Consider the following 72,089-nt stretch of genomic DNA (forward strand, 5'->3'; position numbering starts at 1 on the left):
CTTGGTTCTCTTCCATTTTTATTGGAATCTCCTGGAAAAAATTTAATAAACACACTAAAATGATGGAGAATGCAAAGCAACGTTTCAGTTAAGAAACAGCTGTGTAACAGTTCTATGCAGTATATTAGCCAAAAAAAAAAAAAAAATCCCCTCGCCCCTTCCTTAAATTATCTTCTGTACTTCTTTTAGGAAAAATACTCATCTTGAAGCCACACTATAATCCAACAGTACTCCTAATTTGCATAATAATGCTACCAATGTAATTACTAAGAAGAATAAATGAAGTACAGTACAGGTGTTTTTCCTTACAAATTTATACATTTCAATTTCGTCTGTAGAATAAAAATACTTTTACTAAAGAAACTGAAAATGCTAATCAATGCCAAAATAATATATATTAAGTAAAAGTTATCAAAATATATATTTCAAAGTTTAGTTATGGAACAATAGTTCCCCATGATCAAACAGATCATTCGTTCTTCACAAAATTACAAAACTGACAGAAAATCCTAAAAGGCATAAACCATTTAGTTACACGCTAGCATTTTCATAAAAGGGAGTTTTCTGTTGGTGACCAAGTCTCCATGCTAACAACCGGGACAGCCCAAGACAAACTCAGGAGAGAACAGGCCCGGAAGGTTGTCCAGCTCCCATGTCTCCACCTGCTAGACACTGAGGACGCAGAGATGAACAGAAAGCAGGTGTGGCAGGCAGTGGCCAGAAACAGATTGTAGGGCGGCAGGGGCGGGCCGGGGCCGCGTCCACAAGCCAAGGGCAGCTGAGGGGCCGGCGGACCGAGCGCGGAGCACCGCGTGGCCCCGGCCGCGCCCTCAGCTCCTGTCTGTCACCGGGTAGCGCGTCCTGAGCCCCGAGGCCGGATCCTGCGCCGGCGTGGCGCCCTTCAGGTACAGGATCCCGTAGTCCTCGGGTACCAGGACTCCAGGCTGCTGACGACGCAGCTGCGCGGGGCAGCGGATGGGGGGGGGGGGTCATGGCGGCCGCGCCCGGCCCGGGCCTCCCCCGCGGGCCTCGGGGATCCGGGGATCCCTGCTCAGGCGAGGCGCGGGGCTCGGAGGAGGGGGCCGCGGGCTCAGGGGAGGGGACGGGGGGCTCCGGGGAGGGACGGGCTCTGGGGAGGGGGTTGTGGGGCTCTGGGGAGGGGCGGGGGGCTCGGAGGAGGGGCCGCGGGCGCTGGAGAGGGGCGGGGGCTCTGGGGAGGGGGCGCGGGGCTCTGGGGAGGGACGGGGGCTCTGGAGAGGGTCGGGGGGCTCTGAGGAGGACCGAGGGAGCTGTGGGGAGGGGGCCGCGGGGACTCTGGGGAGGGGCCGGGGCTCTGGGGAGGGCCTGGGGGCTCTGGGGAGTGGGCCCGCGGGCTCTGGGGAGGGGCGGGGGGCTCTGGAGAGGGTCGGGGGACCGGGGGGCTGTGGGGAGGGGCGGCGGGAACTCTGGGGAGGAGCGGGGGGCTCTGGGGAGGGCCTGGGGGCTGTGGGGAGGGGGCCGCGGGCTCTGGGGAGGGGCGGGGGGCTCTGGGGAGGGCCTGGGGGCTGTGGGGAGGGGGCCGCGGGCTCTGGGGAGGGACTGGGGGCTCTGGGGAGGGGGCCAGGGGAATCTGGAGAGGGGGCCGGGGGCTCTGAGGAGGGGCTGCTGGCTCTGGGGAGGTTTGGGGGACTCGGGGGAGGGGGCCATGGGCTCTGTGGAGGGGCGGGGGGCTCTCGAGAGGGGTCCTGGAACTCTGAGGAGGGGCCCCAGGACTCTGGGGAGGGGGCCGCGGGCTCTGGACCAGATTTAGGTTCTATTGAAGTATTTGAATTTTAAAATACTGTAAAATTTTTGTAGTAGGGTCACTTATAGCTAACATTAGAGTTTTGATGAAAATGTAATTTGGAAAGGGAAATAATAAGAAAATGGTTAATCTTTCATTGTGATTTGGAGACACTTATTTTAAAAAATCAGTAAGAAAAATACTACTCCTGGAGCCAGCACTGTGGTGCAGCTGGTTAAACTGCTGCCTATAGCGCCGGCATCCCATATGGGCACCAGTTCTAATCCCGGCTGCTCCAACTCTGATCCAGCTTCCAACTAATGCTTCTGGGAAAGATGGTGCAGGAGGAGATGGCTCAAGTGCTAAGGCCCTTTGTACCCATGTTGGAGACCCAGATGAAGTTCCTGGCTCCTGGCTTTAGCTCCTGACCAGCCCCAGCCGATGCAGTTATTTGGAGAGTGAACCAGCATACCCTACCAACCAGAATATAATCAGAAACTTAGAAAAGAAATAATTGAATGGCTGAAAGGTCTGTTGATTAAAGTATATTTCATCACAGGAAGGCTTTACCAATCAACCCTATTTTCTTCCATTTAGTCTTATTTCTCATTTCTCCCTTTATTTACAATTTAAGAAGATGATAGTTTATGATGTCAAAATAGACTGAAATATGCAATAAATGTAAAGTCTGAGCAAATGACAAAGGTGTATAGATTTGAGATTTCTAAAAGCTAATGTCCAGTAGTCTCCTCTTATTCCCTAGTACATTCTAAGACCTCAGGAGTGTTGTGTACATCAGTAGATGCATGAAACCACAGAAAATTCACGTCTTTGCCCTCCCAACTAAGTCCTTACTATCACATATTATGGCTGAAACTTCTGTAATTTTAGGCACAAGGCTAAACTAGCCTGACATTCTTTTTCTCCCCTCTCAAGATCATTGATAAAAATTTCATCTCTAATGTAGGTCAACCTCAGGGTATATATTTTTTCTTTATTAAGTCAGTTTTACCTTTTTAGTTTGCTTTTCTGTGAGATACCTGAATTGCCACATCACTATTCTTGTGCTTTGGAATCATTTTTAAACAGAATAAAGCTTCCTTGAGCATAAGCATTGTGACTCCCTAACAGCCACTCTGATGACTTGAAATGGCTCCCACGTGGCTAATGGGTGGAAGTGTGCACAGCATGGATACTCTGGGCAAGACAGAGCAAAATGGCATGAGATTTCATAATGCTACTCATTATCATGTACAGTTTACAACTCTGAAATTATTTATTTCTGGAATTTTACATTTAATATTTTTGGACCCTCATTGACCAGGCATAACAAGCCATAGAAAGCGAAACTGCACATAAGTGAGGACTACCGTATGAGCATTAAATGGACTGGTAACAGATAGCCCTGATGGGCATATGAGAAATGCCTCTAAAATAGAAAGGAGAGGTCTACAGACAAAACCATTATTTAATGTAGGGACACATAGCCATGTATTTTTGAACTGTACACCACATATGGGCGAAAACAACTTTTAAGTTTTGGAATGTATTGGTACTCTGCCTGGCGCTGCAGGTGGATGAAGGGTGTTCAGCCAGTAAAGTGTATGCAGATCTTCCAAAATCTTAAAAATCTGAAGCACTTCTGAATCCTAACCATTTTGGATAAGGATGTTCACCTTGTAATGATTTTTAGTGAGTTTTTTAGGAGGCTTAGGTGGTGATGTACATCTCCAGAAGCCTCTGTGAATTGTTTACTCAAGTACATTAATCCCAACAAATTTGAAGTACATATTTGACCTTAAACTAAAGTTGATCACATGACCCATTTACTTTCTTTTTAACCTGTCCTTTCTTGGTTCTTTTAGACAATCTGTTGTTGAGTCTGCACATATCCACATCTGGGTGAGGGTCTTTCCAGCAATGTCACCATTGGTACCTAATAGAACTAACACTGCTGCCACTGAGAATGGACTTTACTCACTTTCACATGTGTATATGACAAGAGTTTGGTGAGAGGAGACAGTGGTCTGAGGGTGGTGGTGTGACAGAAATACCATGGGAAAAGGCAATGAGAGAGATGGGAAAGAAAAAGAAAAAGAAACTGTTACATACTTATCTGATAGTTCTGACTAGTGCCACTATGCATTTAGAATTATGACATACTGTATAGAAGCCTCTTTTAAGGAATTACTTTATTTGACATGTATTAGCCAACTTAAAAAAAGTTTTTTTTAAATTGAATTGTATTTAGTTACACAGAAATGCACAAATACACATACTCTCAGTGAGAGAGGAGAGAGGAGAGGAGAGAAGAGGAGAGGAGAGGAGAGGAGAGGAGAGGAGAGGAGAGGAGAGGAGAAGAGAGAGAGAAAGCTTAGATCCCCTAGTTGGAGGGAGAGGGGAGAGGGCAGAGGGCAGAGGAGAGAGGAGAGAGGGGAGAGGAGAGAGGAGAGAGGAGAGAGGAGAGAGAAAAAGCTTAGATCCCATAGTTGGCTCCCCAAATGCCCACAGTGGCAGTTAGGCCATCCAAACACTGGAGCTGAGAACCAATTCAGGGCCCCTCCTAGGTGGCAGGGACCCAAGTACTTGAGCTATCACCTGCTGCCTCCCAGAATGTACATTAGCGGGAAGCTAGAAATGGGAGTAGAATTGAGATTCAAATCAGACACAGATATGGGATGTGGGCATGTTAACTGGCTTTTTAACAACCAGGTCAAATGTCTGAACCTTTTTACTTTTAATGTTTGTTTTCTTTCTCCAGTTGTACTACATATGATTATGTATCACGTGTATATTTATCTTTATATTCCTTGAAACTTTACAGATCTGCTTTAAAACCTGTGTGTGTGTGTGTGTGTGTATTATCATTGTTAAAACATTTTGAGCTTCACTGTTCATTATGGAAACCATTAGCCATATAAAATTTGACTTAATTAAAATAAAATATGTAATTATTAAATTGCATTAGCCTTATTTCAACTTCTTAGTTACTATGTGTGATGAGTGGTTACCATTTTGAACAGTTAGTTATAGAATATTTCTGTGTTCTCAGAAAAAATGTTGTTGGATAGTGGTGGTGTAGAACTTGTACAGTGAATGATGGAGTCACTTAAAATGTAACTTATTTTCATCTTTAAAAGAAAATATTTAACAAACATCTATTTCTATTTTTATAATATTCCATAAGTCCATCTAGTGTTGGAAAACATGCTTTAAGAGATAAGATGGAGACCAGCATCATCGCACAATGGGTTAAGCCACCACCTTTGACAGCAGCACCCTGTACAAGGGCAGGTTTCAGTCCCAGATGCTCTGCTTCCAATCCAGCTCCCTGCTAATGCCCGCAGGGAAAGCAGTGGAGGATGGCCCAAGTACTTGGGCCCCTGCCACTCATGTGGGAGAACAGATGGATTTCCAAGCTCCTGGTTTTGGCCTTGCTCATCCCATTTAGGAGGTGAGCTGGTGGAAAGAGGATCTCTATCTCCCTCTCACTCTGTGACTCTACCTTTAAAATAATTTTTTTTAAAAAAAGAGATAAAATTCCTTTCTCTGAAGGGAGGAGAGAACTTCCACTTTGACTATGACCCTGTTGGAATAAGATCAAAGTCGGCAAACCCTAAAGGCTTCCATAGCCTTGGCAACTCATGACTAGAGCCTAGGGAGATTACTGACGCCATAAACAAGAGTGTTAAATTGTTAAATCAACATCAGGAGTCACTGTGTACTTACCTCTCATGTGGGATCTGCCCTTAATGTGTTGTCTAATGTGAAGTAATGCTAAAACTAGTACTTAAACAGTATTTTTACACTTTGTGTTTCTGTGTGGGTGCAAACGGATGAAATCTTTACTTAGTATATACTGAATCGATCTCCTGACTATAACGATAATTGAAAATGAAAAAAAAAACTTGGCGTTAAATTGGAAATTGCATAGAAAATTAATCAATTTTTAAAAAAATATCATGTAGGATTTCTTCCATTAATGTGCTGTACACTGTGATTTAATGCTATAGCTAGTACTCCAACAGTATTATTCACTTTGTGTTGCTATATGGGGGCAAACTGTTGAAATCTTTACTTAATATATACTAAACTGATCTTCTGTATATAAAGAGAATTGAAAATGAATCTTGATGTGAATGGAAGGGGAGAGGGAGCGGGAAAGGGGAGGGTTGGGGGGTGGGAGGGAAGTTATGGGGGGAAGCCATTGTAATCCATAAGCTGTACTTTGGAAATTTATATTCATTAAATAAAAGCTTTAAAAAAAGAGATAAAATGACCTTTTAATTAGGACTTGGGATTTTACTAAATAAATGACTATTTTTAAGTTGTTGGAAAATAATTTGTTCTTGACTGTATAAGTATTTCCTTTTCTGTACTGCTTACCTTACAAACTGTGTGGCCACTTCTTTACCTTGTTATAGAAAGTTAGACATCAAGCTTATGTCAGTTATGCTACATACCAACATAAATGAGGTAGGATGGCAGTAAGAAGAGAGTGGGGGAGATATGCAGAGAAACGTCTCAAAGAAGGGAATTCTTCCTTATGTATTAATGATATCAGAAAGGCCTTTAGGGGCAAGTATTTGGCCTATCGGTTAAGATGCCTACATCTCACATTGGAGTACCTAGATTTGATCCCTAGCTCCAGTTCCCGATTTCAGCTTCTAGCCAAGGTGGATCCTGGAAGACAGTGGTGATGCCCAAAGTACTTGAGTCCCTACCACCCATATTGGAGCTGTGGATTGAATTCCTGGCTACCAGCTTTAGGCTGGTCCAGGCCTGGCTGTGCAGGCATGTGGGGAATGGGCCAGTGGATGGGACATCTCTTTTTCTATCTCTGTTTCATTCTATATCTCTCTGTCTCTCAAGTAAATCAAGAAAAAAATCAAAAGAAATCACAGTAGACCACAGAATAGAAAATTTATTCACTTCAGATAATTTCACAGAGATTTCCTAGTACAGTGCCCTTTCCTCACCTCATTCCTAAATGTTGATCCTGTTTTAAAAAAACTACATAATGATCCACTATATTTTATAGTTTTATGAAATTAAAAACGAGGTAAAACATTCCATGAAGTTAAACTTATGCACATTTTCTTGATTGTTTTTATAAAAGAATAATTGAATTTCCCAACTTTAATGTGACCTTAGAAACTGCTAAATTTTAGTTTTGAAGGAAAAATATGTTTTTGTACAAAATCAGGCATTATATTGACAGTCCACAAGGTTTTTTTTAATTCAGTTCTTTATGTCTTTGTGGATATTGAGGTGGAATCTCAGGATTTCTCAGTTCAAACCTTAACCTAAAATCATCGTAACTTTAGCAGTCAGTCCCTCATGCAGGAAAGTGTTCTTTGCTTTTGTTCCAGTGGGGCCTCCTCATATGGGAACATGTTTCATCTAGACATATGAAGATATTTGTATTAGGCTGATAATTGTGCATTCTGTTTTTATATGTATTTAAAATGTGTAAGTGACGTGCCCTGATGTTTCATTATGGAGGGAAAAAAGCTTTAAATAAAAGTAAGTTTTAAAAATTCCTGGTACAGGAAACAAAGTTTCTAATTGCCTTTTAGAGACTCTGAGTTTCCTCATTACCTGTGTTTTAAGCTACACGAGGTAATTATAGATAACATCAGTGTTTAACCTGTTGATCTTGGCACCTGCACTCCTAACGTTGTAGCTTACCCATATCTGGTGCCACACTTTACAGTCTGATGCGGATTTACTTAATTTACACTTCTCATATTTCCATTAATTATAATTAGATATTCCTTCTCCTATTTGGATAGTATTTTTAAAATCGTACTTTTAAAATGGTATAAAAGTATATACATTAATTCAAATATTTTCTAGTCCTGTATTAGCACATAATGTAGTCATTTGTACATCATTTTTTAAAACAATTAAATTTAACAATGAGTGGCCGCCGCCGCTCCTGCTGAGGCGGAGGCCATGGGGGCCATGGAGGCGGAGGCCGAGGCCCCGGCACAGGGGACACCCGGAACACAGGCCGGGCTCAGCCACGCTGCGGAGCTGGTCGGAGCCCCCCCCTCCCAACCTGCTCAGAGCCTGGCCATGGCGCAGCCACCGCCATGGCGCAGAGCCTCCAGGTGGAGATCCCCAACTTCGGCCACGGCATCTTGGAGCACCTCAGCGAACAGCGGCTGCAGGGCCTGTCCTGTGAGGTGTTGGTGGTGATCAGGGGTCAGTCCTTCGAGGCCCACCGGGCTGGGCTGGTCGGCAGCAGCTCCTACTCCCGGGGCCTGTGCAGCAGCAGCCGCAGCACCATGGTGGAGCTGCTGGTGGCCATGCAGCCGCAGTCTTTCCAGCAACCCCTGAGCTCCTGCTACACGGGTCGACTGAGCACGAACATGGGGGACCAATTCCTGCTCACGGACATGGCGGGCTTCCTGCAGATCCAGGAGATCATGGAGAAAGGCGCCAAGTTCTTCCTGAAGGCGAGCTCCCGGAGCTGCGACTCCCAGGGCCTGCATGCAGAGGGGCGCCCTCATCCTAGCCACAGAGCCCCGTGGCGCAGACTTCTGGCTGGCCGGCCTGCAGCTTGCCGCTGCCCCTCGTGTCGCAGGTCAGGACGGAGCAGCAGGAGTCGGACTAGGTGCAGTGCACGCCCGTGGCCAAGCTGCTGTGGGACGGTGGCTCCAAGGAGGCTGGGGGCTGCTGCGGCGGCAGTGGTGGTAACCGCAAGATGGCCAAGTTCTCGGTGCTGTACCTGGCGGCCAATTGGCAGCCCCCGCAGCGGGCCCGTGGTGGCTGCCGCGCAGCCCATGGGGGTGGCCCTGGCCGCGGGGGTGGGCGGGGCAGCTGGCCGGGGGGGTGGTGGTGGTGGTGGTGGTGGTGGTGGTGGCTGCAGTGGGCATGGGGAGTGGGCCCAGCACGTCGGAGCGCAGGAGCCAGGGCACCTGGAGCGCCTACACCAAGTCAGATCCAGGTGCGGCAAGATTGGTGTTGCTTCCGGCCCAGCTCATTGACTAGATTGGCACCCGTTGACACCCTCAGCTCCAGGACGAGGGTGACCGCTCCAAGAAGCAGGAGCTGGTGACAGGCGCCAAGGTGTGTATCAGAGGGTGCAGCTAAGGAACCCGGCACCAGGTCTTGCTGTGGCCGCTCCTTGCCACCTCCTTTGACCTGAACGCACTGGCCCCCAGCTGTGGCTCCAGCAAACCACTGGACAGCTGTGCCCTGCACGCCAGAACTTCAAGGAGAGCGAGAGGAATGCCATCGCGGCTGGCATGTGCCCCAATGCATTCCGGGTCGTGCGCCAGAGCTGGATGCCCAAGCTGAAGCTGCTCACCCGAGGGCGCCCCTGTACTGCCTGCATCAGCGACTCGGGTAAGATGGAGCCGGCGGGGAGTATGGCTTCCAGCAGGCCAGCTATGGGGCGAGGCAGCCCCTAGGCGAGGGAGGCCCTGCAGTAACTGCGCCCCACACCCCACCCAGGGGTGCCTTCACACTCCTCCACCCCATCTGGGGGCCATCACACTCCCCCACCCCACCCCGGGAGGGCTGTCACACTCCCCCACACCACCTGGGGGGGCCGCCACACTCCCCCACCCCACCCCTCTGTCCTGTCACACACACCTTGGTCAGGAGCTACTGTCTGTCACTCCCCAGGCCCCATGGGGGGCACTGCATGCTCCTGGGTCCCCCTCCCCTGTCCCAGCCCCTTCCCCAAGGTGAGCTGCTGGGTGGGACCGGGCAGGGGGCAGGTAGGCCCTGGTTTCCTTCTTCCACACAGGGCACCCCTTCCCTCACCCCAAGTGTTATGCCCCCCCCCACAAATCCAGGCACGGGCAGGGGCCTGTCTGGCAGAAGTCCTTCCTCAGCCTCTGCTGGGATGGAAGGGGGCTCTCAGGACCCCTCCCCACCCCCACCCATCCCCCAGTGCTTCCAGGCCTCCAAAGCGCCATCCTGCCTCCTCCTCAGTCCCTGAGCCTGGGTGCTGGGGCAGGAAGACTGCAGGCACTTCCAGTCGTACAGTGGAGCCAACAGGCTCAGAGCAATGCCACAAGCAGCCTAAGGTGGCTGGGGGTGGCGGCTCAGCACCTGCTCTCACCCCTCCACCCAGCCCGTGTCCCCTGGAGCTGCAGGGAGGGAGATCCTCAGCCAAGGATCCTCACCTTGGGCTAGCGGAGTATGTGTGTGAGTGTGTGTGTGTGCATGCGTGCATGCAACTTGAATGAAGGTAAAAAGGGGCAGAGTGGGACTGGGGTTGGAATGGCGGGTAGGGAGCAGGCTGGGAGCGGTGGGGCTGCTGTCCTCCCCTCTGTTCCCCACCTCCCGCCCCTGCCCTGCCACTCCCCATCCCACCCTGGGACAGGGCCCCCCAGCCCCTTACCCATGTACATAACTTTTAAAAACATTTTCTAGATTTCCTTTTATTTTTCAAACCAACCAGATTGAGTCTGACTCCACCAGCCCACCTGCAGGTCCCCAGTGGGGGTGGGACACACTGTAGAAGGCAGGATATGGGGGTGGGGGGGCATGTGTTGAATAGGCAGGCAGAGTGCATGTGCTTGTGTGTGGAGTGTGGCTGCGTGTTCCTGACACGGGCCCCATTGGTCTGACCTGTTTCCCTCCCTCCCTCAACTTCCCCCCTCCAAGCTGTATTTCAAGGGAAGTCCCTGGCCTTGGCTGGTTGGGTGAGCCTGGTTCCCCCAGGGGCAGAGCAGGGCCTGCTTGGGCTGCTGGCAGTTTTTCTCTCTCACCATTCCTGTCATTCTCCTTGCCCAGGGCAAGTGTGTGTGTATGGGAGTGTGTGTATGTGTGCATGTGCACACGGAGGCTTCTTCTCCACCCCCACACCTCTCACCCCCCCATTACCAGCCTTTTTGCCCCCTGGCTCTGACTCTGTGTACCCCTTGTGCCCGCCGATCTCGCTTTCCAGGCGAAGCATTTTAGGAGAGGTTCCGGTGCGGGGGGGACCGGTGGGGGTCGCCCCACACTATACCCTTCCAACAGTGTCACCACCAGCCTGCTTTGGGGGGGAGTCATGGCGCTCTGTTCTCTCAGCTTGGCCCGCGCCTTAGCCCCCAGCCACCCCGAGTGTGTATGTGGGGGGAAAGTCGGCACCCCCTGCTAAAGCACAAGCCCCTCAGTCCCCACCCCACCCCCGCCCCAGTGCTGAGCCCAAAGCACAATATCCTGGTCACTTGGCAAGTGTCTGGGGCCCGGAGGGGTGAGCGGGGGAATCCAGCCAATCAGAGGACAGTGGGCATGCCCAGGTGTGCCCCTCCTTCCAGGCCTAAGCAGGGGGACAGGCTCTCTGGAACCGGGGTCTCCTCCCTCCCCACCTTTTCCCACGGTGGGGGCCCTCTGCAGCGCCAGTGCCAGGTGGCAGAGCCCAGTGGTCTTCAGGGACACCGGGAGGTGGCACTGTCCCACCGGCGTGCTGAACGGATTCCCCAGAAGGAACTCCATCTTGCACGGAAAGCTCGGCGGCGGACGGGGCGCCCAGTCTGCCCGCCCGGGTCTCCACTGTCCCCAGCCGCGGTCCCCACCTGACTGAGGCTCGCCCCCGGCCTACCCTCAGGAATGCGGAGCCGCGGGCCCTTGGCCACTCCCCCTTGTCGCGTCTCTATTGGGCAACGCCTACACAGCCCTCATCCGATTGGCCTTCGCCTCTACCTCAGTGAAGCTCCACACACCTCGGCATCCGACTGGCCGGAGAGCGAGCTAGGTCCCTGGAGTCCCAGTCAGGCACAGCGGCTCCTCCTCTGGCCCGCCTCCGAAAGAGAGGCTTTTCGTGTTGATTCGTCCATATACCGGTCAAGCTAGAGAATCCTTAGAATTATTGGATAAAGGACGAGTCAATCACTCAAACCAGGGCAAGGAAAGGAGGTGCATCCACGAATATCCCCGCCCACAGAAAGAGCTGATTGGGTAAATGTTTGTTTTCTCTAAACCTGGTTGGTGTGTTAGGATTTCCCCGCCCCGAGAACTGATCACGTGATGCGTCAACTTTCACCCAGAATGTCTACCTCTTAACTTCCCCTTAGGGACTGCGAGGCTGCGCTTGGTTCCCTAGCAACCGGGGGACACTGTTGCTGTGACGACGGAAGTTGGTGCCTGAGAGGAGAGGAGACCCGGGGCGGACAGCGCGGAGAGAGGTCGGTCCACTAGTGTGCTCCCCAGATAACCTCAAAAGCCCAGGTTTCCGGCGTGGGCGGTGGGGCCACGAGCACTTGAGCCGGCACCCGCCCCATCCCAGGTGTGCATTGTTAGCAGGAAGCGGGAGCCTGGAGCTCCCGGAACTCGAACCCTGGCACCACCAGCACGAGATGTGGGTGCCCCAGCGGTGTCCTAAGGGCTGCCGAATCCCACGCCCACGCCTGGGCCCCTGCCACCCACGTGGGAGACCCGGATGGAGTCCAGACTCCTGGCTTTGGCCTGGCCCAGCGCTGGCTGTTGTGGCCATTTGGGAAGGGAACCAGTAGAAGAAGGATCGATTGATCGATTGCTCTCTCTCTCTCCCTCTCTCTCGGTCTGTAACTGTGCCTCTCAAATAAATCAATCTTGAATAAAAACAGGGGAGACCTCAGCAGTGCCTGTCATGCAGGGAACATGAGCCGGCTGCACAACTCCATAGAGCCACGCGTGATGGACGACGAGATGCTGCAGCTGGCCGTGAGCGAGCAGGGGCCCCGCGAGGAGGCCGGGCAGCTGGCCAAGCAGGAGGGCATCCTCTTCAAAGAAGGGCACCCCGTCCCCACAGCGCCCCGCCACCCTCCAGCCCCCCGCCCCACCACGACAGCTCGCTCCCAGATTTACCTCCGGATTCAGCGCCAACGCGGCCTTCAGACAGCGCCCATGACTGTGGCCAGGGTGAGCGGCCAGGCCGGCCTCCCGCAGAAGGCAGCTGAGGGGAGGATCCTGACGTGGACAGGAGGGCGGCCCGGGAGTGCTGCCGGGGTCACGGGGAGGGAAGCATGTTGATTGGTCAGAGCAAGGTCAGAGGTTATGACCCCGGTGCTGTCACCACCAGGGCACCACACCCTTTTAGATGGCTTCTCTACACCTACTCCAGAGCATTGCTAGCTATGACCGGAAGTTGAATTGCTGGGGTTAATGTAAAGCCTACGTTCATTCACTGACCTCAGCTGATTCTCTGAGTTACTGATGCAACAATGTTCTCTACATTTAGTGGACTTTTTTTTTTTTTCTCAACTGTATCTGTGTTGTGGGCATAAAGTAAAAGAGGATAATTTCTCAAATAACAAAATTTTGGATAAACTCTTTTCTTTGAGCATAACAGCATCAAAATGCACAATTTTTGATGATATACTGTCTATTCCGCTGATAAAGCCCAACCAACTCTCAGCAGCTAAGCCACCATCAACATTTCCTCAACTCCTTGATGGTAAGGATCACCTGGGTTGTGCCTGACTTCCTGTGTTGTTTTAATTATATTGATAGAGCACTCAGGCTTATAAAATAATTCAGAAATGCACTGGGAAAGTTACAGCAATTTTATTCCAGACAAAAGTAAACAAATCATTTTTCAAACTGCTTTCAGCCTTAATTCCTGCACAAAAATACAAAACAGCAGTTTTTCCTTCTGGTATATTGGATGTTCTTTTTAAAATTATTTGTTCATTTGGGGCTGGCACCATGGGTCACTTGGTTAATCCTCAGCCTGCGGCGCCGGCATCCCATTTAGGTGCCGGTTCTGGTCCCAGTTGTTCTTCCTCCAGTCCAGCTCTCTGCTGTGGCCCGGGAAGGCAGTGGAGGATGGTCCAGGTGCTTGGGCCCCTGCACACGCATGGGAGACCAGGAGGAAGCACCTGGCCCCTGGCTTCCGATTGGTGCAGCGCCGGCCATAGCGGCCATTTGGGGAGTGAACCAATGGAAGGAACACCTTTCTCTCTCTCTCTCTCTCTCTCAGTCTATAACTCTACTTGGAAAGTAAATAAAATTTCTAAAAAATTATTTGTTCATTTTTTTATTTCTACCGCTACTTTAAAGTCAATGATAACATCACAACTGTATAATGAATGCACTTAAAAACACGAAAGATACATTTCCATGACAAAAAGTATTCAATGATCATGAAAAATCTGTACACTCTAACAAGGATGAGAGAATGAAAGACATTATGAAAAAGTCATTCTTCAAATATGCCTAGCAAAACGCTCTCCTAAATAGTAAAGCCATTATTTAAAAACATGTACTTTTACATATCTGGACACCAGCTCCAATAAAATTAGGGGGAGAAGGGGGACAAAAGATGGCTAAGTCTCCCCAGGATTTCTTTTTTTTTTATGGAAAAGTTTATTTACAGAGACCCTCCATCTGTCATTCCAGAAGTTCCCTTTCAAACTGGATGTCTTCTTTTTTTTAATAAAGCTTTTATTTAATAAATATAGATTTCATAGGTACAGCTTTTGGAATATAGCAGTTCTTTCCCTCAAATTGGCCCTTCCACCTCCACTCTCATCCCACCTTCTACTCCCTCTCCCATCCCATTCTTAAGACACATTTTTAATTGTTTTATGCAGAAGATCAACTCTATACTAAGTAAATATTTCAACAGTTTGCACCCACCCAGCCACCCACACACAACATATAAAGTACCATCTGAAGACAAGTTTTACTGTTAATTCTCATAGCACAACTCATTAAAGACAGAGGTCCTACATGGGGAGCAAATGCACAGTGACTCCTGTTTTGATTTAACAACTGACACTCTCATTTATCATGTCAGTGATCACCCGAGGCTCTTGTCACGGGCTTCCATGGCTATGGAAAGCCTTTTGAGTCCATAAACTCTGACATTATTTTGACAGGGCCATAATCAAAGTGGAAGTTCTCTCCTCCCTTCCGAGAGAGGTACCTCCTTCTTTGAGGGTCCCTTCTTTCCAATCTCCCCAGGATTTCCAGATAAAAACATGTTCACAGCTACACTTTTAAAACAAGCACTTGATTCCAAATCAAATGACCATTTCCAACAGATGACAACGATATGAAGCTGTTTCCTAGACAGAAATACTATGAAGCATTTCTTAGTACCAGCTTAACAATCACATAGGTAAAATGCAGTGGTACCCCCAGCCTACTCCCAGCCACTGGGAGCAGTACTTTCCCTGATACTGTCCTTCACATTGCTAAAACATCCTCAATTATATGGAGTGATGTCATGCTTGCATTATTTGAACTGCTTGTTTTCAGATGTGTAGTGTTGTTAGAGCTGAGATTTTTGAATCAATATTTGTAACTTAGTAGAGAAATAAAAATCTATTTACTATGCAATGCTTGGATTTCCTTAAGCAAATCTGAATAATGATTATAATAATGCTGATGGTGGGGATACCGTCACATTTTTCCCTTTGGAAATATGTAATCCATATTAACATTAAGTGGCAGGTTACAGTGTATACTTTTTTATCAAGGCATGACTGTTTACATGCCTTCCTAGGGAAACAAAGTCATAATGACATTTCCTGCCAGTTTTATCACTGATAAGCTATAACAAAATTCACATAATGAGTACATTAAGTACATGATATTAAGCAAAAAAATAAAACCATTATAATTTTGCTAAAAAACACGTTAAAAAGTGAGTGGTTAGATGAGCATGTTGTAGATCCCAAAGTTTATACTGTGATTCTGAACTGGCTTTTCAAAATGGAAGTTGTCTACATACAAGTTCTGTGATTATTTCTTATACTAGAAAGATCCAAAGCAAATGCTGTAAGCTCTGCACCCCCCTTTTGTAAAAGATAAATATTCAGATAAACTGGAAGTCCCATTTACTGAAGTGCATCTGCTACCCACACCTGCTGTAGCCCTGAAATTCAGAGCTTTCCAGGAAAGTGGCAGTCACACATGCTTATTTCATTCACTCACTCACTGTCTATGCTAAGAGTCACACACAACACTGGAGCTCTTAAACCAAATACTTTATACAGTGAACCACAGAAAAAACAATCCTTAATAGACCTTGAAATCTTGAGAGAGTCAAGATGATCTCATTAACTTTAAATACTGAAAATGTAAAGGGTCCATACAAACTAAGAGTTGTGGTAAATGTATACTTTCTAATATTCACTTGCTGTGCTATTAAAAGTCTCTCTGAGAGAAGCAGATATCCCCTCCCACCCCTTCACAGGTCTTTGGTCAACTTATTCAAAAGTAAAAGTTGCAGGACTGTAAAATTTCATGAAATTTGTGTTTTATTTAAAAGCTAAATTACTTGTTATGTTGCATTATTATTGCACTCATATATTGCCTGGAATATGTCTCCAGCAACTCAGAAATAGTGATTGCAACAAAAGTAAGGTAAGTAGGTCAGGGCCAGTGATGTAGTGCAGTGGGTTAATGCCCTGGGCTGAAGTGCCAGCACCCCACATGGGTGCCAGTTCAAGACCCGGCTGCTCCACTTATGATCCAGCTCTCTGCTACAGCCTGGGAAAGCAGTAGAAGATGGCCCAAGACCTTGGGCCCCTGCACCCATGTGGGAAACCCAGAAGAAGCTTCTGGCTCCTGGTTTTGGATCAGCACAGCTCTGGCCAATGCGACCAATTGGGGAGTGAACCATCGGATGGAAGACCTCTCTCTCTCTCTCTCTCTCTCTCTCTCTCTGCCTCTCCTCTCTCTGTGTAACTCTGAATTTCAAATAAATAAATAAATAAATAAATAAATATTTTAAAAAAAGGTAAATAGGTCTACAAAGCATTTTATTTCTTTATAAGGGACTTTCATAGAGGACATAAAATAACTGCAATTCAAATCAAATTTATATGCTTAACAATGGTTTAAACCTTATATAAAATTATATCTAACATTTACCCCTATAAATCTGTAAGGAGTCAGAAAACAATTTATAGGACACAATGTCTTGACTGGTTGCATTCCACTTTCAAATCACTCTGAGACAAAACAGCATTTTCCCAAGAGTTAAAGAAAAATAGACTTTATAAAAGGGATCCTTTTAAATGACTGAATACATCATTTCTGTTACTGACAGAAACAGGTTATACTTTTCCCCCACCACTCTGATGAAAGGAATAATTCTTTCAACTAAAAAATGCTACATATTCAACACTACAGGAATTATCAGTAGGCATTCTTTCTTCTTAATCTGTTATTTGTCTCTAAAATATGTCAAGTAATCTTTTAAAGACTCAGGGAGGGGCAGCTTCATGATTTTCTCAGTAAATTCTGAGGAGCCCCTTCTGGCTTCATGGTTTTGCTGTGGCCTTTCTCCTCCTCTTATTTGTGATCCTCACTGTCTAGAAGCTGAGGAATAAGCTGATTACCCCCAAAGACCTACGTGTTAATTCTGTTTCATTCTCTTTTCATTTTGGGTGGAGCCTTTTGGGGAATCCCTTTGGCCTGCGTCTCATCATTTATGAAATTTCTAAGTGCAGTGAATGTAAATACAGGACAAGTCCCGCAGGTTCCTCAGAGCACAGGGCGGGGGGGAGTCCCACAGAATCAGGTTTGCTGTAATCATTCTTTCTTGCCTGCACAAGTGGAGCAAATGAAACAGCAAGGATATTTTTACTTTTCCAAGTGTTTTGTTCAGTTTGCATAATCTGTGTTAACTGATCTTCTACAGAAATGACTAGTAGGCCTCCCATGTTCAGTAAAATTTTCATGTAGCTTTCATGGTCTTTCTGGACCCCAGCAACACAAGAATTTGATCATACTGATAACTGTCAGATGCTCTCTGGAGGCAATTACCAACCACAAACGCAGGATCACACAACTCAAATTTATCAAAGCTATCACTAAGTTTGATGAAGCTCTCCTGTTTTCCCCTGGCATACTCCACCACATCTGAATGAAACTCAATCCCATGATTTCTTGGAAAGGCAGAATGGTAGAGAAGGGGAGAGGAGAGGAGAGGAGAGGGAAGGAGGAGGATGAGAAGGAGGGGGGGAGGGGGAGAGGAGGAGGAGAAGGCTGAAAAGAAGAGAGAAAGGAGGAGAATGAGAATGAGAGTGAGAATGAGAATGAGAATGAGAATGAGAATGAGAATGAGAATGAGAATGAGAATGGGAATGAGAATGAGGATGAATCTTCCTTTCAGCTTCATTCCCCAAATACCCTCATAGCTTCAGCTGGGCCAAGCCAAAGCCAGGAGGCAGAAACTCCAGCCAGGTCTCCTAGGTATGTGGCAGGAACCCATCTAGTTGACCCAATATCTGCTTCCTCACAAGTGAATTATCAGGAAGGTGGATTGATGTGTGCATTCTAAGTGTCAGCTAACCTAAAGTGCTACAACAGTCACCCTAAGATAACAATTACTCTGTGGATAAATATTAATGTTAAAATGAGCCAGGCATTACTAGCAGGAATTGAACATGGATAATTAACAGGCAAGTGTTAGTATGCTCCCTCATAGGTATTTGTTTAATTATATCTTTTCTTAATTTCTCTAGCTTTCTGACTGCCATCTATTCATTAATCTAAAGGGAACATTTTAAGAAATGTCTTTAAAATTGCTTTCTCTACACTTTCATTTATTGTAGAAAAAGAAAAAAAACAAAAGTAAATTTATACTGAAGTAAAAATGACACTGCTGTTTTGGTTTAGATGAATTATAATCAATAGTATCTTCTAATAGAACAGAGAAGAGGAACAAACATCATTTTAGACTAAAAATTATAGTCTGCAAGATATCTATATGACTTGGTAAATATTTCTCAAAGTTATACTCCTGAAGTAATGTTAGGATTGGGCTGAGGTGAGGGGCGTCAGACACTGGGAAGTCTTTTCCTTAATACCAGAGAAACTTCATGCATCATTTGTTGGAGACTGAAGTACCATAAGTTACAACCTGGGTAAGAGATAAGGAGGGTGATTGATAATAATGATGCTTACTAAATAAAATAAAAAAAATTATTTCTACTAAGAATAAACCTGATTGAGTATAATAGATAATTGAATTCATGGGCTTATCTAAATCATTTTCTTTGTAACAATCTCACCAAACTATATGATCTGGGGCTAATATGGTAGTTGAGAGTGTAAGCAGTGACATGATCCTGACAATGTGTCATATTCTCCATATTCTTACCTCATCGATACATAATAGCTGCTGTATTACCAACACACTATCTGTGTTTCAGGAAGGAATAAGGAAAATGATTTTGCAGCTAAAGCTTCCTCTTTATAATGAGCATTTCAAAAAAGTTATCTCAATGACTTGCACTTTCATCTTATTTTTTCAAGAGAATACATCACAAAAGATATTTTTGTTCATGTATTGTGAACTACAGTAAGAGTTATTAATCAGGACATGCTAACAGATTTTACATGTCATGTTGATACACATGAAAAAATAGAGCAAAATGATCAAAATTGTTAACTGGTCTTTATTTAAAAATAAAATTAAAAAGGCAAAAATGAATTGAAAATGATAATCAGGCCTGTGGCGTGGCTCACTTGGTTAATCCTCCACCTGTGGTGCCGGCATCCCATGTGGGCATTGGGTTCTATTCCCATGTGGGCATTGGGTTCTATTCCCGGCTGCCCTTCGTGCAGTCCAGCTCTCTGCTGGAGCCTGGGAGGGCAGTGGAGGATGGCCCAAGTGCTTGGGTTCCTGCACCCACATGGGAGACCAGGAGGAAGCACCTGGCACCTGGCTTTGGATCAGCACAGCGCTGGCTGTAGCGGCCATTTGGGGAGTGAACCAACGGAAGAAAGACCTTTCTCTCTGTCTCTCTCTCACTGTCTATTACTCTACCAGTCAAAAAAAATAATGAAAATGATAATCAGATATTAATACATTTGAAGGTATAGCATGGAAAATTAAAATTAAAATCGTAGAGCCAAAAAATATGATTATGGATGGAAAATAAATGTATTTGAGAACAGACAAACTGAAATAAATCAGATAAAAATAGACATTGAAAATAAAAATATCATCTTATAGTGTGCATACTTTTAGGTAAAAATAATTTTCCTATATTCAGATATGGTGAATATGGGAGGTTGACAAAGAGTGTGGTGTGATGGGGTTGATAAGATGTTCTAATTTTAATCTGATGATTTACAAACATTTTTATCTATTTTTGTAAGACATCAATGTAGTGGAAAACAAACTTCCTTGATGTTCAGTTATGCATGTATTGACCCTTAAATGCAGTGTGTGATATCACTTCAATCTCCACTCTTTCAGAGACATTCTACCCATCAAACAAATGAGTCTACACCTCATGTCTGTTTCAGAGCAAAAAATAGAATAATAAAATTACTGGTCTCCATTTTGTTATTGTATCCAACTGATATATATTGATTATAATTCTATAAAAGTGCTTTTGTAAACTTTTCAAATGTCACATGGTGCTACATTTAACTACCATACTTATTGTTTGAAACATGCATTTCCTCTATGTTTATTTTATCTTTCTATTATTCCTGTTCTTGGAGGGAGAGGTCACTGCCTGGTCCCTTCCAAGGATGGGGGGGGGAGCAAAATGTCATCATGGCTATAGGGACTGTAGCAGCCATGCTGATGGATGGAAACACGGGCCTAATATTAGTGTGAGGAAAGAGGATGGGGCATCTTCTGATAGATGTTGATGTTTCTGTGCCTACCCCCAAGTGACTCTCAACCTTCCCTGAATACTCATCAGGGCCACTCCTCACCACCGAGCCTCTGAGTCTGAGGTGAGAAGGGGTTGCTGGCTGAGCCCACCTGGCTGGGTTTCTCAGAGGATCTGTCAACTGACACTGGTTCATTTCCAAAAATAAATAATTTACTGAAAAGCAGCTTGCCAAACCCATGGTGATGCAGGACATGACTAACTCACAGCCAGCATCATATTCAGTGAGGGAAAGCTAGAAGCATTTCTACCAAGGTCTGGAACCAGACAAGGATGCCCACTCTCACCATTGCTATTCAACAGCATTCTAGATGTTTTTGTCAGAGCCATTAAGCGAGAAAAAGAAATCAATGTGATACAAATTGGAAGAGAGAAAGTCGAATTATCCCTGTTTACAGATGACATGTTCTCATATATAAAGGGAAACCACAAGATGTCACTAAGAGACTGCTGAAACTCACGGCTGGTGCTGTGGCATAGCAGGTAAAGCTGCCGCCTGCAGTGCTGGCATCCCATCTGGGTGTCGGTTCTAGTGCCATCTGCTCCACTTCTGATCCAGGTCTCTGCTATTGCCTGAGAAAGCAGCAGAAGATGACCCAAGTTCTTGGGCCCCTGCACTCATGTGGGAGATCTGAAAGAATCTCCTGGCTCCTGGCTTCAGATTGGTGCAGCTCCAGCTGTTGCAGCCATCTGGGGAGTGAACTATCAGATGGAAGACCTCTCTCCCTCTCTCTTTCTCTCTGCCTCTCCTTCTCTCTGTGTGTACTCTGACTTTAAAGTAAATAAATAAATCTTAAAAAAAAGAGACTGCTGAAACCCTTAAGAGAGTTTGGTAAAGTTGCAGGATATGAAATCAACACACAAATATCAATACCCTTTGTATACACAGAAAAATGCCATGGCAGAGAAAGAACATGTAAGATCAGTATCATTCACAATAGCTACAAAATATTTCAATACCTTGGAATAAATTTAACCAAGGATGTCAAAGTTCTCTACAATGAAAATTACAATATATTAGAGCGAGAAATCAAAGAAGACACAAAGCATGGAAGAACCTTCCACACTTGTAGATTGGAAGAATTAACAATAAAATCTCCATACTATCTATAGCAATTTACATATTCAAAGTTATCCTAAAAACAAACAAGCAAAAAAAAAAAAACACCCCAAAGTGGTCCAAATCAAAGTACCAATAACATTCTTCTCAAATCTACAGGAAACAATGCTAAAATTCATATGGAAGTACAAGAGACCACAGATAGCTAGAGCAATTGTAAATAAGAAAAAAAAGGCAGAGGTAACACAATACCAGACTTCAAGTTATCTTATGTTCAAAACAAAACTGGTACAGGCACAAAAATAGACATATAACCAAGGGAACAGAATAGAAACCCCAGAAATCAATCCACACCTCTATAGCCAACTAATATTTGACAAAGGAACTAAAATCGATCCTTGAAGAAAGGCCAGTGTCTCTCTCTCTCTCTCTCTCTCTCTCTCTCTCTCTTAAAATTATTTATTAAGTCAGCATTACATACAAGAGAAGGAGAGGCAGAGAGAGAGAGAGAGAGAGAGAGAGAGAGAGAGAGAGAGGTCTTCCATCTGCTGGTTTACTCCCCAATTGGCTGCAATGGCCAGAGCAGCTCCAATCTGAAGGTAGGAGCCAGGAGTTTCCTCCAGGTCTCCCACAAGGGTGCAGGGGCCCAAAGACTTGGGCCATCCTCCACTGCTCTCCCAGGCCATAGCAGAGAGCTGGATCAGAAGTGGAACAGCTGGGATATGAACTGGTGCCCTTATGGGATGCTGGCACTGCAGCTGTTAGCTTTACCTGCTACACAGGCATTGGCTTTACCCGCTACACCACAGTGCCAGCCCCCAGGCCGGTCTCTTCAACGAAGTGTTACAAGATGATTGAATCTCCACATGAAGAAGTATGAAACAAGACCCCTATCTTATACATTATAAAAAATCAACTCAAATGGATCAGGGATCTAAATCTATGATCTGATACTAGCAAATGACTAGGGAACATTGCAGAAATTTTGGCATAGGCAAAGACTTCTTCGAAAAGACCCAGAAGCACAGGCAATAAAAGCAAAAATAGACAAATAGGATTACATCAAGCTAAGAATATTCTGTACTGCAAAGGAAACACAGCAAAGTGAAGAAGCAACTGATAGAACAGGAGAAAATATTTGCAAACTATGCAACTGATTAAGAGATTAATATCCAGAATCTATAAAGAGTTCAAGAAACTCATCAAAAGAAAATGAACAATCCGGTTTAGAAATGGGTAAAGGCCTTGATTAGGCATTTTTCAAAGGATGAAATTCAAATGGCCAACAGATACCTGAAAAATACCAAGGATAACTAGCCATCAATGAAATAAGAACAAAAAACCACAATTAAAATAGCTATTATACTAAAATCAATAAGCAATAAATGTCAGTGAGGATGTCAGGGAAAAGGTGGGGACATAAACTGGTGCAGCCAATGTGGAAGACAATATGAAGATACCTCAGAAATCTGAAAATAAACCTACCGTATGACCTAGCCATCACACTTCTGGGAATTTACCCAAACAAAACAAAATGAAATCAGCATATGAGAGAGTTTACCTGTACCCCTATGTTTATGGGCCCTGCACCCGCATGGGAGACCAGGAGAAGCACTTGGCTCCTGGCTTCGGATGGGCACAATGAGCCGGCTGCAGTGGCCATTGGAGGGTGAACCAACGGCAAAAAGGAAGACCTTTCTCTCTCTCTCTCTCTCTCACTATCCACTCTGCCTGTCAAAAAAATTAAAAAATAAAATGAAATAAAATAAATTAAAAAAATTATTTTAAAAACCCAAAGTACTGAGTTTTTTTAAAAAAATGTTAAAACTATCATTCCTTCATGTGTCACTTTCCTACCAGCAATGTTGGTTATTTTTTCAGCCCTAACTTCCCCCAAATAACTGCAAGTCATATAAGATCAGAAGCCATTTCTCCCTTTCATATCTTACATTATCCCTCACTCCATCCCACACAAATGGTGGTATTTCAATATATATGGTCACTAATACATTCTACAGAGTAAAATAAATGTGTTCCTAAAACTTATTGAGATTTTCATGTATGCTTTATTTTAAGCACTTTAGAAAGATTAACTGTTTTATTTCTCACATTTATCCTAGGAATAGTAGCTTTTAATGCCTCCATTTTACACACAAGAAAACTGAGATTCATTAAGTAACATAAGGAATGAGTAAATGACAGAGGCAGAATGAAAACCCAGGTGGTTGAGTCTAGGGCTCTGAACGGGCCTATTTACTGAACTCTAACTGTGTGGCCAAGTTCCTACAACATGAATTCTGATCTGGAAGAACTCAGAGGAGCAGTGAAGAGGAGGCAGACATTGAAGGGGAAACACCTGCAGCCATGAAGCTGGATCATGTCTTCTGTGACAAGGACAGTAACTCCCACACTTCCAGAAGAAAGACCCTGATCCCAGAACCCTGACAGAAGAGGCAAAGTAGCTTCAGGGAGCAGTGATGAGGAGTTGGAGGAGTTGTCTTTGAGCCAGGTGATTAAACCCCTCTGATTTTGCTGACCCTAGTCATAATCCAACTGGTCCAGATGCTAACCCTGTGCAACCATAAGCTGGGAGCTTCCCGAGGAATGCCTGGGCCTCAGAGTGCATGGCCAGGGGCTTCCCAAAGAGTATGAGTGGAGGCACGATCCTGACAGTGCAGACCTTGGCTCCTGCCCTCAAAACCAGTGCAGTACCCACTGCCCACCAAGACAGTCCCTGGGGCAGCACCAACAAGGAGTCTAGCTGAGTATCAGAGGCAAGAAATAGGAGGCAACAGCCATGCAGGTGACAAACAGGCAAGCAGGAGTCCATTTTCCTTCCTTCAGACCAAGCTACCCTGAATATCCTTGTCCAGAAATGAAGTGAGCCCCAGCCACCTATGGCCAGACTTCAAGTGGGGGTGATGGTGCTATGGGAAAATTCCCTGTGATGAAACTCCAGAGTGCCCCTGTCCAGGCCAGAGTGACCAAAAAGCTTGGTAAAACCAAGGGCCAGCGGACCAGAGTCCTTCCCTCAAGGAACCCCAAAACCAAAGACCTGGAGCTCAGACAATAGTGAGAAGAGCAGAAACAGTTCTTCAGGGAGGGAAGATGACCAACTCAGCTCCCAGCTTGGGTTCAAACCCTACTGGGAGGGAGTGAATTACAGAGAATAACCATAGGCTTACCCTGGCCTGTTCTCTGCTGTAAAAGGCTACTCCCAGGTCAGACATCAACCTTCTAGTTCCCTCTACTCTGAACACCAGATTCCCTAGAAGTCAAGCAGCAGGTACAGTCCCAGCAAGCAACAGGGATCATGTTTCCCAATGCAAGTAGAAAAGAGGCCGCATGAAGCACCACAGCTCAGAAGCCCAAGAAGTGGGTCATGGACCTCCAAACCGCAGTCTTTCTAATCAATACTTCCCACCACCTCCTGGGAAAACCTAGTCCATGAGTAAAACCAGATGCAGGCCTTGGTGGGGAAGGTCCTGATGGAGTTGCTGAAGCAGGAAAGAAAAAGGCCATGGACATCACCAAGATCAGCAAGAATGATTGCAGTAGCTGCAAAGCAGGAGATGTTGGGGTCCTATTGGCAATGAAGGCCCCCAGGAGCAAGCAGAAGCAGAAGCTGATGGCTGGGGGAAGGTGGAGATGGTACTGGTTCCCAAGAAAATGCCTCTAGGATTCCAAGGGGAAATAAAAAAGCAGAGCAAGTGGTAATGACAAAGAAAAAATGAAACTCCAGAGTGCCTGGGAGTGCCTGACTCCCACAGATCCGAGGACAAGACATAAGGGGATTTGGGGATGGTGAAGATTAAGGGTGGAGGTCAAAGCAACCAGAAAACAAGGAGAAGCAATCTAAGAAGGAAAGACAAAGGACAGGACCAAATGGAAAAGAAGAAAGCAAAAAAGAAAACCCTCATCCAAAATCCCCAAGACATCATCCAGGAGAATAAGGAGATGGCAGACAAGTAGGTGTTGTGAGGGGTCTGTGGCACAAGTGCATAACCAAGTGGGGAGCATCCTCATGTCTATGGGCTGGAACTACATTTTTAACTCCAGTCTCTCATAGCAAAGTCTGGCCAGACTCAGGGGCTGGACGCTGGACAAGCTAGTGTTGCTTAAGGGAGGCTGGTCCAATATGGAAGTGTGTCCTGATCCCTTGACCTTACCCTACTTCTCCCAACACAGAATGTTTTGTACAGATGCGCTCAGTGGGTGAGTGTGTGTGTGTGTATGTGTGTGTGTAGTTGTCAAAGCCAACGTGCCCAAAGACCTCAGGACTTCCCATTACCCTGTTCTACTTTGTCTCTGACAGGTCCTCAGGATTTCTCCTTGGTTTCAGTTTTACCATTGTGGTTTTTTTAAAGAATTTGGAAAAATCACTGAAAGAAAAAAATCATTCGATACATTTGTCTAACTGAACATTAGAGCTCAACAGCACAGCACATTGTAAAGAATCACTTGCTTGACCTCACAATTTTTGGCTGATAATGGGGAGCTATGACTTACTACCACCACCCAGAATTGCAAGAGAGTATCATAACAAAGATTATGGGCTATGGAAAAATCAAAATTAAAACTGTGAATATGGCTTCCATTGAATATGTATTAAATCTGTTCTGTGTTTCAGGCACAGGAATGGAAACACAGGTAGCCCATATGCACGTGCAAGAGGAAACACTGGAAGGCCTACAGGGTCTGCACACTCAGGGTTTGGAAAGAGAAGAGGAAATCAATGGGCTGGGATAAATACAGAAATTATAGCCTTAAGTGACTATATTAGAATAAAGCACTAAAAATCAATCATCACAATTCCCTTTTAACAACTAAAAAGAAAAAAAATGAAAGTACATAAAATAAAGACAAGCAAAAATATAACAGGAGATATGAAATGCTTTTTTTCGGTATTCTTTATACTCAGAAGATTAACCCTACAGTAAGTAAAGAGTTCAACAAATAGTATGAGGAGAAAAAATTCCTCAACTACAGACACAAGGGCTGTAAACAATCATCAAAGCTCAAGATGTCAATTTCACTCCTATGGATTACATTTTAGATGCTCTGTTAGTTATGACAGATCAGGGAAAACATGGTATTTGTCTTTTGGAGACTGGCTTATTTCACTAAGGATAATAGTTTCTAGTTGCATCCATGTTGTTGCAAAAGACAGGATTTCATTTTTTTTAACCACTGAGTAGTATTCCATAGTGTATATATGCCATAATGTTAAATGCTTATTAAAAAGTACCACAAACATGGATGTACTTTTTAATGTTAACAAAATTAATAAACCATGAGTAAAAGTAATTAAGGAAACACAGGGAAAAGTAACACTAATGTCCAGTTTCAGGTATTAAAACAAGTCTTTACAGAGACTATAGCCTAGTCAAGATGCTAAAAAATTTTTTTTGTAAAACTCTGGAGTCACACCATGTTCTAGTCCTGGTCGGGGTGCCGGATTCTGTCCTGGTTGCCCCTCTTCCAGGCCAGCTCTCTGCTGTGGCCAGGGAGTGCAATGGAGGATGGCCCAAATGCTTAGGCCCTGCACCCCATGGGAGACCAGGAGAAGCACCTGGCTCCTGCCATTGGATCAGCGCGGTGCGCCGGCCGCAGCGTGCCAGCCACGGTGGCCATTGGAGGGTGAACCAATGGCAAAGGAAGACCTTTCTCTCTGTCTCTCTCTGTCTCTCACTGTCCACTCTGCCTGTCAAAAAAAAAAAAAAAACCAAAACTCAGGAGTAGAAATTTGACCAGAGATAATAATCTACTACACTTTGGAAATCAAATTCCCACAGAACAAATATAAATTTTTCAAATCCAATATAACAAATATAAAATAGGAAAACTCCAAATTAAGCTAAGCAAGTTGAATCACAATTTGAAGATTATAAACCAATAAAAAGTTACAGAAACAAAATTTAAGTTATAGAAATACAAAATATTCCACACATTTAAGAAAAAAAAGACACACTTATATTTCCCAGGCATGCCAAGGTAGAAATAAGCACAGAATATTTTCACATTTTTTAGAAAGCCAGCATTACATTTATTATGGTGCAAATTGATCAGAACTTAAAATATGAATTAAGTATAAGCCTGTCGTTTTTTTTTTTTTTAGTGAATATAAATTTCCAAAGTACAGCTCATGGATTACAAAGGCTTTCCCCCCACACAACTTTCCCCCCCACCCACAACCCTCCCCCCTCCCACTCACTCTCCCCTTCCATTCCCATCAAGATTCATTTTCAATTCTCTTTATATATAGAAAATCAGCTTAGTATATATATAGATTTCAACAGTTTGCCCTCACATAGCAACACAAAGTGAAAAAAATACTGTTGGAGTACTAGTTATAGCATTAAATAACAGTATACATCACATTAATGACCGAGATTCTGCAAGATATTTTTTTTAAAAAGATTGATTATTTTTCTATGTAATTTCCAATTTAAAACCAAGGTTTTTTTTTCATTTTCAATTATCTTTATATACAGAAGATCGCTTCAGTATATACTAAGCAAAGATTTCATCAGTTTGCACCCACACATAACCACAAAGTGTAAAAATACTGTTTCAGTACTGGCTATATCATTACTTCACCTTTGACAACCTATTGAGGACAGGTCCCACATGGGATGCAAGTACACAGTGACTCCTGATGTTGATTTAACAATTTAATACTCTTGTTTATGGCATCAGTAATCTCCCTAGGCTCTAGCCATGAGTTGCCGAGGCTATGGAAGCCTTTAGGGTTTGCCGACTTCGATCCTATTCCGACAGGGCCATAGTCAAAGTGGAAGTTCTCTCCTCCCTTCAGAGAAAGTTACCTCCTACTTTGATGGCCCCATTCTTTCCACTGGGATCACACTCGCTGAGATCCTTCATTTAGGTCTTCTTCTTCTTCTTCATCTTTTTTTTTCCCAGCATGTCTTGTAAGCGTGTCTTTTAAAAACACATGCATATCTCCTTAGTAGTTTTATAATAAATGAAATACATATGAAAATAAAATCAATAACAAGTGAGATAGAAGAAAAATGCAAGAGGTGGTAACATTTTGAATAAGCCATGTCGATTGTCCAGGTAGTTGAAAAATTCAAGAAAATCACATGACCATTTAGATTGAATGTTGAAAAGCATTTAAAAAATCAGCATGTAATTTTTTTAAAAAAAACTTACTTTTCTTTAGTAAAAATAAACTGTGGCTTCCTTACTCTGATCAAGGTAGTTTAAAATGATTCTACAACAAACAACACAATTAATATGGGATCATTGACAGATTTTTCCCTTTAGAAACCTAGACCAGCTGACTCCACTGTCTCCAACTTCATCTTTTTTATTCCATCCGCATTTATTCCAAATAGAATTAATATATTTATACTGGAAAGTCTGGCATATGTAATTCACACATGTACTTGTCTTCCTTAGCATAGAGTTAGGGAACCTAAGAATCCTCAATTCCAGGCTGTGGTATATTTCTTTCTTTTTTTTGTCTCCAGCTTCTTACTGGAGGAGTGGTCGGGGGAGGGAGAAAAAGAACAAAAGGAAAAAAGTAAGGTGTAAAGATCAATTTCTAAGCAATAAAATGTCAGTATATTGGAGATCTTTATTTAGAGAGAATCCATAACATCTAAAAACAAAAACTAATAAATGAATTGAACGAGATTTCAGGAAAGATCAATATTTTTTAAATCCACTAGATTACCAAGCACCGGCAAGAAAGAAATAGAAGACATTAAAGGTCAGTAGGCAGAGTGGAAAACATATATTGACAGTAGGAAAAAAAAGGATTCAATTATGTGATGCCTTTAAGCATTCTTCAAATCAATATTAAAACATGATACAAATGGCCCAACAGAAAAATGAGCAGAAATACAAAGCGAAAGCCCCTAAGCCAAGAAGCAGAATTTTAACTCACCTGAAGCAGGTGACCGCAAGCTGCAGCCAGGATCCGCCTGCGAGAAGCACGGGGTGACCCCGGGGCAACCCTAGCAGGTGGCAGGTGCACCGCGGGGAGAGGAGCCCAGGAGGAGGGCAGGAAGCTGCTTCCCACCTCTCCTGATTCACACTAAGCACAGACCAGTTAGGGAGGCACGCCTTGGAAGATGCTGATTGGCTGAGTCTTTTGTGACACTGTGTGCGCCCCCGTCCAATCAGGCATGCTGATGTCATCACGTGGGATCTTGACGTCACAGTGGTCTTAGAGTTCCTCCACGAAGCGAGGTCCTAGGAGAGGGCTGCACTGCTGCAAAGCTAAAGAGCCAAGTGGGGGGTCTGCGCTCTCCACCTTCACAAGCTGGGGGTCGCCGGGTACCTAGGAGCTGAGGACCGTGACATGGTGAGTGTGTGGGCCCGGAGGCCCGACAGGGGGGAAGCAGAACCGGTGGAAGCCGCCTGGAACCCCTGACCCCCTCCCTGGCACCCGGGACCCACGACGCCCGGCCATACCAGGACACCCGGGACCCACGACGCCCAGCCTCTTCCCTGGCACCCGGGAACATCGATGCCCGGTCCCTCCCTGGCACCGGAGAACCCGGACCCGTTCCCTGGTACCCGTGACCCCCGACATCCGGCCCCCTCCATGGCATCCCGGATCCCCAGAGCCCAGCCCCTTCCTAGATGCCCAGCACCTCCCTGGCACCCGAGACCCCCGACTCCTTCCCTGGAACCTGTGACCCCCGACGCCCCGCCCCTCCCTGGCACTCTGGACCCCAGACACCCAGCCCCCTCCCTGTTACCTGGGACCTCCAACCCCCTCCCTGGCACCCATGACCCCAGACACCCGGCCTCTTCCCAGCGTCCAAGATAACCTGGCTCCCAAGACCCCGAAGCCCGGCCTCTTCCCTGGCACCCAGGACCCTGACTCCCAGCCCCTCCCTTGCACCCGGGACACCCGATGTCCGGCCCCTCCCTTTCACTTGGGACCCATGACGCCTGGCCTCCATCCTTGCACCCAGGACCTTGACGCCCAGCCCTTTCCCTGGCACACAGGACCCTCGACGCCCGGCCCCTCCCTCTCTCAAGACCCTAGATGCCCAGCCCCTCCCTGGCACCCAGGACCCCTGATGCCAGGCCCCTCCCTGGCACCCATGACCCCCAACACCCGGACTCTTCTGGCACCCTGGACCCCAGATGCCCAGCCCCTTCCCTGGTACCCGGGACCCAAATCGCCTGGCTCCCTATTGGGCCCCGGGATCCCTGACACGTGGACCGCTCTTTGAAGCCCCTGACCCCTGAAGCATGGCCGTCCCTGGCACCCAGACCCCTGACGCCCGACCCCTCCCTGGCACCCGGGACACCCAACAACCTCCCTGGCACCTGTGGCCCCGAAGCCAGGCCCCTCCCTGTCTCTCAGGACCCCAGATGCCCAGCCCCCTCCCTGGCAACTGAGATGCCTGACCACTTCCCTGTCACTGGGATCCCTGACGCCTGGCCCCTCTCTGGCACCCAAACCTCAATGCCCAACACCTCCCTGGCACCTGGGACACCTAACAACCTTCTGGCACCTGGGACCCTCGACGCCTGGCCGAACCAGGACACCCGGAACCCACGACACTCAGCCTTTTCCCTGGCACCCAGGACCATCGATGCCCGGTCCCTCCCTGGGACCTGACAACCCCGACCCATTCCCTGGTACCTGTGACCCCCGACGTCTGGCCCCCTCCCTGGCACCTGGGATCCCTGATGCCCGGCCCCTCCCTGGCACCTGAGACACCCCACCCCCTCCCTGGCACCCTGGACCCCTGATGCCCAGCCCCTCCCTGGCACCCAGGACCCAAATCACCTGGCTCACTCCTGAGCCCAGGGATCCCTGGCACCTGGACCTCTCCTTGACCCATGAACGCTTACGTCCAGCCGCCTCCATGGAACCCATGACACCTGACGCCCGGCCCTCCCTGGCACGCGGACCCCTGAAGTCCGAGCCCTCCCTGACATCTGGGACCCCCAACTCTCTCGCTGGCACCCATGATTCCCGACTCCAGGCCCCTCCCTGTCTCAGGACCCTAGACGCCTGTCCCTCCCTGGCACACAGGACACCTAATGACCGACCCCTCCTTGGCACCCGTGAACCCTGATGCCCGGCCCCTACCTGTCAGTGGGACCGAAGACGCCCAGCCCCTTTCTGATACCCCAGACCCCTGATGCCTGGCCCCTTCCCTGGTACCTGGGACCCCTGATGCCAGTCCCCTTTCCAGGTATCCGGGACCCCCATTGCCCAGCTCCTTCTGGGCCATGGGACACCTGAAAACTTCGCTGACACCCATTACCCGCAATGTCCGGCCCCCTCCCTGGCACCCGTGACCCCTGACACCTGCCCCCCTCCTTGACACCCCGGAACCCTGATGCCTGGCCTCCCCCCAGGCACACTGGAACCCCAACACCCAGCCCCTTCCCTGGTACCTGGGACCCCCATTGCCTGGCTCCCTATTGGGCCCCAGGATCCCTGATGCGTGGACCCCTCCTTGAAACCCGAGACCCCCGAAGCCTAGCCATCCCTGGCACCCGGACCCCTGATGCCCAACACCTCCCTGGCACCCGGGATACCCAACCCCATCCCTGACACCAGTGACCCAGGATGTCCGACCCCCCACCCCCGTCTCTCAGGACCCCAGACGCCCAGCCCCCTCCCTGGAACCCAGAACATTGACTCCCAGCCTCCTCCCTGGTACCCCGGATCATGACCCCTTCCCTGACACAAGATACCCCCGACGCTCAGCCCCCACCCTGGCACACAAGACCCTCGATGCCCGGCCCCTCCCTGGCACCTGGGAACCCCCGAAGCCCGGCCCCTCCCTGGTACCAGGGACCCCTATCATCTGGCTCCCTGCTGGGCTCTAGGATCCCCAACACCTGGCCTCTCATTGACACCAAGGACTCCTGATGCACGGCCTGACCCCCAAAGCCCAGCCCCTCCCTGTTACTTAGGACCACAGACATGCGGCCCCCTCCCTGACACCCATGACCCCCTATGTACAGCCACCTTCCTAGCACCCAGGACTCCTGCTGCCTGGCCCCTTCCCTGGCACCCAGGACCCCCAACACTCGGCCCCCTCCCTGTACCCAGGACTCCGACACCCAGCACCTCCCTGGCACCTGGGACCGTCGACCCCTTCCCTGTCACTCAGGACCCCTGAGGTCTGGCCCCCTCCCTGGCACCCGGACCCCGACATCCAGTCCTTTCTTGGTGCCTGGGACCCTCGAACCCCTCCTTGGCACCCGTGGCCCCAGACATCCAGCATCCTCCCTGATACCCTAGACGTTGACACCCTGCCTCTTCCCTGCCACTCGGAACCCTCGAAGCCCAGCTCCTTCCCTGTTACCCAAGACCCCCATTGCCCAGCACCATCCCTGTCTCTCCAGACCCCTGATGCCTGGCCTCTTCCCTTGCACCCTGGACCCCTGATGCCCGGTGCCTTCCCTGGCACCAAGGAACCGTGATGCCCATCCCCTCCCTGGCACCTGGGACCACTGACACCTGCCCCCTCCCTGACGCCTGGGACCCCCAACCCCTTCCTGGCACCTGGGACCCACGTCACCCGGCCACCTCGCTGGCACTCAGGAACACTGGGCCCAGATCCTTCCCTGGCACCCGGGACCCCGACGCCTGGCCCCTCCCTGGCACCAGGGCCCCCAACCCCTTCCCTGACACCCAGGACACCCAATGTCCGGCCCCCTCCCTGGCACCCAGGACCCTCAACACCCAGTCCCCTCCCTGACACTCAGGAACACAGCCACCGGGCCCCTTCCGTGGCACCCAGGACCCACGAGACTCAGCCACCTCCCTGGCACCCAGGACTCCCACTAGCCGGCCCCTTCCATGCAACCAGGACCCTGACACTGGGTGCCTCCCTGGCACCGGGGACCGCTGACCCTCTCTCCGGCACCTATGACCTCGAAGTCTGGTCTCCACCCTGGCTGTTGTGACCCCCGAAGTCTGGCACCCTCCCTGGCACCCCAGACCCCCAACGCCCAGCCCATTCCCCAATGCACAACCCATTCCCTGGTACCAGGACCCACACCATCCAGCCCCTTACCGGGCACCCGGGACTCCTGATGCTGACCCTTCACTGTCACTGGGGACCCCAGACGCCAGGCCCCCTTACTGGCACCAGGGACCCATGATGCCCGGCCCCTTCCTTGGTACCCAGGACCCTTGATGCCCAGCCCTCCCTGGCACCTGTGACTCCTGATGCCTGGCCCTCTATGTCACTTGGGACCCCCAACTTCCGGCCCCCTCCCAGGCACCCAGGATCCCTGACACCCGGCCCCTTCCATGACGCCCAGCCCTTCCCTGGTACCCTGGACCCCCATCGCCTGGCCCTCTCCCTGTCTCAGGGGACCCCAGAAGCCTGGGCCCCTCCTGGGCATCCAGGACACCCTACATCCAGCCCCTCCCTGTCACTTGGGACCCCAGATGCCCGGCCCCCTCCCTTTTTCCCAGGACGCCAGACCCCCTCCCTGCGCCCATGACCCCGGACGCCCGATCCCTTCCCGACACCCAGCATCTCCCTGGAACCCAAGAATCTGATGCCAGGCCTCTTCCCTGGCAACCGGTACCCTAGACGCCAGGCCCCTCCCTGCCACCCGGGACCCTGACACCCGGCCTTTTCCCTGGCACCCGGGACGCTTGACACCTAGCCCCTAACTTGCACCTTGGACCCCTGATGCCCAAACCCTCACTATCACCTGAGACCCCTGACCCCCTCCCTGGCACCCGTGACCCCCAATGCCCAGCCCCTTCCCTGGTACCCAGGACCGAATTTGCCCAGTTCCCTTCTGGGCCCCGGGATCCCTGATGCCTGGACGCCTCCTTGAAACACGTGACCCCCTACGCCCAGCCGTCCCTGGCATCCAGACCTGATTCCCGACCCCTCCCTGGCACCCGGGACCCCCAACCCCCTCCCTGGCACCCGTGGCCCCAATGCCAGGCCCCTCACTGTCTCTCAGGACCCCAGATGCTCAGCCCCCTTCCTGGCAACTGAGATGCCTGACCACTTCCCTGTCACCGGGACCCCTGACGCCCGGCCCCTCTCTGGCACCCGGACCTCAATGCCCGACACCTCCCTGGCACCTGGGACCCCCAACAACCTCCCTGGCACCCTTGACCCCCAACTCCCGGCCCCTCCCTGTCACTTGGGACCCCAGACGTTCAGCCCCCTCCCTGACACCTGGAAACTCTGACCCCTTCCCTGGTACCCGGGACCACCAATGCCCGGCCCCCTCCCTGGCACCCAGGATCCTCAATGCCCAGCCCCTCCATGGCACCTGGAACCTCTGACCCCTTCCCTGGTACCCGGGACCCCTGACACCCGGTCCCTTCCTTGGCACCAGAGACCCCCATCACCTGGCTCCCTACTGGGCCCCTGAATCTGCAATGCCTGGCCCTCCTTCTACCCAGGACCCCTGACGCCTGGCCTCCTCCTTGACACCCATGACCCCCCGACATCCGGCCCCCTCCATGGCACCCATGAACTCTGGCACCTGGCCCCCTCCTTGTCACCCAGGAGCCCTGCCACTCGGCCTCCCCCAGCACCCTGGGCCCCCAACGCCCAGCCCCTTCCCTGACACCCAGGACCCCCATCGCCCAGCTCCCAAATGGGCCCCAGGATTCCTGATGCCTGGCCCCCTCCTTGACACCCATGAACGCTGAGGCCAGCCCCCTCCCTGGCACCCAGGACACTCCACGACTGGCCCTTCCCTGGCATCTTGGACCCCCGACGCCTTGCCCCTCCTTGTCACTTGGGACCACAGAACCCCGGCTCTCTCCCTGACTCCCATGACTCCCAATGTCTGGCCCCATTCCTGGCACCCAGGACCCTGCTGCCCGGCCCCTTCCATGGCATCCAGGGCCCCCAAGGCCCAGTCGCCTTCTTGGCACCCAGGACTCCCACTGCCCAGCTCCTTCCCTGGAACCCATGACCCCCAATGCCCGGCCCCCACCCTGCACCCAGGACCCCGATGTCCAGATCCATCCCTGGCACCCTGGACGTTGACACCCAGCCTCTTCCCCGGCACCAGGGACCCTCGACACCCTCCCTGGCACCAGTGACCCCATCGCCATGCCCTCCCTGTCATTCGAGGCCCCCGACATCTGGCCCCCTCCCTGGCACCCCTGATCCCCAATGCCTGACCCCTTCCCCAACGCCCAGCCCTTTCCCTGGTACCTGGGATCCCCATCGCCTGGCCCCCTCACTGTCTCTCAGGACTCCAGAAGCCCAGGCCCCTCCTGGGCACCCGGGAACCCCATCGCCTGGCCCCCTCCCTGTCACTCAGGACCCCTGATGCCCAGTCTCCTCCCTTGCAGCTGGTACCCCTGATGCCGAGCCCACTCCCTGGCACACAGGACCCTCAACACCTGTCCCCTCCCTGGCACCCTGGACCCCTGATGGCCAGCCTCTCCCTTGCACCCGGGACACCCAATGTCCAGCCCCTCCCATTCACTCGGGACCCATGATGCACGGCCTCCACCATTGTACCCAGGACCCCTGATGCCCGGCCCTTTCCCTGACACCCAGGACCCTCAACACCCCGCCCCTCCCTGGCACCCAGGACCCCTGATGCCCAAACCCTCCCTGGCACCCAAGACCCCCGACCCCTTCCCTGACCCCCGTGACCCCCGATGCCTGGCCCCCTCCCTGGCACCCTTGACCCCTGAAACCTGCACCCCTCCTTGACACCCAGGAACCCAGATGCCCAGCCAACTCCTTGGAACCCTGGACCCCTGACGCCCAGCCCCTTCCCTGGCACCCAGGACCCAAATCACCCAGCTAACTCCTGGGCCCAGGAATCCCTGACGCCTGGACCTTGCCTTGAAACCCATGAACCCCGATGTCCAGCTGCCTCCAAGGCACCCATGACACCTGATGCACATCCCTCCCTGGCACCCAGACCCCTGAAGTCCGACCCCTCCCTGGCACCTGGGACCCACAACCCCCTCCCTGGCACCTGTAACTCCCGACACCAGGCCCCTCCTTGTCTCTCGGCACCCTAGACACCTGGCCCCTACCTGGCACCCGGGACTCCTGAACCCCCCCTGGCAACCGGGAACCCTGATGCCCAGCCCGTTCCTGTCAGTGGGACCACAGACACCAGGCCCCTATCTGGTACCCAGAACCCCCATCGCCCAGTTCCCTCTGGGCCCCGTGACACCTGAAAACTTCCCTGACACCGGTTACCCCCAAGTCCTGCCCCCTCCCTGGCACCCATAACCCCTGACACCTGCCCCCCTCCTTGACAACCAGGAACCCTGAGGCCGGCCAACCCCAGGTACACGAAAAAAAACCAACACCCAGCCCCTTCCCTGGTTCCCGGTACCCCCATCGCCATGCTCCCTATTGGGCCCCAGGATCCCTGACTCATGGACCCCTCCTTGAAACCAGTGACCCCTAAAGCCCGGCCATCCCTGGCACCTGGACCCCTGACGCCCGACAACTCCCTGGAACCTGGGAGCCCCAACCCCCTCCCTGGCACCCATGAACCATGATGCCCAGCCTCTCCCTGTCTCTCAGGACCCCAGACGCCCAGCCCTCTCCCTGGCACCCAGAACAACGACTCCCGGTCTCTTCCCTGGTACCCGGGATCATGACCCCTTCCCTGACACATGGTACCCCTGATGCCTGGGCCCTCCCTCACACCCGGGACCCCTGACGCCCAGCCCCTTCCCTGGCACCCAGGACCCTGAGGCCAGGCCCCTTTCCTAGTACCCAGAAACCCTATCACTGAGCTCCCTCCTGGGCTCCAGGATCCCCAACACCTGGCCCCTCCTTGACACCAAGGACCCCTGATGCCCGGCCTCCTCCCTGGCACCCGTGACCCCCGACACCTGGCCCCCTTCTTGTCACCCGGGAATGCTGACGCTCACCCACCCCCAGCACACTGGACTGCTGATGCCAAGCCCCTTCCCTGGTACCCCAGACCCCAATCACCCAGCTCCCTACTGGGCCCCGGGATCCTCGACACCTGGCCCCCTCCTTGACATTTGTGACCCGTGTCACCCAGCCCACTCCCCGGCACCCAGGACCTTCGAGACTTGGGCCTTCCCTGGCACCTGGAACGTCGACTCCCGCCCTCTTCCCTGGTACCCGGGAAACCTGACCCCTTCCCTGACACTCGGGATCCCTGATGCTAGGCCCCCTCCCTGGCACCTGGGACCCCTGACACCCGACCCCTCCCTGGCACCCGGGACACCAGATGTGTGGCCCCTTCTCTGGCACCCAGGACCCCCGAAGCCCGGCCCATCCTTGTTACTTGGGACCACAGACACCCAGCCCCTTCCCTGACACCCATGACCCCCTATGTCCGGCCCTTTCCTGGCATCCAGGACTCCCGCTGCTCAGCCCCTTCCCTGGCACCCAGAACCCCAAACACCCGGCCCCCTCCCTGCACCTGGGACCCTGAAGCCCAGTGCCTCCCTGGCACCTAGGACCCTCGACCCCTTCCCTGTTACTCGGGACCCCCGAGGTCAGGGCCCCTCCCTGGCAGCTGGACCCTGATGCCCAACCCCTCCCTGGCACCCGGGACCCTTGACCCCCTCCCTGGCACCCGGGACCCCAGACATCCGGCCCTCTCCCTGACACCCTAGACATTGATGCCAATGACCCCTGTGACCCCTGACCCCTCCCTAGAACCCATGACTCCCAATGCCCGGCCCACTCCCTGCACCCGGGACCCCGACATCCAGATCCATCCCTGGCACCCTGGACGTTGACACCCGGCCTCTTCCGGGGACCTGGGATCCTCGACACCCTCCCTGGCACCTGTAACCCAGTCGCCTGGCCCTCCCTGTCATTCGAGACCCCCGACATCCAGCCCCTTCCTGGAACCCCTGATCCCCAATGCCCAGCTCCTTCCCTGGTACCCAGGACCCCCATCGCCCAGCACCCTCCCTGTCTCTGCAGACCCCTGATGCCTGACCTCCCTTGCACCCTAGACCCCTGACACATGACGCCTTCCCTGGCACCAAGGACCTCGATGCCCATTCCCTCTCTGGCTCCTGGGACGCCTGATGCCCATCCCCTCCCTGGAACCCCAGATCCCCGACCACTTCCTGGCACCCAGGACCAACGTCACCCGGCCCCCTCGCTGGCACTCAGGAACACTGGGCCCAGATCCTTTCCTGGCACCCAAGACCCCAACACCTGGCCCCTCCCTGGCACCCAGGACCCCCGACCCCTTCCCGGGCACCAGGGATACCTGACGTCCGGACCCTCCCTGGCACCAAGGACCCTCAATACGTGGTCCCCTCCCTGGCACCTAGGAACCCTGCTGCCTGGCTCCCTCCCTGGCACCCAGGAACCCTGCCGCCTGGCCCTCTCCTTGGCACCCCAGACCCCCATCACCCAGCTCCCTACTGGGCCCCGGGATCCCTGATGCCTGGCCCCCTCCTTAACACTTGTGACCCTTGTTGCCCAGTCCGGTCCCCAGTACCCAGGACCTTTGAAGCCCAGAGCCGCCCTGGCACCTGGAACATCGTCTCCCGGCCTCTTCCCTGGTACCCGGGAAACCTGACCCCTTCCCTGACACTCGGGATCCCTGATGCAAGGCCCCCATCCCTGGCACCTGGGACCACTGACCTCCTTCCTGGCACCCATGACCTCTAAGTCCAGCCTCCACCCTGGCTCCCGTGAACCCCGAACTTTGGCTCCCTCCCTGGCACCCCATACTCCCAACACCAGGCCACTTCCCTGATACCCAACACATTCCCTGCTACCCAAGACCCACACCATCCAGCACCATTTCAGGCACCTGGGACTCCCGATGCCTGGTCCCTCACTATCACTGGGGACCCCAGATGCCAGGCCCCCTTACTGGCACCAGGGACCCGTGATGTCCGGCCCTTCCCTGGCACCCGAGACCATTGACGCCCGGCCCTACCTGGCACCTGTGACTTCCGACGCCTGGCCCTCCATGTCACTTGGGACCCCCGACTTCCAGTCCCTTTCCAGGCACCCGGGATCCCAGACACCCAGCCCCCTCCTTGTTACCTGGGATGCCCGACCCCCTCCCTGTTTCCGGGGACACCCGATCCCCTCCCTGGCGCCCATGACCCCAGATGCCCGGCCCCTTCCCCGAAACCCAGCATCTCCCTGGAACCCAAGAATCTGACACCAGTCCTCTTCCCTTGCAACTAGGATCCTTGACACAAGGCTCCTCCCTGGCACCCAGGACCCTGACACCCTCTTCCCTAGCAACTGGGACCCTCGATGACCAGCCCCTACCTGGTACCTGGGACCCCTGACACTTGGCCCCTCCATGGCACCTGGGACCCCCGATGCCTGGCCTCTTTTCTGGCACCCTGGATCCCAGATGCCCAGTCCTTTCCCTGGTACCCAGGCCCCAAATCGCCCAGCTCCCTATTGGGCCCTGGGATCCCTGACGTGTGGACCCCTCCTTGAAACCCATGACCCCTGAAGCCCAGCTGTCCCTGGCACCCAAACCCCTGATGCCCGACGCTTCCTGGCACCCGGGACCCCCAACTCTCTCCCAGGCACCTGTGACTCCCGACGCCTGGCCCCTCCCTGCCTCTTGGGACCCTAGACACCTGGCCCCTCCCTGGCACCCGGGACACCTAATGCCCAACCCCTCCCTGGCACCCAGGACTCCCGACCCCCTCCCTGGCACCCGTGAACCCTGATTCCCAGCCCCTCCCTGTCAGTGGGACCACAGACGCCCAGCCCCTTTCTTATACCCCAGACCCCTGACACCCGGCCCCTTCCTTGGCACCCAGGACCTGTGATGCCAGGCCCCTTTCCAGGTACCCAGGACCACCATCACCCGGCTCCCTATTGGGCCGCAGGTTCCCTGACATGTGGATCCCTGAGTATTCGACCTGAAAACTTCCCTGGCACCAGTTACCCCCAACGTCCGGCCCCCTCCCTGGCACCTGTGACCCCTGACTCCTGCCCCCCTCCTTGACACCCAGGAACCCTGACACCCAGCCTGCCCCCAGGCACACTGGAACCCCAATGCCCAGCCCCTTCCCTGGTACCTGGGACCCCCATTGCCCGGCTCCCTATTGGGCCCCAGGATCACTGAGGCGTGGACCCCTCCTTGAAACCCGTTACCCACAAAGCCTGGCCGTCCCTGGCACCCATGACCCACAACTATCGGCCCCTCCCTGTCTCTCAGGACCCCAGACACCCAGCCCCCTCCCTGGTACCCAGAACATTGACTCCCGGCCTCTTCCCTGGTACCCGGGACCCATCACCCCTTCCCTGACAAGCGGTACCCTGATGCCCAGTCCCTCCCTGGCACCCAGGAACCGGGAAGCCCGGCCCCTCCCTGTTACTTGGAATCGCAGACAACCGGACCCCTCCCTGACACCCATGACCCCTATGTCTGGCCCCCTTCCTGTCACCCAGGACTCCCGCTGCCCGACCCCTTCACTGGCACACTGGACCCCCAACACCCGGCCCCTTCCCTGCACCTGGGACCCTGACGCCCAGCACCTCCCTGACACCCAAGACCCTCGACCCCTTCCCTGTCACCCAGGACCCCCAAAGTCAGGCCCCCTCCCTGGCACCTGGACCCCAACGCCCAGCCCCTCCCTGGCACCTGGGTCCCTCAACACCCTCCATGGCACCCGTGACCACAGACATCCGGCATCCTCCCTGACACTCCACCTCTTCCTTGCCCCCCAGGACCCTCGACGCCCAGCCCCTCACTGGCACCCATGACCACATGGCCAGGCCGTCCTGTCACTCAACACCCCTGATGTCTGACCTTCTCCCTGGCACCCCTGATCCCCATCACTCAGCTCCTTCCCTGGTACCCAGGACCCCCATCGCCCAGCCCCCTCCCTTGCACCCTGGACCCCTGATACCTGGTGCCTTTCCTGGCACCAAGGACACTCGATGCCCATCCCCTCCCTGCCACCTGGGATGCCTCATGGCCATCCTCTCCCTGGCACCTGGGACCCCCGATCACTTCCTGGCACCTGGGACGCATATTGCCCAGCCCCATCCCTGGCACTCAGGAACACTGGGCCCAGATCCTTCTGTGACACCCGGGACCCCTGACGCCAGGCCCCTTTCCAGGTACCCGGGTCCCCCATCATCCACCTCCCTCTGGGCCAGGGGACACCTGAAAACTTCCCTGACACCCGTTACCCCCAATGTCTGTAACCCTCCCTGGCACCCATGACCACTGACACCTGCCCCCTCCTTGACACCCCAGAACCCCGATGCCCAGCCTCCCCAAGGCACACTGGAACCACAATGCCCAGCTCCTACCCTAGTACCCGGAACCCCCATTGCCCAGCCCCCTATTGGGCCCCAGGATCCCTGACGCATGGACCCCTCCTTGAAACCCATGACGCCCAAAGCCCAGCCATCCCTGGCACCCAGAAACCCCAACCCCCTCCCTGGCACCCATAACCCACAACGCCCAGCCCCTCAATGTGTCTCAGGACCCCAGACGCCCAGCCCCCTCCCTGGCACCCTGAATATTGACTCCTGGTCTCTTCCCTGACACTCAGGACCCTCAACCCCTTCTTGTTACTCAGGACCCCCGAGGTCTGGACCCCTCCCTGGCACCAGGACACCTACGCCCAGCCCCTCCCAGCAGCTGGGACCCTCGATACCCTCCCTGGCACCCGTGATCCCAGACATCCAGTCCCCTCCCTGACACCCTAGAAGTTGACGCTGCGCCTCTTCCCTGGCACCCAGGACCCTTGACGCCCATCCCCTCACTGGCACCCAGGACCTCAAAGTCCAGCCTCCACCCTGGCTCCAGTGACCCCTGAAGTCTGGCCCCCTCCCTGGCACCCCAGACCAGTACCTGGCCACTTCCCCGATGCCCAACACATTCCCTGGTACTCGGGACCCACACCATCTGGCCCCTTACCAGGCACCCGGGACTCCCGATGCCCAGCCCCTCACTATCATTGTGGACCCCAGATGCCAGGCCCCCTTACTGGCACCAAGGACCCGTGATGCCCAGCCCCTTCACTGGCACCTGTGACCATTGATGCCTGGCCCTCCCTGGCACCTGTGACTTCCAACACCTGGCCCTCCATGTCACTTGGGACCCCCGACATCCAGCCCCCTCCCAGGAACACGGGATCCCTGACACCCGGCCCCTTTCTTTATGCCCAGCCCTTCCCTGGTACCTGGGACACCCATTGCCTGGCACTCTCCCTGTCTCAGGGGACCCCAGAAGCCCGGGCCCCTCCTTGTTACCTGGGACGCCCGACCCCCTCCCTGGTGCCCATGAGCCCAGATGTCTGGCCCCTTCCCCAAAACACAGCATATCCCTAGAACCCAAGAATCTGATTCCAGGCCTCTTCCCTGGCAACTGGGACCCTTGATGCCCAGCCCCTCCCTGGTACCCATGACCCCCAACGCCCAGCCTCTTTTCTGGCACCCTGGACCCCAGATGCCCAGCCCTTTCCCTGGTACCCGGGACCCAAATCGCCTGGCTCCTTATTGAGCCCCGGGATCCCTGATGCATGGACCCCTCCTTGAACACATGACCCCCGAAGCCCGGCTGTCCCTGGCACTCAGAAACCCTATGCCCAACTCCTCCCTGGCACCCAGGACCCCCAAATACCTCCCTGGCACCCGAGGCCCCAATGCCAGGCCCCTCACTGTCTCTCAGGACCCCAGACGCCCAGCCCCATCCTGGCAACCGAGATGCCTGACCACTTCCCTGTTACCAGGACCCCTGACGCCCGGCCCCTCTCTGGCACCCAAACCTCAATGCCCGACACCTCCCTGGCACCTGGGACACCCAACAACCTTCCTGGCACCTGGGACCCTCGATGCCAGGCCATACCAGGACACCCGGGACCCATGACGCCCAGCCTCTTCCCTGGCACCCGGGACTGTCGACTCTTGGTCCCTCCCTGGCACCCAGGAACCCTAACCCCATTCCCTGGTACCCGTGACTCCGGACGTTTGGCCCCATCCCTGAAACCCCAGCTCCTCAGAGCCCAGCCCCTTCCCTGATGCCCGGCCCCTCCCTGGCACCTGTGACCTCCAATGCCTGGCCCCTCCCTGGCACCCTGGACTCCTCATGCCCAGCCCCTTCCCTGGTACCCAAGACCCAAATCACCAGGCTCCCTCCTGAGCCCAGGGATCCCTTGACCCCAGATGTTGACCCTCCCTGTCACTTGAGACACCCATCCAGCCCCTACCTGGCACCTCTGATCCTGGATGCCCAGCCCCTTCCCAATGCCCGGCCCTTTCCCTGGTACCTAGTACCCCCATCACCTAGCCCCCTCCCAGTCTCTTGGGACCCCAGAAGCCCGGGCCAATCCTGGGCACCCAGGACCCCCAAAGTTCAGCCCCACCCTGTCACTTGGGACACCTGATGCCTGGCCTATTCCCTTGCACCAGGACCCCTGACACTTGGACCCCTCCCTGGCACCCAGAACCACTGATGCCCATCCCCCCTGGCACCCAGGACCCCTGATGTCAACCCCTCCCTGGCACCCAGGATCCCTAACCCCCTCCCTGGCACCTGTGACCCCCGATGCCTGGCCCCTTCCTGTCACTTGGGACTCCAGATGCCCAGCCCCCTCCCTGGTACCCAGGACCCCTGATGCCTGGCCCCTTCACTGGCATCCATGACCCTCGATGCCCGGCCCCTCCCTGGCACCGGGACCCCCGAACCCCTCCCTGGCACCCATGACCACCGACACCCAGCCCCTCCCTGTCACTTGGGACCAATGACACCCTGCCCCCTCCCTGGTACCTGTGACCCCTGACGCATGGCCCCTTCCCTGGTACCCAGGACCCTCGACGCCCAGCCCCTCCATGGCACCCGGGACCCCTGATGCCTGGCCCCTCCCTGGAACCCAAGGCCCCCGACCCCCTCCCTGGGACCAGTGACCTCCAACACCCAGCCCCTCCCTGTCATTCGGGACCCCAGATGCCCAGACTCCTCCCTGGCACCCTGGACCCCCGATGCCCAGCCTCTCCTTGGTACCCAGGACTCAATTCGCCTGGCTCCCTCCTGGACCCAGGGATCCCTGATGCCTGGACACCACCTTGAAACCCGTGACCCCTGATGTCTGGCCTCCTCCAAGGCACCCGTGACCCCCAACACCTGGCTCCTTCCTTTCTCTCGGGACCCCAGACGTCTGGCCTCTCCCTGGCACCCAGGACACCTGACGCCTGACCATTCCCTGGCACCCAGGACCACCAACCCCCTCCCTGGCACCTGTGACCCGCGACACCTGGCCCTCCCTGGCACTCAGGACCTCCAACCCCCTCCCTGGCAACCGTGACCCCCGACTCCGGCCCCTTCCTGTCTCTCAGGACCCCAGATGCCCAGCCCTCTCCCTGGTACCAGGGACCCCTGACGCCAGGTTCCTTCCCTGGCACCCAGGACCCCTGATGCCCAGCCTCCATTCCTGGTACTTCGGACCCCCATTGCCTGGCTCCCTAATGGGCCCTGGGATCCCCGATGCCTGGCCTCCTCCTTGACACCCATCACCCTTGACACCTGGCCCCTCCCTGGCACTCAAGTCCCCAGAAGCCTGGCCCCCTCCCTGCTTCCTGGGACCCCTGACACCCGACCCCTTCCCTGGCACTTGGGACCCCTGAAAACTGGCCCCCTCCTTGGCACCCCAGACCCCAGACTCCAAGCCCCTTCCCTGGCACCTGGGACCCCCATCGCCCAGCTCCCTTTTGGGCACTGGGATCCCCAATGTCTGGCCCCCTCCTTGGCACCCAGGACCCCTGATGCCTGGCCTCCTCCCTGGCACCTGGGACCCTCGACGCCTGGATGGACCCTCCCTGGCACCTGGACCCCAATGCCCAGCCCCTCCCTGGCACCCATGACCCCCGATTTCCCGCCCCCTTCCTGATGCCCAGGACACCCACTGCCTGGCCCCCTCCCTGGCCCCCAGGAATACTGCCACCTGGCCCCTTCTGTGGCACCCAGGACATCCAAGGCCCAGCCACCTCCCTGGCACCAAGGACTCCCACCGCCCAGCCCCTTCCCTGGCAGCTAGGACCCTTGACCTGTACCTCCCTGAACCCGGGACCTCAATGGCCAGCCCCTCCCTAGCACCTGGGACCCCTGACCCCCTCCCTGGCACCTGTGACCCTGATGTCCGGTCTCCACCCTGGTTTCCTTGACCCCCAAAGTCCAGCCCCCTCCCTGGCACCCCAGACCACTGACTCCCAGCTCCTTCCCTGACACCCAGCCCATTCCCTGGTACCTAGGATCCCCACTGCCCGGCCCCTTCCTGGGCACCCGGGACTTCCAAAGCCTGGCCCCTCCCTGTCTCTTGAGACCCCAGATGCTTGGCCCCCTTACTGGCACCCAGGACTCATGACCCGAGGCCCCTTGCCTGACACCTGGGACCCCAAAGCCCGGCCTCTTCCCTGGCACTCAAGACCCCCAACCCCCTCCCTGGCACCCATGACCCCCGATGCCTGGCCCCTTCCTGTCATTCAAGACCTCTGATGCAATGTTCCCTCCCTGTTACCCAGGACCCCTGATGCCTGACCCCTTCCCTGGCACCTGGGATCCCAACATCTGGCCTCCTCCTTGGCACCTGGGACCCCTGGCAACTGGCCTCCTCCCTGGCACCCCAGACCCCAGACACCCAGCCTCTTCTCTAGTACGTGGGACCCCCATCGCCCAGCTCCCTCCTGGGCCCTGGGATCCCTGATTTCTGGCCCCATCCTTGACACCTGGGACCCCCATCATTCAGCCCTCTCCCTGGCACCCGTGACCCCCGATGCCCAGCTCCAACCCTGGCATCGTGACCCTCACTGCCCAGCCCCCTCATGGCACCCAGGAGCCCTGAAGCCCAGCCCCCTCCCTGGCACCTGGGACCCCCACCATCTGGTCCCTTACCTGCTTGCAGTGATTTCGTGGCCCTGGAGCCATCCCTGGGCAGCTGTGTGGAGGCAGCCCCGTGTCCTTCTTCCTCAGCTCCTCCTTCCTTCTATGCCAGGACCTGATTCCCCTGAGGTTCTAAATATGTGGGCAGCAGGGTCTCCTCCAGAACATTAACCTCTCAGCACAGATGTTTCTGGAAGGTCTTGCTCTGTTTTCTGTTTCCAGTAACACAGTAACATAGATTGGGTGAGGTAAAAGCAAAACTTTTATCTGATTCAGGGTTTTTGTCCAGGGATTAGACGGGCAGGAGGATACTGTACTTTGGCACTTGGGTATCACCTTAACCCTACTGTTCCCTCAACCAACTCCCATCTGTCTTTGTACTTTCAAAATAGAAATTTTGGCTATTCAAATTTATGAGTGTTTTAAAAATTAATTATGTTCCATGAAATCCTTCTCAATCCCAAAGATATATCTAGTTTACTAAGTTATTTGGAGATTATATTTTAATATAGGAGCTTGTTTACTTTTGCTTGTTTTAAAATTTTAAAATACTGTTGGAGTTTGGTTGACAAAATTTGTGCATATTCAAGGTATGCAACCTGATATTTTGATATGTGGGGGCCTTTTGAAAAGTTATGGAGAATTCACATTATCTTTTAATCCCTTTTTGTACTGGAATAAACCCAGCATTTTTTTTAAAAAAGATTTATTTATTTATTGAAGGTCAGAGTTACACAGTGAAGAAGAGGCAGAGAGGGAGAGAGGGAGAGAGGGAGAGGGAGAGGGAGAGGGAGAGGGAGAGGGAGAGGGAGAGGGAGAGGGAGAGGGAGAGGATCATCTGCTGGTTCACTCCCCAGATGGCTGCAATGGCTGGAGCTGCACCAATAAGAAGCCAGGAGCCAGGAGCTTCTTCCGGGTCTCCCACATGGGTTCAGGGGCCCAGGGACTTGAGCCATCTTCTACTGCTTTCCCAGGCCATATCAGAGAGCTGGATCAAAAGTGGAGCAGCCAGGACTCAATCCGGTGCCCATATGGGATGCTGGTGCTGCAGGCGGTGGCTTAACCTGCTACACCACAATGCCAGCTCCTTAATCCCATTTTTTTTCATGACCTTTTTGGAGTCCTCTTTTACATGTACATTATGAAATGATTAGGATAATCTAACATATGCATCTCCTTTCATCGCTAAGTTTTTAAGAGAATACATAAGATATTACCAAGTTGTGAGTATGTAATAGCATATTCATATAGTAACGGTGTTGAGTATTAAGATCTGGAGTGGATAATTTATCTCATAACTGCAAATGTGTGCTCAGCTAACATTTTCCCATTTCCTTCACTCTCAGCCCTGACAGCCACCAACCTGTTCTGTGACTAAGTGTGATTTTCTTAAAATCCACATGAGTGAGATTGTATGGCATTTATCTTTCTGTGCCTTGTTTCAAATAGCCTCATGTCCACATTCATGTTTTTGGATCTATGTTTTCCTGTTTTATTAGGTTATTTGTTTTTATCGACACTCAATAATTGTACATATTTATGGGGTGAAAAGTAACATTTGATACATGCACACATTTTAATGATCAAATTAGGATAATTGGAAACCATCACTTCATATATTCAAGATTTATTTGCAGTGTGGACATTCAAAAGTCTTTCTTCTAGCTATTTAGAAATATACAATATATTAGAATTGACAATTGTTACTCTACTGTGTAATAGAACACAGGAAAGGGGGCTGATGCTGTGGCACAGTGGGTTAAATCTCCAACCTGCAGTGCCAGCATTCCATATGGGAGCCAGTTTGAGTCCCAGCTGTTCCATTTCCGATCCACCTCTAGGCTATGGCCTGGGAAAGCAGTGGAGGATGGCCCAAGTCCTTGGGCCCCTGCACCCGCATGGATGTCCTGGAAGAAGCTCCTGCCTCCTGGCTTCACATCAGCACAGCTCCAGCCATTGCAGCCATCTGGGAAGTGAACCAGTGGATGGAAGTCCTTTCTCTCTGGCTCTACCTCTCTCTCTATAACTCTTTCAAATAAATAAAATAAATCTTTTTTAAAAAAAGGACACAAGAAGGATTATTTTTACAATAAGGAAAAATAATTTTTCAATAAAAGCAAACCTTTTTGAACTTCAATTAATTCAATTTTAATTTTTTTATTTTAAGCATTTTTTGAGAAACCTAATTAACCTTGAAGAAACCAAAAATGATACATCTGTTGTGAGCACTTATACATAAATATAGCTTATGAAGGATAAGAATATCTTCCTTTTAATGCACTAAAACAAAGTATATCTTTGAGAACAAGTTTTATTATTAACTCTCATAATCCAACTCTTTGAGGACAGGGGTCCTGCATGGGAAATCAGTGCACAGCAACTCCTGTTATTATTTTAACAATTAACGCTCTTATGTATGTGGTCAGTGATCACCCGAGGTGCTTCAGATGCGCTGCCTATGCTGTGAAAGCCTTTTTTAAAAAAGATTTATTTTACTTATTTGAAAGACAGAGTTGCAGAGAGAGGTAGAGACAGAGAGAGAGGTCTTACATCTGGTTGTTCACTCCCCAGATGGCCACAATGGCCAGAGCTGTGCCAATCTGAAGGCAGGAATCAGGAGCTTCTTCTGGGCCTCCCACATGGGTACAGGAGCCCAAGGACTTGGGCCATCCTCCACTGCTATCCCAGGCCATAAGCAGAGAACTGGATTGCAAGAGGAGCAGCTGGGACTAGAACCGGTGCCCATATGGGATGCTGGTGTTTCAGGCCAGGGCTTTAACCCACTGCACCACTTCACCAGCCCCAAGTGGAAGCCTTTTGAGTCCACTGGCTCCTTCTGTATTTAGACAAGGCCATGAACAAAGTGGAAGTTCTCTCCTCCTTTCAGAGTAAAGCACTTCGTTCTTTCATGACTTCTTTCCACCGGAGTCTCACCCAGGTAGGTCCTTCATGTAGGACACTTTTTGCCACAGTGTCTTGGCATTCTATGTCTGAAATGCTCTCATGGGATTTTCAGCCAGACCAGAATGTGTTAAGGGCCACAGTGCTACTTAAAGTGATTGTCATTCTATGAGTCTGCTGTGTGGACTGCTTCCCATGTTGGAACATTCATTCCTTTTTAATTCTATTATTACCAAACACTTAATCCTATTTATATAATCATTTTAACATTTAAATCCTCTCTACATGATCACTTTAACACTTAATCCTATCCATATGTTCACTTTAACACTTAAAGTGTTGTTTTTTTCCACCTAGCTTAAGGGGATTTGGGGCAAGTTTTTAAACTGTACCCTTAAAAGTAAGTCCGTAATAATGTATGGAGAACTATACAGCTTTACAGTTATAAACTTCATAATTTCACAATTACAACATTAGGAACCTGGTGAGTCTTCCCACTGTGCCTGCCCTCCCATCCACACTCCCACCCCCTTCCTCCTCCCTCTCTTATTCCTACTCTTATTTTTTACTAACATTTATTTTCAATTAACATCCTATAGATATGATTATCTCTATATTAAGTAAAAACTTCAACATATAGCATGGAAAAAAACTGCTACTCTATAGTCAAGACAAGGGCTGTACAAAGTCATTGCTTCTCAAAGTGTCAATTTAACATCTATAGCTTGCCTATCAGGTGCTCTATTAGTTACCACAGGTCAGGGAGAACATATGGCATTTCTCCCTGTGGGACTGAATTATTTTACTAAGTGTGATGATTTCCAGTGTCATCCATTTTGTTGCAAATGATTAGATTTTTTATCACTGTGTAGTATCCATGGTGTACATATCACATAATTTCTTTATCCAGTCTTCAGTTGATGGGCATTTTTATTGATTCAGTGCCATAGCTGTTGTAATTGAACACAATAAACATAGGGGTGCAAATAACTCTTTCATATGCTGATTTCCTTTCCTTTGGGTAAATTCCCAGCAGTGGGCTGGCTGTGTCATATGGTGGGTCTATATTCAGATTTCTGAGGTATCTCCATACTGTCTTCCATAGTGGTTTTGCCAGTTTACACTCCCACCAACAGTGGATTAGGATGCCTTTTCTCCCACATCCTCACCAACATTTGCTGTTTGTTGATTTCTGTATGAAAGCCATTCTGAAGGGGGTGAGGTGAAACCTCATTGTGGTTTTGATTTGCATTTCCCTGATGGCTAGTGATCCTGAACATTTTTTCATGTGTCTGTTGGCCATTTGGATTTCCATTTTGAAAAATGTCTGTTTAAACCTTCACACATCCTTTAATTGTGTAGTTTGTTTTGTTGTTGTTGAGCTTCTTGATCTCCATATAGTCTGGTTATTAATCCTTCATCAGTTGTAGAGTATGCAAATTGTTTCTCCCATTCTGTTGGTTGCCTCTTCACTATGCTGAGTATTTCTTTTGCAGTACAGAAACTTCTCAATTTGATGTAATCTTTTAACTGGATGGTTGAGTCCATTTACATGCAAGGTGACTATAAGAAATGATTTGGGGTTGCGCACAGCCTTGGTACACAGCCCTGGTGGGCACCCCTCTGCAGGCAGATGAGGAAGTTCTGAGAGGAGGGGAGGAAGAGGACGAAGACAAGGAGGAGAAGGTGGGAGGCAGTGAAAGCTGGGGACCCACTCCATGCCTCAGCCTCTCACCCCTCCCCCAGCCTTTCTCTTGCCACCTTCTCACATTATGGCCAGTGCCTCAGCTTTGTGTGAGGAGATGGTGTAGCCCCCAGCATGCTGAAGGAGGAGATGGACACTTGTTTCATGGCTCCTAGCTGCATCCTCTACCCCTGGAGCAGAAACTCCCTCAGCTCATGCCTCCTGCATCTCCCAGCTGCTGGGGAAGCCTTGGCACTGCCGGCACCATGAGTTAATAGAGCATCTCTCAAGCAATCTCTCAAGTGCTGCTGTGATGGTTTATGATAATTCCAATAAGAAGCTGGTGGCTCTTCTGGGTTTAGCAGATTTCACATCTATCACCATGCAGGCAATAGCACATTCAGAACCATCAAGTTGTGATATATTGTGCCATTTCTAAAGGGTTAAAATACAATCAAGCTACACAGACCTTCCACCAGTGGTGAGATACTAGACAAGTGTATGATCTCAACTTTGGCAGCAAAGAGGATGCCAATAGCTTCGCAAGTGCCATGATGTATGGCTTAGAATCATTAAATGCACAAGAAATAGGGCCAAAATTGCCTAGACAAAATTCACAGCTACCTGCCCAAATTCAGAATGGCTTATCCCAAGAAGAAATGGAAATTCAAAGAAGGTAACTACAAGAACAGCAAAGACAAAAGGAGCTGGAGTGGGAAAGCCTGTAATTTCTAAGGCCTCATCAACAAGAAACCTGAACCAACAAGAAAACCTCAGGAAAGAACAAATACCATGAATGGCAGCAAGTCACCTGTCATTTCAAGACCAAAATCCACACCCTCATCACATCCCAGTGCCGATGGAGTCCAGACAAAAGGACTTTACTATAACAGACTGAAGCAGGATATTTTAGATGAAATGAGAAAAGAATTAGCAAAGCTAAAAGAAGAACTTATCAATACAATCAGGCAGGAACTGAGCAAGGCAGATACTACATAGAGAAACAACCTATGGAGAGATAGGACTTTAGTCAGGAGAAAAACTATTCCTACAAACAACTGTTAACAACACACCAGCCTACATATTGTGAACTGGAAGAACAAAGTAGAGACAGAAGGAGGGAAAAACCAACATATCCTGAAAGTCTTCAGACATTATGATTGGTAACAAGCTAGTTCCATCCTAGTTTGCTGCTTTTTTTAACCTTTACAATAGGATGGAAAAGAGTTGGATGAGAGTTCCACCAAGCAAGATCATCATACATTGAAATATTTTCATGTGAAGATAAAATTGCACATTTTTCCATAATCCATTGGTAAATGAAGAGAAGAATGACTTAAGGAGGTTTTTTTTAAGAGAATAATGTTGGGGCCGCTGCTGTGGCACAGCAGGTTAATGCCCTGGCCTGAAGCACTGACATCCCATATGGGTTCCAGCTCCAGACCCAGCTACTCCACTTCTGATCCCGCTCTCTGAGGTGTCCTAAGAAAGCAGTAGAAGATGGCCCAAGTCCTTGGGCCCCTGCATCCATGTGGGAGACCTGGAAGAAGTGTCTGGCTCCTGGCTTCAGATAGCCACAGCTGTGGCCATGGTGGCCAATTTAGGAGTGAATCATCGGATGGAAGATCTCTCTCTCTCTCTCTCTCTCTCTGCCTCTCCTCTCTCTGTGTGACTCTGACTTTCAAATAAATAAATCTTTTTTAAAAAGAGAATACTGTTACTGATGAATTTAACAAATTATGCTATTGTATTGTAAATGTTTCTCTCAGGTTTGTCTTCCTATTGTGTTTGTTATTCATGAATAATTAAGATCAGCCCTATGTAATTTAACATCATAAAATGCAGAGCAAACAATTAGATGTGCCTTTGAAGGGTGATGTTCATAATGAACTATATTAAAAGTGATTTGCCAAGCTTGAGGAATTTTAGAATGATAGGAGGTCTCTGAAGTAAGCCTTCATGCAATTTTGTAATTAACACACAATTATTCTTAGGTGTTTAAATTTTAACTGAAAAGTGATCCCTGTTAAATCTAAGAGTGGAAAAAGAGAGGGAGGAGATGAACAATTTGGAACATGCTCAATCGGACTGGCTGCAAATGGTGGAGTTAGAAATGTGCCAGGGGATTCCAACACAATCCCATCAAGATGGCATGTACCAATGCCATCGCACTAGTCCAAGTGATCAATTTCAGCTCACAATTGATAGCTCTGATAGGTCTAAGAGTCAAAGAGATCACACAAACAAGACAAGTATCTGCTAATACTAACTGATAGAATCAAAAAGGGAGAGAAAGATCCAACATGGGAAGCGGGATACACAGCAGACTCATAGAATGGCAGATGTCCTAAACAACACTCTGGCCTCAGAATCAGCCCTCAAGGCATTCGGATCTGGCGGAAGAGCCCATGAGAGTATAGCAGGCATGGAAAGCCAAGATATGGAAAAAAAAAGACCTAAATGAATGATCTCTGTGAGTGAGATCCCAGTGGAAAGAATGGGGCCATCAAAGAAGGAGGTACCCTTCTCCGAAGGGAGGAGAGAACTTCCACTTTGACTATGACCCTATCAGAATAAGATCAGAGTCAGCGAACTCTAAAGGCTTCCATAGCCCTGGCAACTCATGACTAGAGCCTAGGGAGATTACTGACACCATGAACAGGAGTGTCAAATTGTTAAGTCAGCAACAGGAGTCACTGTGTACTTACACCCCATGTGGGATCTGTCCCTAATGTGTCGTCTAAAGCGAAGTGATGCTATAACTAGTACTGAAACAGTATTTTTATACTTTGCGTTTCTGTGTGGGCACAAACTGATGAGGTCTTTGCTAAGTATATACTGAAGTGATCTTCTGTATATAAAGAGAATTGGAAATGAAAAAAAAAAAAACAACCTGGTGTTAAAATGGAAATGGCATAGAAAATTAATTAATTTGAAAAAAATTATGTAGGATCTCTGTCTTTAATGTGCTGTACATTGCTATTTAATGCTATAATTAGTAATCCAATGGTAGTTTTTTCACTTTATGTTGCTATATGGGCAAAATGTTGAAATCTTTACCTAATATATACTAAACTGATCTTCTGTATATAAAGAGAATTGAAAATGAATCTTTACATGAATGGAAGGGGAGAGGGAGCGGGAAAGGGGAGGGTTGTGGGCGGGAGGGAAGTTATGGGAGGGGGGAAGCCATTGTAACCCATAAGCTATACTTTGGAAATTTATATTCATTAAATAAAAGTTTAATAAAAAAACATAAAATTCATCCAGAATTTAAAGATTTAGATGCCTTCCTAAATTGTTACAATGCCTTACCAAATCTATAAGTTCTACATAACACAAAACAGTGGTGAAGTGTAGATTTACTGTAGTTTTCAACCTTTTATAGACTTATTCATGTGGACATTTTTGTAGTGTAATTACAATCATGACAAATTGAGCTTTTTAAATTGCAGGCAGTAATGCATGTCATGGTCATATGTAGTGCTCTTTTCAAGGCCTAGTCCCAGGGAAGACATTTTGTAGAGTACAAGAGAGTGGGAGGAAGGGAAGGAATAATTTTTAGTTTAATTTCTGCACTATCTTTCTCATTTTCCTGAATAAGTAATAATGAGGAATATTTTGTGACTTGAATTGGTAAACATGTTAACAAAATCAAGTAGTTAATCTTTTACATCATGTCTTCCCCTCTCTGTATTGTAACTGCTAATTTTAATGGTCTGAAAAATGATCCTGAATGTCACGTGAGCCATAGCTCATTGTGGAACTCAAAAAGTTTGATCACTAAATTTGGCAGCTACTCTTACCTAGGTGCCCCTGCAGTTACACAGGTATTTAGGTGTTCTGACTATGAAGCTGCTTTTGAATTTCATTATCTTAAACATACCCCCCCAAAAAAAATAATGATGGCAGCAATTAAGCGTATACAAATCTTTAGAAAAAGGGAAATCAATGAAGATAACTGCAGGTTTCTTTTATTGAATAAAGGAAAACTCAGGTGATGAGAAAAAGGAATTAGATTCTCTGCTTCTGTCCTATGTGTGCATGTGTGTGCATGTGTTGTGTGTATGTATTTCACTCCTTCTTCTTGTCTTTGGAACTGGTAAGATTAAAATAGAGGAGAAAGCCCTATAGGCTGTAATAATAGCTTTCTGGAAAATCTAGGAAATGAGAAATTCTCCAGACTCCCCATCTTGATTTATGATTGACTAATTATGTGCCATATTTGCATAGAAATCTTTGATTATCTGAAGTTTTACTAAAATGTTGAAGTTTTATTATAGTCACATCTTACTGTTGTTTTGATCTTTATTCATTACTTTGTGCCCTTCTTTGTCTCTTTTAACAATTTTTGTGTTAGGGTCCATTTGGGGCTGGCGCCGTGGCTCAATAGGCTAATCCTCCACCTGCAGTGCTGGCACAGTGGGTACTAGTCCTGATCGGGGTGCCAGATTCTGTCACGGTTGCCCCTCTTCCAGTCCAGCTCTCTGCTAAGGCCCAGGAGTGCAGTGGAGGATGGCCCAAGTGCTTGGGCCCTGCACCCACATGGGAGATCAGGAGGAAGCACCTGGCTCCTGTCTTCAGATCAGTGCAGTGCACCAGCCACAGCGCACTGGCCTCAGTGGCCATTGGGGGTTGAACCAACAGAAAAGGAAGACCTTTCTCTCTGTCTCCGTCTTTCACTGTCCACTCTGCCTGTCAAAAAAAAGTTCTATTTTGTCTGATATTAGGATAGCTATACCTTCTCTTTTTTGCATTATTTTAATTTGGAATATATTTTTCCTTCTTTTCACTTTCAGTCGGTGTGTATATTTGTTGGTGAGGTGTGTTTCCAATAGGCAGCAAATAGGCCTTTTGTTAAATCCATTTAACCAGTTTATATGTTTTAATTTGAGAATTTAGGCCATTTACATTTAAGGTTCCTAATGCTAAATAACAACTTGGCCCTGCTAGTTTTCCATAAATATTCCTGTTGTTTGCTTTCTATTTCTCTTGTACTTTTACTGGGGGAAGTTCTGCCTTCATATTCTTTCATAATGATGACTATCTGTGTTTCTGTGTGTAGCACACCCTTAAGCATGTTTTGTAAAGCTGGATGAGTGATGACAAATTCTTTCAATTTCTGTTTGTTATAGAAGGTCTTTTATTCACCTTCATTCATATATGAGAGCTTTGCAGTGTACAGTATTCTGGTATTTTTTTTCCTAAGTGTTTCTTTTCCTATTACTTGTACTATGTCTTTTCTCTCATATCCTGTGGAGTCTGATGAAAATTCAGCTGATACTAGTTGGAGATCCTCTGAAAGTAATCTGGTGTTTCTCTCATTCACATTTTTGAACCTTTTGTTTATGTTTTACTATGGAAAGTTTGACTGCAATGTGTCATTGTGAAAACCTTTCCTGGTCATGTCAATTCGGTGTTCTATGTGCTTTCTGTATTTGGACATCCCTTTCTTTATCCAAAGTATGAAATTATCTTTAATTATTTAAGGAAATAGTCCTTCTAATCTTTTCTCTCTACTCACCTTCAGGAACTCCTAAGACCTGTACAATGGGTCATTTGATAGCATTCCATAAATCTCCAACACTGTTTATAATTTTTCTAAATTCCTCTTTCTTTTTCTTTCTAATGTTACTAAAAAATTTCCAAAGGTTTTTATTCTAAATTGGATATTCTTTCTTCTGCCTCACCAGCTCTGTTAATGCTTTCCACTGTACTTTTTATTTGATATATTTAATTCTTAACTTGTAATATTTCATTTTGATTTCTCTTCTACATCTCAATTTCACGGGAAAACTTTTTATTCCTGCCATGCATATATTTCTTTAATTTGTGAATTTGCTTCTGAATACTTTGGAGTATTCCTGTGATTAATCTTTTATATTCTGTTTCAGGCATTTTATCAATCTCTTCATCTTCACATTCTAATATAAAAGTGTTGCGATCCTTTGGGGAGTCATGTTGTCTTCCTTATTCTTTTTTTAAAGATTTTATTTATTTGAGAGGTACAACTACAGACAGAAAGAGGGGAAGGCAGATAGAAATGGTTTTCATCTGTTGGTTCACTATGTGAATGGCTACAATGGTCAATACTGAGCCAATCCAAAGCCAGGAACCAGGAGCCTCTTCCAGGTCTGTTATACAGGTGCATGGGTCCAAACTCTTGGGCCATCTCACACTGTTTTTCTAGGCTACAAGCAGCGACCTGGATCAGAAGAGTAGCTGGGGCATAAACTGGTGCCCATAAGGTCCACTGGTGGAGGATTAGCCTACTATGCTACAGAACTGGTGCCAACTTCCTTATTCTTGTTTCTTTAATTTCTGCACTTATTTTTAGGCATTTGTGAAGATAATTGTTGGTTTTTACCTCTGTTTTAGCTTTGAACTATGCCTCTGTGGTTTAGTGGGGTTTCTGCTGTTTCAGTGAGCATCCAGGGGATGTGTGCTGGGTGTGTCCAGGGAGTCAGTGTTAAGGGTGGGTGGAGTATCCATGGTGACTATCAATTTGGGCATTGTAGATCTCCCCTTGTTAACAGAAAGGGGAGTATTCTTATCTCTATAATCACACCCTCATTTCCTCCTTTTCAACATGACCAATGCCCAGGTGTTAGCCCTCAGTGGGTGTAGTGCTCATCCACATTTTCACATGAACTGCAAAAACAAACTGTGCAGTCCTCAATGTGAGCACATATACCACTGCAGTGTCCCACCCCAGCCAGGCAGGGAGCTCTGAGCATGTGAAACTGCACAACATGATAGCCCTGAGAACCAGTTAGCCCCTGCACCCTCTCAGCACACAAGACTCCCACAGTCATGAGGTATGAGCACAAGAGACACCACAGCTGCTAACTACTTTTGTCCAAAAGCATGCCCTCCCTTTCTCATCTGGTTGCCAGGTACCATGGTGGAGAATGGGGGAGAGAAGTGTCCCTTTTCTTCAATTGAGTGAGCAGGCTTCCTATTCCCCTCAGGGCTCTAGACTGAACTCAATGACAGTATAGCCCTCTAGGCTGTCTCTCATTCTAAACCACCAGCATCACAGTCCACTGTAGTCTATCTCACCTTGCTCTCCAAGCTGGCACTTTCTCTTGCTCTCCAAGATGGCACTTTCTCTGGCATTTTTCTCTGCTGCTGGGGTCATGTGTTGTGTCCATGCTCATTGCTGCATATCTGCACCTTCCATGCAGGTCCAAAAAGTCTCTTCTGCAGAATCTTCAATGCAGTTTTTCCTCCAACTTTCCATTGGGTATACACTTTCTCTCTTTTTACTATTTTCTTTTCTTTTCTTTTCTTTTTGTTTTGTTTATTTGACAGGTAGAGTTATAGACAGTGAGAGGCCGAGCGAAAGGTACTCCCTCAATTGGTTCACTCCTCAAATGGCCTCTTTGGCTGGCACTGCACTGATCTGAAGCCAGGAGCCAGGTGCTTCTTCCTGTTCTCCCACATGGGTGCAGGCACCCAAGCACTTGGGCCATTCTCCACTGCCCTCCTGGGCCACAGCAGAGAATTGGACTGGAAGAGAAGCAACCAGGACTAGAACCCAGCACCCATATGGGACACCAGTGACACAAGCAGAGGATTAACCAAGTGAGCCACAGTGCCATCCCCTATTTATTTTTATTTTTATTTTTTGCAGGCAGAGTTAGACAGAGAGAGAGAGACAGAGACAGAGAGAAAGGTCTTTTTTCCATTGGTTCACCCTCCAAGTGGCTGCTACGGCCGACACACTGCGCTGATCTGAAGCCAGGAGCCAAGTGCTTCCCCCTGATCTCCCATGTGGGTGTAGGGCTCAATGACCTTGGTCATCCTCCGCTGCACTCCTGGGCCACAGCAGAGAGCTGGACTGGAAGAGGTGAAACCAGAACAGAATTTGGTACCCCAAAACCAGCCCCTATTTTTACTATTTTCCCATAGCCTAGAGTAGCTTGTCCTTCCCATATTCTACCCTCTTGGAATCCAGAATTTCTTGAAAGGCTGATCTGGTGCTGGTGGATTCTTTTTTTGCTTATCTGAGAAATCCCTTATTTCTTATTTGCTTCTTAAGGATAGCTTTTCTGGTTATATTCTCAGCTGTAAGATTTTTTTCAGACATTGAATACATCCTGCCACTCTCTTCTGGCCTGTAGTGTTTTGGCTAAGTTTTATGTTAGTCTAACTGGTTTTTCTTTTTACATAATTTGATACTTTACTGTTTTAAGGATTCTCTACTTGTCCTTATATTTTTACAATTTGACTTCAATATTCCTTGGCGAAGATCGTTTTGGGTTAATCTCCGTAGGGACTTTTCTTCTTCCTGTATCCTGATATCCATGTCTATTTCAAGACCTGGGAAATTTGCAACTACTATTCCATTTTATAGTTTCTCAGTGTCTTTTACTTCTCATTCAGGAATCATTATCATATGAATATCTGGCCATTTAAACCGTTAAACCTGTGTATCAGAAAAACATTTTTCATAATTTTAAATTATTTTCTCTCTATTTTTGTGTGTTTGGGCTACTTCCAAAGTCTTGGCCAGATAAGAAATCCTTTCCTCCTTGATGTATTCTGCTTTTGAAACTCTCAATCATATTTTTATTTCACCGATTGAAGTTTTCATTTCCAGTATTTCTATTTTGTTCTTCTTAATGATTTCTACCTCTTTCATGAAATTTTCATTCATGTCATGAATTGCTCTGTTCATTTCTCTTGCATCACATGGAGCTTCCTTACAATCTCTACTTTGAGTTCTAGTTCTAACATTTCATTGATTTTCCTTAGATGAGAATCTAATTCTGGAAAACTCTTGTGTTCGTTTGGAGGTGTCATGTTATGTTGTTTCACTTTTACTTTGTCCCTACATTGATACATGTGCATCTGATGTAATAATCTCTTCTCTATGGAGTAGGTTTAGATGGAATGTAGGTTATCCCTTGACTTGTTTTGTCTTTGGTTCTATGTGAGGACTGTGTGATATGTCTGGTCCTTCCTGAGGTCCTGCTGAGAGAGTGCAACTAGTGACCATGCTTACAACACCAACATTCCTAGTCCCTTGACTGGGGGATGTGAACTGAACCAGGTCCAGTCCTACAGAATGAATACAAGATATACAGATATATTGCAATGGCAGGTGTGGGTTCAAAGTAGAATGCAGGCCGTACTTCCTTAGGTTCTACAGGGCTGATTCTAGCTGATTTGAGGAAATTAATACTACTTTTTACAGCTCTAGAGTTGCCAGATACCATGAAGTATGCAAGTCAGGTTTTGAGGACAGTGGTAGCCACCTGTCTGAAGCACAGTGATGTAAACAGAGAACTCCAGATGTTACAAGGGCAAATTTCTCCAAAGTTTAAAATAGAAACATCAGCCACCCCAGTTCTGCAAGGCACAGAAGAAACTGCCCTCAGTTCTCACAAGACATGAATTTTTTTTAACTTGTACCCATATCTCTCAGCACAATAATCTCAGAGGTGCTGAGGACACTTCCTGATGTCAGATCCAGATATGTTAAGTGCTGCTGCTGTTGCTGTCCCCAAGTAGCTGAGGGGGAGCTCCTCTGGATCATATAGGTGGGTGAACATAGCTTTTGGGCTTATGCCCAAAACTCCTACATTGCAGGAGGCAAGACATCTGTTCTGCACCTTGCATGTTGCCCTGGTTCTGGCTCTTGTCACTTTTGGTAGCTGCAGAACAGAGATCAGCTGCATGGCCCTGAAAAGCTGAATCTGGTCTTTTGCAGATGTAGGGGAGGCAAAGGAGGTGAGGTGGCTTCTTAGAGCCAAACTATTGCTCAGACCCCAGTTGGCACTCGGGATGAAGTTAACACCAATGGGGCACAGAGAAATTCTTACCATGGGAAGATGGCAATCCTCAGCTGGCAGCTGGCCACACCACACAACTAGCTGCAGAAGTGTCTCAGTCCTTGGTCCCCATGATGTTCCATGGAATCTCTCTTCTGTCTTGTCATTTCTCTACTGGAAACATCAGTAAGTCCCTTGGAAACATGTTCCTTTATTTTTCTCACATCCTTCTGCAGCTGAAATCAGTGTGGCCATCTTTGATCCCATCTGTCAAATTCCAAAGTCTTGACTCAATGCAACATTCTAAAATTCTATAGTTCATAGTCTCATCTGAGACTATGGATCTTCAAAATTAAAAAAATAAAACTAGTCATGTAATCCCAAGATACAATACGGAGATAAGAAAGATATACATTTTCACTCCAAATGGTAGAAAAGAAAATGGGATTAATTGGACCAAAGCATATGAAAATCCTGCAGGAAATACATTAAGTTCCAAACTTGTTTCTGTTATTCTGTGCATTTGGTTGGGGGCTGGGTTCTCAAAGCTTGGGTAGCCTCACCCATAATTACAGCTTCAGGTTTTGCTGTTCATGCTTCATTGTCACAGATGTGAGTCTCCTCTATACAGCTGCACTAGGAACTATACTAGTGGAATCTGCTTGTAGTGACTATGGCCCTGGAACTGCACCCTGATTATCCAGTCCATCCTTTGAAATCTAAGTGGAAGCCTCTGTATATTCATGAATTTGTTGGACTTCACTAAATGAGAGCACTCCGAGGCTGCAAGCTGATGTCATTGTCCAGACTACCCTGATGCACTGCTTGTAGATTTTCTCAACATATGTATCGCACTGCTGACACCTCTACTGTTTTGTGATTTCCTCTACAACTCCGTTATTATGGACTCACTGTGCATTGCTCCACTGAGAGGCTCCTGCCAGGAAGCACAGCTCTACCTGGCCTTGCAGGCTCCCCTTTGAAGTCTCAGTGGAAGTTTCTGTGACCCCCTATCTCTTCAGCTCTGTATGCATCCAAAACCAGCACTACATGGGCAATGCCAAGATCTGACACCAACAGATGACACACCTGCAACCCCTTCATAAAATTACTCTGTCTTGGAAGATTTTTGAAACAAATCTTCATTTTTGTGACTTTGATGTGGCAGTGATGGAAAAGGTGGCCTCAAATATCTCTTGAGTGCTTTCTGGGTCTTTCTCCATTGTCTTGCTTATTAACGCATTATTTCCTTTTGTCTAAATTCACATCTTTAGCAAGAATTTTCTCATTTGCCTTTTCGTGTCTCAAACAGAACAGTGCTTTCTATTTCCTTCTTTGGCCAACCTTGAAATTTTCCAAATATTTCTGCTCTGTTCCCTTAGGATACTGATTCTTACAATAAAATATACAAAGAATGGTCATTAACACCCATGCCACTTTTTGAATATTTTACTGCTTTGAAGTCTCCTCTGCCAAAAAGATCAGTCCACAGTCTTTAAGGCAGCCTCACACAATCTCAGGACACCCAGTATAGTGAAGTTCTTTGCCACCATGTAACATGGGTAGTCTCCAGTTAGGTTCCCCATTGGAATCTCATTTCCATCTGAAATCTCATCAGTATGGCCTTTACTGTCCACATTTCTTCCAGCATCCTGGGCTTCTGAGGCCCTATCAGACAGCTATGCTTTCTCTATCCTTTCTCTAGCCTTCTCCAATCTCTTCCACCCTTTCCCATCAAAGCAATTTCAGAGGTTCCTCCACATCTTCATGTACAGTTAATTATAATAACCCAACTTCTTGGCACCAATTTTCTGAATTACCCCACTAGAGGAGTTTCTTTACGAAAAAAGTTTATTTCATCAATATGAAGTGGCCTCATAGTTATATGAGAATAGATATCTTAACTGTTAACCCAGGCTTTTGCCTGACCACAGAGTTAACTCTAAACAGGGGCATGATGTGGTGGACAGTGAGAAGAGTATTTGTAGCAGAAACCAACCATTGTTTTGACATACTCAATTGTGATGTCATAAACCACCACTGTGACGTCTTAAATATTGTGATGCCATAATGAATCATGATATGCCAAAAACCATTGTGATTTCATAATCAATAGGTCATAAAACCATTGTGATGCCATAAATAATTAGGAGGACACACACTAACAATTTTGATGTCTTAAATCAACCATTTTTGTCATAATCTACTATGATGTCATAAACCATCATTGTGATGTTTTAAATAATTGTGATGTCCTAAAAAATATTGTGATGTCATAGTCAATTTTATTTTTCCAAAAGCCATTGTGATGCCTTAAATATTGTGATGTAATAAGGTAAGATTGCGATGATCATTTTGTCATAATCAATTGTGATGTGATAAACCACCATTGTGATATCATAAAAATGCAGTGTGCTGTCATAATCAATTGTGAAGTCATAAGAATAATTGTTATGGGGCTGGCACTGTTGCATAATGGGCTTAGCCTCCACATCAGGGCCAGCATCCTATATGGGTGCCATTTTGTATCCCAGCTGCTCCTCTTCTGAATCAAGTTCTCTACCTATGGCCTGGGAAAGTAGTAGAAGAAGGTCCAACTGCTTGGGCCCCTGCACCTACTTGGGAGACCTGGAAGCAGATCCTGGCTTCTGGTTTTGGATTGGCTCAACTCCACCCATTGCAGCCTTCTGGGGAGTGAACAAGCAGATGGAAGACCTCTCTCTTTGTCTCTCCCTCTCTTTGTAACTCAACTTTTCCAATGAATAAATGAAATCATTTTAAAATTATTTTAAAAAATCATTGTTATGTCACAAATTTACCTTTGTGATGTCATATGTGGAGGTCATGAAAATAATTATGATATAAAATAGTTTTTTTTCAAAATCTATTGTGATGTCCTAAACTGCAATTGTAATATCATAAACCTGAAATGCTGATGTCATAAACCTACATTGTGGTGTCATAGAAAACACGATGTCATAATCAATTGGAATTGATAATTCCACAACTGTGACATCATAACCAGTGATGTCATAAGCCAACATTTTGGTATCATCTATTGTGATGTCATTAAAACCATTGTGATGCCATTAATTAGTAGTATGATGCCATAAACCTACCATTGTAATATCTTAAGGCAACCATTGTGTTGTCACAATCAAGTGTAATTTTTTAAAAACCAATGTGACATCATAAACAATATTGTAAACAATTGTGGTGTCATAAACTACTACCATTATGATGCTATATTCAAGTGTGGTATCATAAACCACCATTATTATATTATGATTGTGATATCATTAAAGCCATTTGATGCCATACACCAATACTACCATGCCATATACCAAACATTGTGGAGTCATAGTGAGAAGTTATAAAATAACACATCATAAACCTACTATTGCAAATCATAATAAATCATGATGTCATAAACCACCATTATGATATCATTTATTTTTGATGTCATAAATATTGCTATGCCATAAAACTATCTTTGTGATGTCATAGACCATTGCTTTATTATAATCATTTGTGAAGTCAAAAATCTATTGGGGCCTATTCTGGGCCATAGTGGATAAAGCTGCTGCCTGCAGTGCAGGCCTCATATGGGTGCCAGTTCAAGTCCTGGCTACCTCACTCCCAGTCCAGATCTCTGCTATGGCCTGGGAAGACAGTGGAAGATGGCCCAAATGCTTGAGCCCCTGCACCTGCATGGGAGTCCTAGAGGAAGCTCCAGGTTTCTGGCTTTGGATTGGCCCAGCTCTGGCCATTGTGGCCATCTGGGAAATGAACCAATGGATATAAGACCTATCTCTGTCTCTCTTCCTCTGCCTTTCTGTTACTCTGCCTTTCACATAAATAGTTTTTAATAAATATATTGCTATTTGTCTAGTATTATGCCATAGAGGGTTAAATAACTGCCTGTGACAATATCCCATGTGGATGCCAGTCCAACTATCAGCTGCTCCTTTCTGTTCTAGCTCATTGCTAATGAACCTGGGAAAGCAGAAAATAGCCCAATTAATTGGGCCCCTGTGCTCATGTGGGAGACTCACTTAAACTTAACTCCTCAGTATTTGGACTGGCCCAGCAATAGCTGTTGCAGCAGTTTGGGGACTGCACCAGCAGATGGAAGCTCTGTCTCTCTGCTTCCCCCTTCTCTCTTTGTAACTGTCTTTCAAGTAAATTAATAAATATTTAATAAGGCTACCATGTGATGTTATAATCACCTGTGATATCATAACCGTCATGTCATAAACCATTGTTTTCCATAATCAATTGTGAGGTCAGAACTGTAATGTCATAATAAATTGTGACATAAACCATTGTTTTATTAAAACAATTATGATTATTATGATATGTACTATATATATACAATATAAAATTTATATGTATATATACAATATACAATAATATACAATTATTATGATGTTACAGTCAATTGGTTCATGATAAACCCACCATTGTGAAATTATAAACCTACAATAGTGATGTCATAATCAATTCTTTCATTAACCTGTCATTGTTCCAAGATGACCAATTGTGACATCAACTGTGATGCCAAATTAGTTGTCATATCATAAACCACCATTGTTATATCATAAATCAACCATTGTGGTGTTGTAAATCAACTATTGTTTTGTCATAATTGTGTTATCATAAATCATGATTGTGATGGGATAAGCCAAAACTGTGATGTCATAATAAATTGTGAGGTCCTAAAAATGATTGTGATGGCCTAATTGTGACATAATTAAAACTAACATTATGCCAAAAACAGCATTGTGATGTCATTATCATTAAGACATTGTGATATCAACATCAATTATAATGTCATTTAAAATGATTGTGATACTCTAAATCTGTATTGTGATATCATAATCAATTATGAAGTCATAAAAAACACTGTGATATCTTAAACCTACCATTATGACCTCATAATCAATTGTGATAACATAAAACAGCATTATCAGGTCATAAGTGTGTTGTCACAAAAACCATTGATATCAGAAACAAATATTGTCATGCCATAAACCAACTATTGTGATGTTTTAAAACATTGTGTTTACATAATCAATTATGGTGTCATAAAACATCACTGTGATATTGTAAATACACCATTGTGTAATAAACTATGATGTCATAAAACATTCAGCTGGAGGCACACCATGCATTTGTGTTTAGAAACATTGCTATGCTATTATTGTTCTTAACATAGAATTTGGAGCTTGGGGAGCTTTCCTATTCTCATTTTGTGAGGATACCCTTTGGTGCACTTACAGGGTTAGCACTGAGTTGTGGAGGCAGCAAAAAGCCAGTGGGGAGGAACCTGTTGACCCATGTTTTATGTGCTAAAAAAGCATGATTTCTGTAGAAATTCACCACATAATAGGGACAATTAAGATGACATAATAGGGAAAGAATGTGAAGGCAGAAAATCTCCAAGTAAAATTACAAAGAAAATCCAATGCAAACAGTAGTAACATTAATTGCAATGTCACAACCTAACGGTTGTGTTAACAATCAAGTTTGATGTCATAAAACTTTGTGATGTAAACATCAATTAAGATGTCATAAACCAACTGTTGTTTTGTCATAATGAATTGTGATGTCATAAGCCTGTCATTGTGTTATCATAGAAAACATTGTGAGGTAAAAACTATTGTGTCAGAAAGCAAGCTGTTTTGTCATAATCAATTGTTGAGGTAATAGATCTGCCATTGTGATGCCATAAACCTAACACTGTAACATCGTAAAAAAACTATGTTGTGATTAACCTGTGATGTGATAAAACATCATTATTATTAAATTATAATTGTGATGTCATGATTAATCATGAAGTCATAAAATACATTTTGTCATCATAAATCTACCACAGTGAAATTGTAATCAATTGATGTCATAAAACATCATTGTGGTAATCCATTGTGATGCTATAAACTGATAAGTGATGCCAGATACCAACCATTGAATCATCATAAAGCAACAACTGTGATTTAATCAAATGCATAGTAATAAATACCATTGCTGTGGCCAGTGCCGCGGTTCATTTGGCTAATCTTTTGCCTGCAGCACCAGCACCCCGGGTTCTACTTCCGATTGGGCTGCTGGATTCTGTCCAGGTTGCTCCTCTTCCAGTCCAGCTCTCTGCTATAGCCCGAGAATGCAGTGGAGGATATCCCAAGTGCTTGGGCTCTGCACCCACATGGGAGACCGGGAGGAAGCACCTGGCTCCTGACTTCAGATCAGCACAGTGCACCTGCCGTAGTGGCAATTTGGAGGGTGAACCAATGGAAAAAAGGAAGACCTTTTATTTAAAAGGCTGAGTTACAGAAAGGCAGAGACAGAGAGAGGTCTTCCATCCTCTGTTCGACTCCCCAAATTGCTACAATAGCCCAAGCTGCGCCAATCTGAAGCCAGCAGCCAGGAGCTGCTTCTGCATCTCCATGTGAGTGCAGGGAAATCTTCCACTGCTTTCCCAGACTGTAGCAGAGAGCTGGCTCAGAAGTGGAGCACCTGCGTCTTGAACTGGTGCCCATATGGGATGCCAGTGCTGCAGGCAGCAGCTTTACCTGCTATATCACAGTACAGCCCTGCCCACAATTATATGTTCTTTTATTTTATATTTTACCACTATACAATCCAAGGTTTTTTTTTTCTTAAATTTGTTAATGGTATTTTCACTTTCTTGCTACTTTGAATGTTAATGTTAATTGGATTTTCATAATGTTCATTGCTAGTATACAGGAATATAATTCATGCTTATATCTATTTTATACTCTGAACACACTGAATTTTACTTTGGGTTTTTAGTGAATACTCAGGATGTTTTTTGCTTACAGGATATGTTTTAGGCATTACAAGTCATGTTTGCGCTTTTGTGTACAATTTGGAGGTTTTTTGTTTGTTTGTTTATGATTTCCTTTGCATAGCCCTCTGCTCCACTGTTGAATGGAAGTGTTAAAAGTATTATCAATGCCTCGTTCACATTTTATAGGAATTTACTGTAGATTTTCCATAGGTGCCCTTCCTGTGGTGGAGATTCTCATCAGTAATAGTTAGTTTAGGGTTTTAATCACAAGCTGAATTTAGTCAGTTTTTCTATATCAGTGAAATGCCGTGGACCGGCTCTTGTGGAGTCTCAGACCGGGGAGAACAAGGGGCGAAGGCTCGTAGGAGAATCAGGAATCGGCGGGGAAAATGACAGACAGACACACACGTTATGTGTATGTTACTGCTGCTATTTATTGTAGTAAGGCTTGGGTTTATATAGTAAAGAACAATGCTGCAGGCAAATGTAAAACTTTTATCACAAAGGTTGACAAAATGAGTTAAAACAATGATGTCATATGAGTGGTTTTATGAGGAACATAGTGGGGACATTGTTTTTAGACAATTTACGGAGGATGAGAATTGACCTTTGGCTTAGTTTCATTTACTGAACTGTTTAGGGGAATAACTGTCCAAGGTTTTGCTTTCCCTCTAGGTACCTGGAGATAACCTCTGAGTAACCTTAACATTTTTCTGTTACTACAATGGGAACCTAATGATATGTTTTGACTTGCATTCCTGGCTTACGGGAAACTTCTTTTTCTTGATTTTTTAGTTTCTGAGAATTATGAGGGTAAGCAGTAAAGTGTAAACACAGCTGGTAGATAATGCATAATGAGATCATCAGCAGAGCAGAGACACGGTGTCCCCCAAAATTAGCAAGGACAGTCTTCGGCTTCCCTAATGTGAGTCGGGGGTCATTACAACCGTGGACTGCACAGGAATCGCCTGAGGCTAAACTCCACAGAGCGCTCACCCCAAAACCCTGCAGCCTTAGACCTCCGACGCAGCAACATTTTGCCACGCGGGTATCACAGCTGTGGGCGTGGCAATTCCTCCTTTTTTATTTTTAAAATGAAGCTCGAAGACTTCCTGCTGGACGCTCTGTAAAGAATTAAATATGCATTTTAGAATTCCAGGAAGAAAAATTATAATTAGCAATACTACTAATGCCACTATCCCTATATAAATGAGGTAGTTTTTCCAATTTATGGGGTTTAAATTTTTGATTCCTGCTTCTAAACTAGTAGCTATATCCTGTAAATCCCCTATTTGTAGCCTTGATTGACTAGCAACAGCAATTTCCTTTTGCAAAGCGTTTAAATCATGAGTAACATCATTATCATGCCAGAGACCCTGCAAATGCGCTTTCACTTTCTCCCAAGATTCTGAAGAATTATATGGTAGCGGAGTAACACAGATTGACTTAAAGTTACTATGACAACGAGCAGAAAATATTGTTTGGAGGTTAGCTATATCCTGTCCTAAAGCTAAGACCACTTCCTCTAACACATTAATTCTGGCTTCTAACTTCTGATCTATTGCTTCTTGTGTAATCAATGCCATGGTAATATTTCTATTTAATGTATTGACATAGTGAGCAGTTTGAATTTCCTGAACTAAAGCAGTAGTAGCTATTGCAAAAGTTGTAATAATAGTAATCAAAGCAGTAATTCCCAAAATCAAAGCAGCAGCAAAGCGTTTTGGTCGCAAAAGTCCACTTAACAGATCTAGTACTTGTAGAGCAGAATTATCATACCAACTTTCTTTCCCTAATTCAACAGGTAGCAGCACAAATGGTGGTCTGCGTACTAGAAGTATGGTAGTAAAGTCTTTAGGTTCAGCAGAGGTAATGCAATTTGTCATTTTACATGCAGCACAAGTGATTTTATAAGAGCGACCTTCTTTTGTTATATTTACAGCTTCAGTTTGAGCTAACAATATAGCACTGGGGTAAGCTACGCAAGCCTTAACACCTATGGGTTGCGAAACAGTTTGATTAGGTTGTTTTTCTAACAACATGTTTGCAGCAGCTACCAAGCGATATAAATCGGTATGTTTTCTAGTTACATTGTCTTTTACTGCAAACCAGGTAGGTTCTACAAAGCCAGGAGAAAACCATCGCCGTAAAGGTTCCCCCAATCCAAGATAAGTATAATCATGAAATTTATCACTCTTTTCTTTTAAGTACTTTTCATAATTTCCATCCCCAGGATTTGAATTAGAAAAGTCCCAAATAGTTATGTCACCACCCTCAGGTTGGTACCACGCAGCAACAGAAAATCCACAAGATAACCAGGTTGGGAATTTAGTTAAGGACGATAACCACGTCCTATCTGGGTTTCAATACTTTTTCACACATGGCGTGAGTGGCAGATCAAATTCTGGAACATGTGTAAAGCTGTCATTGAAATAAGGGGCCTGAGCCCCTAATGTTTGAATTTCTGTTTCCCAGACCCATCGCTTACCAGGACTGTCGTGATCTGGGCTGTCAGTTAGGAAAGTTTTATAGCGTGTGGTGAGACAACCATTAGGAGCTCTTTCTTGCAGCGTGAGACATATCAGCAATGAATCTGCTCTCCCCTCAAAGGAAATTATAGAGGAGGAAGAGATTCTTGCGTCAGAGTCCTGTATGCCGCCTAACCGTAATGAGTCATTTGTTAACACTTTCACAGGTTCCCTATCCAGCCACCCCACAGGTTGCACAATAGGTGGATTAGGAACATAAGCCCAATATGAAGTCCCCTCAGTCTTTGGAGTTGAAATCAAGGCAAGAAAGGCCACAAAAAGATAGGAAGTTGTGCGAGGCTTCCCCTGCTCAGCGAGAAGCTCTTTGGCTTTCCGAGCCAGGTGTCGGACCATCGTCCAGGTGATTTTCTGCCTCTGCTGGATTATTTCCAATTTCTTCATCTGATGTTCCATGCGTTTCTTCTGCTTCTTCCAGCGTCGCTGCCTGCGGCGCTGTGCCAGGGACCGCCCTGATGAGTCTATCTGGGATCCAGATGGGGCAGTCGGCATCCTGTGGGAAAACACAAGCATAACCTCGTCCCGAGGTGATTAGCACATCTGGACCTTTCCACATTCCTGTTAACACGTCTTTCCAGAGGACTTTGGGCAGGGGGGTTTTATAGACCTCCCTGTCCCAGTGTCGTAGGGCCGCTGTAAGGCCCTTTCCATCAGCATTTAAATGATTTGAAACAAACAATGAATGAGACAATATATGATGGGGTGAGAAATAAGAATTAGCAGTTTGAAGGCGTTCCAATTGTAGTTTTAATGTTTGATGAGTTTTTTTTAATGATTGCCTGTCCTTGAGGATTATAAGGAATTCCTGTAATATGAGTTATGTGCCATTGGGCACAAAAATTTACAAATGCTTTAGAGATATAAGCTGGTCCATTATTAGTTTTAATTTGAGAAGGAATGCCCATAATTTGAAAACACTGAATTAAATATTGAATAACATCTTTTACTGCTTCTCCCGTTCTAGCAGAAGCATGCACAAAATGAGAAAAGGTGTCAACAGTCACATGTACATATCCCAACTTACCAAAAGAAGACACATGAGTTACATCCATCTGCCAAATAATGTTAGCTTTTAAACCTCGGGGATTTACACCCATTTTTGGAGGATGATGTACGGGGGGACAATGAGTACATTGCTTTACTATTTGTCTTGCCTGTTCTCTAGTAATAGAGAACATTTTTCGCAAAGAGGCTGCATTTTGATGGTGAATATTATGACTTTCTAATGCCTCCTGCACTGTAGCTACAATAGGCTGGGTATGCATATCTGCTATGGCATTTCCTTCTGTCAGAGGCCCTGGCAATTTACTATGGCCTCTTATATGTCCAATAAAGAATTTTGCTGTTCTTTCTCTTATCAATTTTTGTAATTGTCTTAATAGAGTAAGAATGGGTGATTTTCCTGATAAGAGAGCTGTCTCTAAGGCCGGAAATAAATTAACCACATACTTAGAATCTGAATAAAGGTTAAATGGTTGTGGAAACTTTGTAAAGGCCAATATGACTGCTTTAATTTCCGCTTGCTGGGCGGAAGTCTTTTCACCACTTTTAACATACACACCATGCTCTTCAGAATAAACCACAGCACAACCTGAAGATGACCCATCAGTAAAAATATTCTGAGCTTTAGCTAAAGGTTGCGGCGAAAACCAGACTGGAAATACCAATTCTACGTGTCTTGCAAATTTTATAATAGGATGTTTTGGATAATGATATTTTATTTGCCCTGTATAGTTTTGTAGCGCTATGACCCAATCTTTATTATTTTGCATTAGCTCCTCTACTTGACTTTTATTGTAGGGTGTGACAATAGTGGCTGGCTCCTTGCCAAACAATTTTTTAGAGCGAGCTCTACCTTTGGTAATTAGTAAAGCACATAAATAAGGATAATTTGTAAGCATCTTTGCCTGTGTATGAGGCAAGTGAAGCCACTCCAAGACTCCCTCCTGCCATAGGCAAGCTGTAGGCGTATAAGCTGTTGCAAAAATCAAAAGACACCAGGGCACAACATAATCTATCTGATGTACACGTGCCTTAGATAAGGCTTCGTCAACTAATTGTAATGCCTGTAAAGCCTCTGGCGTCAATGTCCTTAGAGACTTAGGATTAGAGTCACCATGCAAGATGGAATATAAGGGACTCAATTCTCCTGTAGTAATCTTTAAATGAG

At 47.9% G+C, this 72,089-nt stretch overlaps 2 pseudogenes; one reads left to right on the plus strand and one right to left on the minus strand.

Annotated features, from left to right (window-relative positions):
• The first annotated feature begins 7,860 nt into the window (after positions 1–7,860).
• On the plus strand, positions 7,861–12,721 carry LOC133746932 (nucleus accumbens-associated protein 1-like; annotated as a pseudogene).
• A 4,147-nt stretch (positions 12,722–16,868) lies between these two features.
• On the minus strand, positions 16,869–18,814 carry LOC133746933 (protein-L-isoaspartate O-methyltransferase domain-containing protein 1-like; annotated as a pseudogene).
• Between the last annotated feature and the right edge of the window lie 53,275 nt (positions 18,815–72,089).

Source organism: Lepus europaeus, chromosome 18 (assembly GCF_033115175.1).
Source record: "Lepus europaeus isolate LE1 chromosome 18, mLepTim1.pri, whole genome shotgun sequence".
NCBI lineage: Eukaryota > Metazoa > Chordata > Mammalia > Lagomorpha > Leporidae > Lepus > Lepus europaeus.